The following is a 72,089-nucleotide window of genomic DNA, read 5'->3' as shown; positions in this document are numbered from 1 at the left end:
GCTGGATTGAAGATTGTCATCTCTAAACTAGTTATTTAGTGTTCAAGTGTGTCACTTCTATCCAACATTCACTACAGTTTGTCACCTAAAGATGGCAAGACAAATCATCAGGCGACAAGAAAAGTGGGGAAACAGCAGGTCCAATATTAACATTGCAACCCAAATTTTGATGACGCACCAGTGAGGTGGCACCATACAAGTATCCGTAAGGCAGTTCCGATTTTGACTTTGAGCCTAGGTAAACTGGGGTTTGCACAGGAATTCTCAGTGTTCCGAATGAGTCGAGCCCTTGGGCTCTCTACATGTGGACCTAAACGTTAGAGAGGGATAGGTTACCAATTTTTTCTTGATCCAGAGCTACTTCAGGCCTCAGTCCAAGTATCCAACTGAATGAACAAATTAGGTGAGAAAAATATGTCTGAGTGCAAGAGGGATGATGGGACTGTCGACACATGGCGTGTTGGTTTGGAAAAAAAAAACACTAGCGTTCTTATTGGCGGGAGCCACTTCTAAAGGTGCAGGCGAGTTAAACATTGGGAAGAAAACTGGGAGTTTTTCTTCTCTTAGGCCATGTTCGGTTCTTATTGGCGGCAGCCACTTCTAAAGGTGCAGGCGAGTTAAACATTGGGAAGAAAACTGGGAGTTTTTCTTCTCTTAGGCCATGTTCGGTTTCCTTGGGATTGAGTGGGGTTGACATGGATTGGAAGGGATTAAATCCCATCTAAGTCAAAATCCCCCTAATCCCACCCAATCCACTCCAATCCACTTGTTAACCAAACAAGGCTTAGAGCATCCACAGTGTTGCTAAAGGCCAAATATGCCATGTAATGAAAAATAGCTTTGTTGGCAAATGGCTAAGTTTACCACAATGTGTAGATTGCCAAAAGAATCAATGTTCTCTCTCATGGCCCACAACAAAGAGAGAGAATAGAGAGAGGAAAAATGTGGCTATAGGGGCAACTACTTGCTCCCACGCTCTAATATTTGGCTATGGCAATGCCCTCTACAATGGTGGGAACTAATGCCAAAACCCAAATTCACAATTTAGAACCTTAATTTGGCATACACTGTGGCTCCCCTTAGGTGGCTGTCTTATGTCGTTTGAGGTCTTAAATGTTAAAACTTCCATAAACTTCCATAAGTCAAAGTCCTGCTAATATCTCATATATGGTGTTATTAGAATGCCTTTTCCAGAAAGATTATTCTGCCGTTGCATCAAAAAGTTTAAGCCTCGGTAACAGGGAAGTTTTAGGATTGGTCACTGGATGTGTGCTTTCTATCAGCCCATTACTCAACTGCTCTTTAATTTGATTCTCTTGTCGTTTGTCCAACTGCTCTTAAAATTGATTCTCTTGTCGTTTGTCCATGTTATTTTCTAGGAAAAGCGGAACGTGCTGCTTAGGCACAGGTCAGCGGGACTGGTATGAACAGACCAAAGCTTCTTTCGGTCTCAGCAAGGTGGGGAATCTTGTAAAACTTGTCTCAATGTCTCTCACAAGGGTTCATTTATTAGTTACAAGTGCTTCTTCCATTTTTGTTACTGCTTAGTTCACTCATTTGTTAACCATCTACTTTTGTTACTTTAGCTGACTCATTCTGCCCTGGAGACATCCATAGAGGATGACCGCATGATCTTGATTACACTGCTTAATCTACCTTCCACAGTTACGGAGTACTTGCTTGATATGGTTTTGCTTCCATTCGATGCTTCCACAGTTACTTTAGCTGACTCATTCTGCCCTGGAGACATCCATACTCTGGGATGACCGCATGATCTTGATTACACTGCTTATCTACCTTCCACAGTTACTTGCTTGATATGGTTTTGCTTCCATTCGAAGCATCTTCTTATGAGAAGTTATTATGAATTGCGAGGCTTGTTAAATTAGTTTTAGGGGCATTGTGAATTGTGGGAACCGTTGAGGTTCCAAGTCATTTCATCAGGTGCTGGTTATGCAACTATACTAGTTCACTTCCTACTTGCTGTGAGAAATGGGAGCTTTGGTCCTGAATCCTGATACACCTGAACCTGAAGTTGTGCCATGACTTGTGTGTATACCAACCTGCTTGTATTGACTTGTGTTTAATTTAACTCTGTTTGCAGTGTGTATATGCTCTGGAATAATGGAGCAAAGCGTCTCCAGTTAGGAGTTGGTGCATTGCACAAGAGTTATTGGGCCATCGAATAGGCTCTCCAGGGCGGAAGATCATGTGCTCCATGGATGGAGATGAGATGAGTTCTTGCCGCTTCAGATTTGGAAATTGATGGCGATGGCAAATTTCATCGTCAATTCATTTTTCCCATCCTCCTCTTAGTCTAGCATGTGATTGAACAGACTGGGGTTGCAATCTTTTTTGTCTTGTATAACATGATACTCTATTAACATTGTGATGATTCTTTGTTGAGAAGCTAGGCTGAGTGGTTTGTCTGTACACAGATACTTCCTAATCCTGGGTCACCTCCCAGTTGATCAACTCTAGGTTGGTAAAATTCCAAAGGGTTCTTCCTCAAAATAGCTACTGGAAACTACAGAAAGTAAGCAACGTAGCATTCACAAATACACAACGTAGATATAACTTCTTAGAGCAGCATAGATATATGCAAGGAAGGAGGCATTATTTGTTAACCAATATTGTGCATATATTTCTTATGTGATTTATCGATCATAATTATGGAGCATGTAAATATGTAATGTTGTAGGAACTGTCGCTTTAAGTTATGAAGAACATACACCGGAACTGGATTGAGATACATTTTGGACGATGTAAAATGTGATGAGCAAACGATAGGCTACATGGAAGGACAAAAATAGAACTCCAGTAGATCTAATCCAGGTATTAGCCAGGCTATTTTAGAACTTGATTGATAGTTTGATGAATCATGTTTGCGCAAATCAGGCTGTTCAGATTGGATGTTAATTTGATTGTCATGTACACTTGTTGGGTTTCGTGTGATTTCTGATACCACTAGGACATGATTAGAATTGGAATGTGGATTCAGCTGTTCACCTCATAATTTGATTTTATGGTGTGCAGCAATTACTGGTTTAAGAGTGGCTGGATCTACTGGTCGATCGGTTTTTTTTTACGAGCGGCTGGGTCTGCATTTGCTTGAGCTACCTTTCTGGCAGCAACTGAGCAGGCTGATGGGAATGAGTTCAAAGATTGATTTCCCGCCAGTTTGCAGTTGCCGAACCGTGTGTCTAAGCTTTCGTGAAAATGCCAGTCGTTTGTGGAACCGGAGAGAACTTCATTTGAATTTGGGGGCCAGGAGAAGAGTTCAATGTCTCTAGTCTGAACTCTCCCTCGTCCACACGACTAAGAATAGCTCTGCTCGAGCTAGACCAGACAAGAAGAGCATGCACGCACGAATGTCGTCCTCATCACCACCACCACCACCACCACCACTGCATTGCATTCGCATGCATTGCTAGCTCGGGCTCGGAGCTCCACCAAGCACGGAACGATGGACACGGACGCGGCCGTGAACCTGACGGCCGCCGCGGCGACGGCAGCGGCTGAGGCCACGGAGACAGTGAAGCCGGTGGCGGCGGCGTGCTACGACAACAACCTGGTGAACTCGCAGGGCATGTTCCTGGGGGACCAGCCGCTGCGCTTCTCCCTCCCGCTCCTCCTCATCCAGGTCTCCCTCATCCTGCTCCTCTCCGCCGCCGCCCACCACGTGCTCCGCCGCCTCGGACAGTCCCGCTTCGTCACCCACATGCTCGTCGGCGTCTTCCTCGGCCCCTCCGTGCTCGGACGCAACCACGAGCTCCGCGGCGTACTCTTTTCCGAGCGCGGCACCTACATCCTCGAGAGCGTCTCGCTCGTCGCGCTCATTCTCTTCTTGTTCTCCATGGGCGTCAAGACGGACATGAGCCTGCTCCGCCGCCCCAGCGGCCGCGCCGTCGCCGTCGGCCTCGCCGGCGCCTTCGTCCCGCTCGCCATCACGCTGCCGGTGTTCCACGTGCTCCAGCCCACGCTCCCCCATGACCTCCGCGGCTCGTCGCTCATCACCGAGCTCGCCGTTCGCCTCTCCCTCTCCTCCTTCCCAGTTATCGCCGACGCGCTCGCCGAGCTCGACCTCCTCAACTCCGAGCTTGGTCGCATTGCGCTCACCGCCTCTCTCATCACCGACGTCACCTCCTGGTTCCTCCGCGCCTGCTTCGCGGCCACGTTCCTCATCACGGAGGCCAAGTCCCCCTTGTTCACGGCCAAGATCCTCGCCTCCTTCGTCGCTTTCGTCCTCTTTGTGGCCTTCGTGGCGCGCCCCGCCGGACGGTACATCGCCTACAAGCGCACCCCGGCGGGTGACCTCCTCTCCGAGGGCTCCTTCGTCGTGTTGGTGATCGCGGCGCTGCTGTCGGCGCTGGTGACGGACGTCATCGGGTTCAAGTACATGATCGGGCCCATGATGTTGGGGCTTGCTCTCCCCGGCGGCATGCCCATTGGCGCCACCATGACGGAGCGGCTCGACTCCTTCTTCATCGCGCTCTTCCTCCCCGTCTACATGGCGCTCGCCGGCTACCGCACCGACTTATCGGAGCTGGGCGCCCACGATGAGAAATGGTGCGCGCTGGAGCTCTTCGTGGCGCTCTGCATCGCCGGAAAAATGGTGGGCTGCATCGCTGCGGGGCTCTTCTTTGCCATGCCGATCGGCGAGGCCACGGCGCTGGCGCTCATGCTCAATATCCGGGGCATCGTGGAGGTGGCCGCCATCAACAACTGGGGCGACACCATGAAGGCCTCGGCGGAGCACTATTCGACGCTGACGGTGTCCATGGTGCTCATTACGGCGGCGGCCACGCCGCTCATCAAGCTCCTCTACGACCCGACAGGGAGGTTCGCGCGCGCCAAGCGGCGGACAATGGAGGGCGCGCGGCCCAACGCGGAACTCCGCGTGATGGCCTGTCTCTACACGGAGGACCACGCCGCGCCGCTCATCGACCTCCTGGAGGCCTCTGGTGCCAACCACGACTTCCCCGTCACCCTCATCGTGCTCCACCTCACCGAGCTCGTCGGCCGCGCCGCCTCTGTGCTCAAGCCCCACAAGAAGTCGTCCTCCTCCACCTCGAACTCGCCATCGGACCGCATCGTGAACGCCTTCCGCCACTTCGAGCAGCAGGCGTCGCCGGGGGCGGTGACGGTGAGCCCCTACGTGGCCCAGTCCCCCTACAGCTCGATGCATCACGACGTGTGCTCGCTGGCGCACAGCAGGAAGGCCAACCTCATCCTCCTCCCGTTCCACAAGTCCTCCGACGGCGCCCGGAGCACGGCCAACAACGCCGTCCGCGCTGCTAACCGCGCTGTGCTCCAATACGCGCCTTGCTCCGTGGCCATCCTCGTGGACCACGGCCTGGCGGCGGGGTCGGCTTGCGCGACGGCGTCCAACAGGAACCTGCTGCAGAGGGTGGCGCTCTATTTCTTGGGTGGACCCGACGACCGGGAGGCCCTGGCGTACGCTGCGAGGATGCCGGAGAGCGGCGGGACGGCGGTGACGGTGGTGCGGTTCAAGCTGCGGAACTGGGTGGGCATGGGCGGGCGCGACGAGGTGAGGGATGAGGAGGTGCTCCAGGAATTCTGGCAGAGGTACCGGGACGACGTGAGGGTGGTGTACGTGGAGAAGACGGTGGAGGACGGCGAGGGAACGGCGTCAGTGGTCAGGTCCATGAGCGACAAGTTCGACCTGCTGATCGTCGGACGGCGAGGGGAGGACAAGGACCTCGAGGGGTCCGCGCTCACCAGCGGCCTCTCGGAGTGGAGCGAGTGCCCGGAGCTCGGGGTGCTCGGCGACATGCTCGCATCTGCTGAGTTCGCGTCCAAGGTGTCCATTCTGGTTATCCAGCAGCAGGCCGTGCTGATCACCGCCGCCGGCGCGGGAGAAGCCGATCATCAACAGTAGGGACTGATTCGACAGTGGCTCGTCGTTACATTGTTTCTTTTCTTGTTGAATATGTACTTTAGTGTAGCACGACATAGAGCAAACCTCTTGTTGGGTTTAGAATTTGTTGTACTGACGAAATTGTGAGACGAAGATGATACATGCATTATTCTTCCCCAGGTCCCCAAAATTCGCTCTCAGTCCTAGTTCAGCAATATAGAACGGCTGTGACTATCTTCGTTCTGAGTTAGTTCTCGTCACGATACAAAATCAAATGGTGCAAGACTTAATGTCACGCCTGGTGTGCCACAAGACATGACGCCGTCAGGCAAGACGAGGAAATACGCTATCGCTGGATAAAGACAAGGAATGAAGAAAGCGTGACCTGTGTGTCACCTAGGTAGTAAATGCCAGCTGTGTCTGGCGAAGTACAAAAAGGACCCGTGATTCCAGGAGAGGGTAGCGAGAAATTAGAACTCTGTTTCCCTGTATCCCCTTCCTCTCTCTCTCCCTTCCCCAAGACAAATTCTGAATCTCGGATTGCATCCTGTATCGTTATAAACAGGGTTTGGTGAATTAGTTCATACACCTTGGGCATAACAAGTGGTATCAGACGCTTCGTTCGATCCGTTTTGCGCGAACAAAATCTTGAGATCGTACCGGTAGATCGCCTGCTTACGGTTGCTGGTTGCTCACGGGCGATCTGGCGTAAATCCAACGCAGCGTACGGTCGATTCAGAGTAGTTCGTCGCGATGACACCGTTCAAGCTGAGCGCTCAAGTCCGATTCACGGTCGGTGCTATGGAGGCGATGGAGGCGAGGCTGTTGGAGAAATTGGGGAAACTCGATCTATTGGAGGAGAGGTTCACCTCCATGGACTCGAAGATGGACCAGCAAGCGCAACGCCTCGATCAAGTGCAGATCAAGGTGGATCTGTCGATGGAGAAGCTGGGGAAATTGGAGGACGAGCAGGCGTCGCTTGCCCTCACAGTGAAGAACAAGGAGCAGCTCTCCGGTCGTCCACCGCCACTGCAGGTGCGGCAACAACCGGCAGGTAGCATCATCGGGCCTAGGCCAACGAGCGCGCCGAATCTCCAGGTAGCGGCCTTCTCTCCCCATGCCCCTGATACTCCTGGTGGATCGGGTATAGTTGATTCTCTACTAGTCACCCATGAGGCTGAGGAGAATCATCAGCGTAGGCCGTGGATGCCACGGATGGATTTCCCTAGATTTGATGGATCTGATGCAAGCATTTGGGTGGACTCTTGCGAAACATTTTTCACCCTGTATCAAATAGCCCCAGGTTTTCAGGTGTCGGCCGCAACCATGTATCTGCAGGATTCAGCAGCGCACTGGTACCATGCATTCAAGCAGAATCGTGAGCGCTTAGGGTGGGATCAGTTCAAGAAAGCAGTGCTGCTAGAATTTGACACAGACACACACAGGGTCAACCTGAAGGAATTGTTGTTACTCAAACAAACTGGTACAATGGCTGAATATCATCGTCAGTTCGATAAGCTGGTGTATCACATCAAGCTATATGATCCGTCCTTTGGTGGTGTCATCTTGGTCACTCAATTTATCATGGGACCGAAAGAGGATATCAGGATTGCAGTGGAAGCTCAATTGCCTGACACAGTTCAGAGGGCAACACTCATGGCACAGGTGTATGAGCAGATGCCTGAAGCAAACAAAGGTGCATGGAAACCATACAAAGCGTGCCAGAACACCCTGGGAAAAGAGAAGGGAAAGTTTACCACATGTGAGGTGTGGAAGGCGCAGCAGCTGAAAGCTTATAGGCGTGCGAATAATCTGTGTTTCACATGCGGGGAGAAATATGTACATGGGCATCAATGTGCAACACGTGCAGTAGCTCAGCTCAAAGCAATGCACACGAGTGATAGCAATGAAATCCTCTCTGATGAGATGCTGGAGGTGGTAACACAGATGGAATCCATGTCCTTGGACGAGACGGAGAGACTTTCCTTGCGGGCTATTAGTGGCACAGACAATGATAGCACAATTCAGTTGCCAGACCGTGTAAACAATCTGACGATGTTGATGTTGGTCGACTCGGGCAGCACTGGGAGCTTCATTGATCTCGCCATGGTCAGTAAACTTGGCCTGGTGCCCTCACCAAGGCCACCAATTACAGTGAAGGTGGCGAATGGGGAGTAGATGGTGTGTGACAGTTATATTCCACAATTCACCTGGTTCACTCACGGCGTCAAGTTTCAGCATGATCTGCAAGTTCTGGACATGGCAAGTTATGATGCAGTTCTGGGGATAGATTGGTTGAAACAATTCCGGCCAATGCAGAGTGATTGAGTGGAGAAATGGTTATTAGTACCATATGTGGGCACCACAGTGAAGCTACAAGGGGTGCTACCCAAAAAGCAAGACCATCTGACAGAGATTTCAGTCGAGCAAGTGATTCAGTTACACAAGGACAATGAATTGTGGGCCACAGCAATTCTGGAGAATGAGACACACATCACAACTATACCTATACCTCCAGCAGTGCAGCAACTTCTGCAGCAATTTGAGCAGATTTTCCAAGAGCCGACGGAGCTGCCTCCAGCAAGAGGATTTGAGCATGCTATATCCTTGTTGCCTGACACAACACCAACCAATGCACGACCATATCGGTACTCTCCATTGCAGAAGGACGAAATCGAAAAACAAGTGGCACACATGTTAAAAATGGGGATTATTTCGGCGAGTGTTAGCCCGTATGCTTCACCAGTCCTGTTGGTTAAGAAGAAGGATGGCCAATGGCGATTTTGTATTGATTATCGTCGGATAAATTCAGCAACTATAAAGAAAAAGTTCCCTATGCCAGTGATAGATGAATTACTGGATGAATTGGTAGGCACCAAGTTCTTCTCGAAGCTGGATCTTCGTAGCGGTTACCACCAGATCAGAATGCTAGAGAAAGACGAAGAAAAGACAGCATTCAAAACTCATCATGTGCACTTTCAGTTCAAGGTTATGCCGTTTGATTGACCAACGCACCGGCAACATTCCAATGTGTGATGAACTCTATCTTTGCTGGATATATTCGCAAGTGTGTTTTGTTCTTCATGGACGATATATTGGTGTATAGCAAGTCGATGGAGGAACACTTGCAACATCTGAAGATTGTATTTCAGATACTGCTGGAGAACAAGTTCTTTGTGAAGCTATCCAAGTGTCAATTCGCAGCGACTCAGCTGGAATACCTGGGCCATATTATTTCAGACCAAGGGGTGGCAACAGACAAGACCAAGACAGAGGCAATGATACACTGGCCTCAACCAACCAACATAACTGAGCTAAGGGGATTTCTGGGGCTAACCGGCTATTATAGAAAATTTGTGAAACATTATGGGCTGCTAGCCAAAGCACTGACGGATTTGCTCCAGAAGAATCAAGCGTTTGTTTGGACAGCAGCTGCTCAACAGGTGTTTGATCACCTCAAACAAGCTATGTCCCAGACTCCGGTTCTCATCTTGCCAGATTTCAACAAGCCATTCATTATCGAGACAGACGCGTGTGATGATGGCATTGGTGTGGTGCTTCTGCAACAAGGACACCCAGTGGCATACCTCAGCAAGGCCCTGGGGGTTAATAATAAGAAATTGCCCATCTACGAGAAGGAGTTCATGGCTATTATGATGGCAGTGGATAAATGGCGCGCTTATCTACAACGAGGACCATTTACTATCTGCACTGATCACAAGAGCCTCTGCTGCCTGGAGGATCAAGTGCTACATATAAAATTGCAACGCAAGGCAATGAAAAAGTTGATAGGGTTACAATACATATTCCAATACCACAAAGGAGCCAACAACACACCTACGGATTCTCTGTCTCGCATTGGACATGCCTTTCAAGCCATTTCGGTCGTTCAGCCTGATTGGATTCAAGAAGTACTGAATTCATATGCAGTGGACCCGGCAGCACAACAGCTTCTGCAAGAGCTAGCGGTGGTGGGACACAATGCACAAGGATACACACTGGTAGATGGTTTAATTCACAAGGAATACAAAGTTTGGATTGGAGCTAACATCGGGCTCCAGAAAAGGTTGATTACTGTGTTCCATTCATCAGCATTGGGGGGACACTCGGGCACACAGGCCACTTATCACCGCTTGAAGAATCTGTTTGCTTGGTCGGGGATGAAGACGACGGTAGAGGAATTCGTCAAGCAATGCTCTGTGTGCCAACAGGCCAAGCACGAGACTTGCAAAACGCTAGGCCTGTTGCAACCGCTACCTACCGCCACAGCACCATGGCAATCCATATCCATGGATTTCATCAAAGGCTTGCCCAAGTCCAACGGATTTGAGGTAATTCTGGTCATTGTTGATAGGTACACTAAATATGCTCATTTCTTGCCACTGAAACACCCATACAATGCCGCCCAAGTAGCTGAACTGTTCCTGGATAATGTAGTTAAGCTGCACAGTCTACCATCCTCCATTGTGTCTGATAGGGATAAGATCTTTACAAGTAACTTCTGGAATCTGTTCAAAAACCTACACACACAGCTGAACATGAGTACAGGCTATCATCCGCAGTCGGATGGCCAGATGGAGAGGGTGAATCAATGCTTGGAATTGTACCTTCGATGTGTTGTCGCTGCCTCTCCTACCAAATGGGCGAAATGGATCCCCTTAGCAGAATATTGGTACAATACCTGTTATCATACATCCCTGGGATGTTCTCCTTTCAAGGCTATGTACGGGAGGGAGCCAACACATGGCTTGCTGCCAATGAGTTCAGACGCAGTACCCATGGAGGTGGATGACATGCTCCAGGAACGGCACAACCTATCAGATTTCCTGAAGCAACAACTGGAGCGCGCGACTCGACGAATGAAGCGCACAACAGATGAGAAGCGTTCTTTCCGTGAGTTTCAAGTGGGGGAACAGGTTCTGCTCAAGCTACATCCATATCTGCAGAAATCGCTGATTCGTCGACCATATCCCAAGCTCTCCTTCAAGTACTTCGGTCCATACATAGTGTTGGATAGATATGGGTCAGTTGCTTACAAACTGGAGTTGCCACCGAGCAGTGACATTCACCCGGTGTTTCATGTCTCACAGCTCAAGACATATATACCTGATCACACGCCAGTCTTCACCGACCTACCGACTCAGCTTCAACTGGATGTAACGTCGCTGGAGCCAGAACAGATTCTGGATAGACGCTTGGTCAAACGTGCCAATGCTTCATATCTGCATGTACTAATCAAGTGGTCAAACATGCCAGAGACCATGGCCACCTGGGAAGATGATGTGGTGCTTCACCAACGTTTTCCTGATGCTGCAGCTTGGGGTCAAGCTGCGTCTCAAGGGGGCGCCACAAGACATGACGTCGTCAGGGAAGACGCCTGGAGGAAATACGCCTTCGCTGGATAAAGACAAGGAATGAAGAAAGCGTGACCTGCGTGTCACCTAGGTAGTAAATGCCAGCTGTGTTTGGCGAAGTACAAAAAGGACCCGTGATCCCAGGAGAGGGTAGCGAGAAATTAGAACTCTGTTTCCTTGTATCCCCTTCCTCTCTCTCTCCCTTCCCCAAGACAAATTCTGAATCTCGGATTGCATCCTGTATCATTATAAACAGGGTTTGTTGAATTAATTCATACACCTTGGGCATAACACTTAACTAATCATGAAGTTAGTTCTTAGCTATCTGAGAACTAGCAAATCCCATATAGAATGACCAACGTTTGACCGAAACAATGAAACTTTCAGACGTGGTTGTTGGTCGCTCGCGAACCCATTTTCTGCATGTATTGGGTAAAAAAAGGCCGTTTATTAGCCTAGGTCACACTGAAACACTACACCGAACGAAATTTAAAGCAACACAAATCATGGCCTAAGAGGCACGCTTAGTTCGGCAGTTTATTTCGGGACAAGCCCTGCGCCGCGTGCCTGGAGGTTTGCACGCGTTGGGAAGCACGGGAGATGGGAGGTGTCGCTTAATTCCCCAGTCCACTCTGCTCACTGCCCAAACGCCACTCCTGTCACCACTCTCTGACCATTGTTTCTCCATGGTCAGAGCTCCTCCCCTCCCCGGTGGCCACATCCCTATGAGGCCGATGACGGCCCACGAAGTCTGGGCGGCGCGCCAACTGCAGAAGCTCGCCGACGATGATGGTGACCTCGCGACAGCTCTCAAGAGGGTGTTGTAGCGCCCTACCTTTTAATAAAGGCAATAAACCTGTGTAACGTGGTATTCCCGGGATCACTGGTAGCACACACATTACAAAATATAGTAATCATTGCAATAGTTTCATATCACTACATCGTTGATCCAAACGATAAATAATAAAACCTTACAACTTGCATAGTCACATGGACTAGCTTAAATAAATAGTTCAAAGCAAACACAGCGGAAAGTAAATCATGAATGCGCCTTAATCATCTTCACGTGCCACAGGCAGATATGTTGGAATGTAGACTCGAGATCCTACCAATTAATCTTCCTCAGAATAACCTGCGCGATTAGCCAGACTCCACAAGCCAAATATCATGTAGTTAGTCTATTCACAATAGCCATAAAATAAGTGTCATTTGCATATTTAAATAACCAGACTCCACAAGCCAAATATCATGTAGTTAGTCTGTTCACAATAGCCATAAAATAAGTGTCATTCAAATGCTAGTTTGCATAAAGCCAATTTCATCCTATGTTTTTTTTTCAAAAAAAAAACATTTTGTAATTCTTGAAAAGGTTTTACAAAAAAGGGGCACCTAGTTAAACCACCATGAGCACCAAATCGAGATGACTCCCAGTTCACCACCATATACCATGGTTAAACTGTCACGTATGTAGCTCTGAGGCCACTCAACTAGGATAACCCTCAGGTCACCACCACATATCATGGTCAAATCGCCAGGTATGTAACCCTGAGTAATCCATGTCCTGAGATGGTTTCTAAACAAATTTTAATCATCCAGAAAAGATGATGAGATTATTCCGTACATCCTTGTCTAGAGACTCAAATTTTCCATAACCGGAGACACGGCTAAGAATTCTTAGTTTTTAATTCTGCAGAGGTTGTGCACTTTCACCTTAAGACTCATTCTACTCAGAGAGAAGAATGAGACGAGACCTTTCAGAAGGAGAGATCAACCATACCATCAAATCTCGTTCCCACATATAATTCTGCTACCAGCCAATGTCTTGCATCAAGTTGAACCCTCACAGTACACTAAACATGGAAGACATAGCAATCTCTTTGTTCCTGGGCGGCAAACCATAAGTGCATTAACCTCCAGGTCACCACCACATACCATGGTTAAACCGCCAGGTATGTAGCCCCGAGTAGCCACTCAACATAAACCAAGCCACACCAATTCCACCCAGGTGTTTCATTAAGGTTATTAATTTTCAATTTTTGAAACACCCACAATCAAGTAATGAAACAACATTGGCATTTGATGTTGCAAAACAAACTAAATATCCCAGATGGGGTTTAAGGGTAGATACACACTACTAGGATTGCTAAGCATAACATATGCATTTTATTTTTGAAAACAAAACCCTATCATCATACTACTCAAAACTCTAATGCATAGTATAAACTAAAGTGGGATTTAAATATCACTTGCCTTGGTCACAGCAACTAGCACACTCACAACAATCACAATGGTAGCTCTGGTCTTCTTCACAATCTAACAAGGATACGAACACCAAATAAACATACCATTCAAGATAAAGCAATCATAGACATCTATACATGCATGGAATGCACCATTTAATTTCACACATGACAATGATGTTAAAATGTTGTAATTGGTGTTCTCTGATGTTTACAAAGTTGGTGAACATTTCTGATTTTTTTATTAGGGTTTTAATTATAGCCATACTAGTGATTTAAATAATACATAAACCCTAATTAAATAGCTACTGTAAAGTTTTATGTTCTAAAAAAATTAGGTTTTGACATCTCTGAATAGAGTACAGGAAAACAAAGCTAATGCAATTGGAATCATTCAAAAATAGTTTATAGATTTTAAACCATAGACAAAATACTGATTTGAACATAATTTGAATTAGCAAGTGTGTGCACGTATCAAATATGAAAACCTCAGGTTCCATAATGTTCTACATGTTCTAAGGATTTCAGAGACTATCATCCGCATAATTTTCGGACCATTAGATTAATAGATACAAATTTTATGGTGCACAAGTGTAAATTAAATCATTTGAATTATGGTTCAAAATTTAATATAGTAAATATGAACTATTCTTTGATATTTGGATTCTCCAAGTGACAAGATTTTTAGAGATATAAATTTCATAAATTTTGGATGTCTAGATAATTTTCTATGAATTTTCTAAGTTGGGTACAAAATCTGACATTTAATTTGATTTAAATTTGCGTTTGACTGGGATTTGAGTAGGGATGGCACCTGCAGGTATGAGTACGGGTAGAACCATCACATACCCGTACCCATCACCTTCAATCTTACCGTCACTCGTACCCATACCCGTCAACGGGTAAATTTTTTCCCATACCCGTCACCCCGACAGGTTAAATGGGTACATGCGGGTAAAAATACCCGTACTTACAACACATCAAATTGATAAAAAAATATGACAGGAGGTGAAGCGATCCTAATTAGGGGTCTAATCCTCACTAACCGACCAACGATTGTGAGACCGGAAAGCGTGAGGTTCAGCCTAGCAACATGAAGGCATGATTAGAGAAAAATTAAATAGTTTAGAATATTACAATGGCCCACTTGTTAAATTTAGATGGGTAGATGGGTACGTGGGTATGGGTTCTATGATCCCATACCCGTACCTACTCTACCCGTTGGGTATGATATTTTCCCATTTACAAACCCATGGGTAATATTTTTTTTCCATACCCGTACTCTTATTGGGTTTTTACCCAGCGGGCACACGGGTCATGGGTACCCATTGCCATCCTTAATGATTTGACTGAGGATGACTAGGCGCTAAGTGGCTGCGTTCTATTGGGCAGGGGTCCTGACTTGGATGCCACATGCGTGCTGACTGGACGCTGACGAGATCCGATCTGAACCGACAAATCTTCATCCATCGGCCGAGAACAAAAGGGAGAGATGCTCACCGGGGATTTCAACAGCGAGGGTGTCGCGGTGGCCGCGGCTCGGTGAGTGTCAACACCCGGATTTTTAAGTCCAGATGCCTGTTATGCCATACATCGCAATCCCAGGAATATTGTTGTTGCGAGACATAACAGTTGAATATCATAAGTCATCATTCATTACATACCATAGTCGTCTTACAAATCGAGATCACATGATCCAATATTACACAAATAGTTGATCTATTGATCAACGGACACAAAGTTCATAGTTTCATAGCGGAAGCGTAAATAGAAGGGACTCTCTAGTCCACAGGCCAACGTCTGACGTCAGAAGATTCCCTAGTTGTCGTAGGCGTCCTGCTGGTCATCCTCTTGATAGTTCTGCTCCTCTTCATAGTCTGGCCATTTGAATAGCCAGGGACACAGCCGTGAGTACTTTAAAGTACTCGCAAACTAATACTAATGTAAGTGCTAACAATTCTAGTAAGGGTACTAAGCTCTAGTTTATTTTGCATAAAGCCAATTTTAGTTCACAAACATTTTAGTAAACAACTCTTCATGTGCTAACTAACTCAAGTGGGAACATTAGTGTCATTCCCACAACTCTGTTGTGATTCAAAGTCAATGTCACCTTTCAAGTTCAATTCACAGGTCACCATTCATATTTTTAGAAAAGTTCTGATGACGGAACAGTATGGCCTTCCCAACTGTCCATGACCGCGGAGGCGGATGCGGCTATTCGAATAGGTTAAACTCTGCAGAGGTTGTACACTTGTGCCACAACAATTGCAATAGCTCGTCAGGGGTAATTGGCCCTGATTTATCGTACGCAGTACGCGAACTACCAATCCTAACCTTTCATTTACATACCCTAGTATAGTCACCTCTCCCCATGAGTTTGGCCTCCCGGTGAAAGCAAACCGCCAACCCGGGAACTACACAGGGCTTGGCCGTATAATTCACCTCAATTCACGTCATTTCACTTTCAACGGAGGCAGCCGCGGCATAACCCCTATGACGCTTGTTCAGAGGGAACCTATACTAAGACGCATAAATTTCCAGCTAAGCCTTACCCAGATTCAGGTATTGTGGGGGTACTTGTAAAATTGGAATGGTATCGCATCCGAACCCAACCACCAGTTTTTGTAAAGTTCACCAAGTCATTCACAGATCATAATCACCTTCAAAATCTTTCAAATAGAATGACTCATCATCCCAAGGTTTTCAAATTCATTTCATTTCACAAGTTCCCAACTAAGGTAGTCACTTTTGATTTAGCACTAGCATCTAAGTATGAGGGGTGCTAAGTACTTTGCTTTGCTTCTAGGCTAACCTTGATACTCTTGTACTAATCCAATACTAATCAAGTGAATCATAAATCAGAAGTACTTTGATAAAACAAAAGTAAATAAAGCTTGTAAAGTAAAACTGGGAAATAGGATCATAAGCATAAAGTAAATGGGGTAATGCCTTGCTCATGGTGAGCTTTGCACTTTGCAAGAGTATTATCTTGCTTTGCTTGAGGGAGACTAACTTTACTACTCTAGTAAATTTCTCTACTTTGACCCAAGTTAACTATAAAAGTAACTTCTTGAGAAAACAAGTAAAAACTTGTAAGATATAAACTTGGGATAGGCTTATGTAAGAAAAGATAAGATTCATGGTGCCTTGCCCCAAGGGGCTTTGCACTTTGCAAGAATATTAGCTTGCCTTGGTTGAGGTGGTGGTCAAAGTTCTCTTCTCCTTCCTCTTTGTAGAAGATCTCCTCCTCCTGATAGTCTCCGGTACTAGCGTCTAAAATACGAATACGGGATACACAATCATCATACCAAACTTACATACTAAACTAAGCACACACAAGATTTACACAACTTAAACTAGCATCACACACTACTATTAAGTGGGGGATGTGTTCCTTTCTTATTTTAAGACAAATAATTTCCTCTCATACTAACTTAGGTGTTACTTTCAATTACTTAGAGAAATAATTTCCTCTCATTATCTTATTAAGATTTAATTTCTCTCATGAACAATATATGACCTAGGTTGACCAAAGTCAACCTCTTCATACTCATCATTTGAGAAAATGATTTAAATGAGGTTCCATACCTCATGCAATTTAATCCTAACATGGTAGTGATTTAATGTCACCAAATAACTCAATATGAGATTTTATAGACCATGGTCACTACCTCATGTTGAATTACTTGAGAACAAGATTTAAATGAGAGGAATACCTCTCATATGATTTAACACCTAGTTGTAACTATGTTAACAACTACTATTGAGGTGATTTAATATCATCAACAACTCATTTGAGACATATATGACCAGAGTCTCTACCTCATTTTGAATTGTTCATGATAGGATTTAAGTGAGAGAAAAACTCCCCTATGATTTATTAATAGTTTTGGACAATATCTTTGACCAAAAATAGCCATATAGTTATTTAATTAATCTAGGCCATGATCATTCAAAGTAAGCATGGTATCTTTTTGCATAAACAATTAGTACAAGTGTAATGTGATTTATAGGAGTTGGAATTAACTTAAAATCATTTGTGGTTGATTTTTAATAATTATTCTAAGGCAGAAAAGTCCCTGTCTTGTTTATTTTGCTACATTAATTCTACAACATATATGGGTTTGAATCCAATGGCATTGTGTAGAGAAAACTCTAAGCTTTCCAACAATATATAATTCATCAAATTTGGTTGGGTAGATTTGATTCTATTTAAATTTGAAAAAGCATCTGTGAGCTATTTGAATTAAAACTTAATTTGAGATTTGAATCAAAACGGGCCGGCGGGAAACGTTACTGGGCCCAAAGCTTTTAAACAGCGCAAAGGCCAGCCCACCACGCGTCCAGCACGCGTGGGCTGCCTGACAGGTGGGGCACGCCTGTCAGTCTCCCTTAAAAACCGAAGCGGTACGTTGTATCGTGGATCGTTGGATTAGAGTGGGATCGAATGGACGCGAGGCGTCGTCGTCTCCGGCGAGAGGGGACCTTACTGGCGGCGAGGGTTGGGGTGCGGCGAGCTCTTCGGCGGTCGGCAAGGCAGGGCGTCAAAGGTGCTCGAGGTTGTCGACAACGGCGGGTTCAATGGTGGTCGTGGGAGCGCCTGGGGTGGTCGCAATCGACGGCGGCTTGCAGGTGTTCTGGCGGGGCTCCGGCGACGAATTGGCGGGCTCCGGCGGCCAATGTGGATGGGGGAGGAGTGGAGGATGCTCAGGAGAAAGAGGGAAAGCGAGGAGTGTGTGGAATTCGTGCTGGGGCATGCTCTATTTATAGGGGCGAGGAGGTCTGCGGGGGTGCGGCAAGGTCGAGCACGGTGACGGCGATTTGGAGCGGCGAAGGGGCAAGGGGAGGGCAGAGCTAGGTAGGCGGCATCCAGGCGACGCTAGCTCGCTTGCTATCTAGGTGGGGGACGACCAGGTTGGTGCGCGCGACGTCGAGGTCTGGCGGCACGGGTGCGGAGGAGGGGGCGATGATGTCGACGGCGGCGGTCCTCGCGCGAGCAACGGAGCGTGTCTGGCGGACTCAGGGTGCGGCGGCGAAGCTCAGGAAAGAGAGAGGGGGGCCAGGGGTTGCGCAGCTCGTCGAGGCGGCGCGTGGCCGTGGCGCGCGCCGGCAGACACGGGATGGCATGGCCATGCCGCTCCTGTCGCGCCAGGGCGTCGCGGGCACGTGTTGGCCTGGGCGTTGTGGGCCACCATTCGACAAACGGCGCATATGTGCGTGCTCAGGGGACCATGAGGAGGCGGTGAGACATGCTGGCTAGGGCTAGGGTTGAGAGAGAGGGAGAGAAGCATGTGTGCATGTCCATGGCCGGCATGGTATTGCCATGGCCAAGCTTAGCTAGTTCCTAGGGTTGCTGTGCCAAGGTTGGATGTAGAGGGACCAGGGGACAGGTAGGGGCCAAGTGGTGGCAAGGGTTGGGCCAAAACACTATTTCAAATAGGGTTTGCCATTATGCCTACTTGCAATTTGCAAGTTTGGTAAAAATTTAGTTTGTGCACTTTGGTTCAGAAATTTGAGAATGGAGTAAATGGATGAGTTGCAATTGACCAGAGACAAAGGCAAGTGGTGGTGGAATTTTAAAAATCAAAGAATAGCTAAATTTGACAAAGTGGGATTGTTGTTCATATTAAAAAGTCTCAACTTTGCATGAGCATAGTTTTTGATCCAATATGAATTTGGCATGGTGGTCTTTACCAAAGTTGTTCACCTTGATGTGCTCTTGGATTACATGCAAAGAATTAGGAAAGTTTAGTTTGAAAAACTTGAAATAGAGAGGCTCAAAGTAGTGACCAGAATATAATTGGCAGTTTTGACCATTATCACATGTGAGCACAATTTGAGTTTGAAAATCATTTGATTTGTGTTTCTTTGATTCCAAAAGGTGTAACAAGTGTTTAGTAACATTATTCAACTAATGGTGAAGACCAAAATGGTCTAGGGTCAAAATTTATAAAAATGGCATAAGCCATATGTGAGGGTTTTGTGAATTTCTAACTTTTATTCTTTTATTTTTATTTGCTTCATTTTGACAAGAGTGAGGTTTATTTGGTGTTAGATTGATTTAGGTGAAAGGTTCAAACCATTTTGAGGCAATGGAAGTGGCTAGGTCAGGATTTGATAATTTGGCTAAGTGCCACATATGCCTCTATGCATATGCTGGATTTTATTTTGTTTCTCACTTGAATTGGTTGATAGGCTCTTTGTTGAGTGTGTTGAGGTATTTCAATTCATCTACTCAAGGTAGACAAAGCAAAGCTCATTATTTTCCAAAAAAGTAGTCATAGGCTTGCATATGCCTTTTTCTTAAGATCTTTTCTTTTTATTTTATTTTTCCAAGATTGATGACCAGAGGGGTGAGGTTTAGGGTTTAGTAAGTTTTGCAATGGTTCACCACCATTTAGCAAAGTAAGAAAGGTAGAGTTCAAAATCTCCATATTAGGGCTATATGCTCACATATGTCTTTTCCTTTATTTTAGGTTTCTCAAAATAGATCAATTTGATTTTTAAGAAGGTTAGGGTTTAGGGTTTTTCTTATTTGATTTCTTTCTCTTTGATTTTATTTGGTTTGTGATCTTCACTTGATCACTTTAGGGTTTTAGGGTTTATCACATAAGCATAATAACACTCATCATGGCAACACACAAATATTAGGTATGAGCACTAAGCATAGCACTCTATTTTAGAAAAGTTTTTGTTGGTTCTCATTTTTGGAAAAAGGAAATTCAATTTCTCTTTGTTTTGAAATTTGGGGTGTTACAGTGAGGCGATGGCGGCGGCGCTCCGGTGGTTTCTTAGCTCGGAGAAGGGGTCTACGAGATGCGGCTCAAGGAGGCGGAGGCGATGGTGTCAGCCGCGCGAGCAGCGGCTGCCTCGGGTGGCCGCGGGCGGCGACTGCATGTGGCGACGCAAGCTGCTACTCCGGCGAGGAGTTTTGGCGGCCTAGCGGCGCTATTCGGGAGGGCATGCGGGGCGAACGGAAGAGGGGAGCCGAGGCTATTTAAAGGGAGGCGGACGCCGAGATTAGGGCTTAGACGCCAAGGTGGGGCCGGGCCGGTTAGGGTTTCGTGGCGCGCTGGGAAACCTGGCAAAGATTGAAGGAGACCTCCTGGCAGGTGGGCCCTGTTGAATTGTGGGCCCCACCTGACAGTGGGAGAAGAGAGAGAGATGCGGGGCTGCGTGCAGGCGGAATCCGTTGGGCTGGGCTGGCTCGAACTGGGCTGGCCCAGTTCGGCTGGTCCGTTCTTTTTTTTCTTTTCTCTTTTTGTTTTAATGCATAACTTTTGATTAAAACCTCCAAATGAGTTCAAATTTGTTTCTAAAAATTTGTAAAATTGAGAATAGAGTTTTAGGACTAAAAGAGGCAAGTTTAACACACATTTTTAAAATAGTAAAACAAATTTTATATAAATTTAGCACATAGGCTATTTGGCAACAATTATGCAATTAGGGTTTTTAGGGTTTTGACTTTTTAAGGTTTGTTTATTTTATTTCACTTTGACTTTTCAAATGCATGAATGATATGAATGCATGATGCTTTTAAATTTTGAAAACTTGGGATGTTAGAGGTGTCTCCGGTGTGTTCGAGGCCACGCGCCACAAGGGTGGCGATCTTGGAGGCAGCCCTCAGGATCCTCATCAGCGACGGTCGCCGATTCGTCGAGTGTGGCCACGGGCAAGGAGCCTGCTTTTCGCCCCGCCCGTCAGCCGACCCCCCTCCCCCATATGTATTTGCATAAGAATCTAGTATGCTCATTCATCAAATCCAAGTTCATAGATTTTACTATAAACCGCCTAGAATCAGTAAGCTTCCATCTAAAAGTATCAGTGTATCAGTCAGTTGGAGCAACATTAGCCTACAACATAAATGCGGCCATTCGTTTCACTTTTAGCGCCCTTCTAAAAGTATTATTCTAATGTGTATTTTTCCTATAAACTATATTATATAAGGATGGATATTGTTGCGCAAGAGGAATAACACCTAGTCACGGCCCAAAAGCTAACGGTTGATTGGAGATAAAATCCATCTCCGATGACAAAATTTCCTCTACTAAAGAAGCCATTCTTTACCCGCATAAGATATTTCCAAAAGAAAGACTCGGTTGGTTTTACTTGAGAAAGAGTTCTGTTATTAAGGTATTTGTTATGCAATAATTGTTGCCACCCTCATCTTCTGTGAGCAACTTGAACAACCATTTACTTAAGGCTGGCCATAGTGCTAGTATCTTAGGTAGTATCATACAACTTAGGCCCACAAAAATGGTGATGTGGCATCTAATTAATGAGGAAAGATAAGATTAGAGTAACATAGGTGGATACTGTATCATAGCGCATATTACGAGAAAAGCTAATGCTAAATAGATCTTGTACACACATTTTGTATTGGGATACTACAAAACAATAAATTTAGAAGGTTATGATACTACTCTATGATACCACCCACTATAGTGATAGTATCATAGACAAGTATTATATGCATGATACTACAATATGATACTATGCACTATGACTAGCCTAACAAACACTTGTTTTTTAACTCAAGACCTCAATACCGAGGCCTCCCTGGTCTTTTGGTCTACATAACTTACTCCACTTAGTTAATCTATACTTCTTCTTCTTATTGTCATCTGATTGCAAAAAAATCACGACATAAAATAATCTAATTGGTTGCCCACACCAATTGGAATTTAAGATAGCATGAACATGGGCAGACTAGTTAGGGCAGAGTTAATAAAAACTAAGAGATCTCCATATGGAAGTAATTTTTTTTGCCAACATCCAATTTTTGCAACAACCGACTCTCTACCTGATACTTTCATCTCTATGAGATCAAGAAGATTTAATGTGATTATACCTGCATTTTGATCAACTTTTGGTATGATGATTTCTTCTTGTTCTTCATGTGGAATGAAATTTGGGTCTGGTAGTACCATGCTGGCGAGGTGTTGTTGCTGCGAGCAGGTCAGGTGCCCTACTGTTGGGAGCCAGCGAGGTCCGCTGCAGATCGCCGGCTAGGTGCGCTGCTAGAACCAGCGTTAATTTCATGTTGCTGGGAGCTGTCCAGGTTCTCTGTTAGATCCGGGCAGCTGAAGCCGGCGAGGTGTCCTGCTACTGCGACGAGGAGGAGAAGGAGGAGGAGGAGAAGCCGATGAGGTGTTGTTGATTCAGATCGCCAACGATGAGGAGTTCGCGGCAGTGAGGAGAAGCCAGAGGTCGGCTCCTTAGACTAGGAAGAGAACCTCGGGAGGTGATCCAGCTACAGATCATCGGTGGTGAGTTCTTGTTGGGTTCCACCTCGAGCTCCTCCCAAAGCTGATGCCGTTGTGGCTCCTCCCAAGCTACTGACGCGCGCGGGAATCTTTCCGGCCATGCACGCGAGCAAATTGATTTGGCCCCACGCGTGTGAGTGGATCGATTTAGCTGCTGGGCGACAGACACACGTGTGGATGCTAGCTGGGGCTGGAGGTAGGGTGTTGGGTGCGGATGTGCTTGCTGGGATCGGGATCGAGCTCGACGACACTAGGATCAAGGAAGATAGCGATTCAGATTTAGAAGGGTACTGATGTAATTTTTCCTCGTTTATCACCTGGTCGAAAGAAAGCTTAAACGTCTTATATTTCCAAATAGAAGGAATAAGAAGAGGAGGACCCCGAGTTTTTTTTTTTTTTTTTTTGAAGTAGGAACACTTTATATATAAGAACAGCAGGCCGCCTCATTAAAAACCTTCCAGTCCCCTTCGGTACCCTGGTAAGGAAAAGAGTGCGTAAGAAACCTGCTGTTCTGGGATTACACAATGTTCATACAATCAAGATCGACCAAGTCCGAGACGCAGCTCGGTGGTGATCCCCAAGAGATGCCACTAGAGCCTGCTTTTCCTAGTTGGCCTAAAGCATGAGCAGGTCTATTGTTCCTACGATCGACCTTACAAATCGAAATATGATTATAAACCCTCAGAAGCTCTTTGAATTCACTATATAAAGCCCAGTGCGTAGATCTGTCAACGGATTCCTCCTGGCACGTAATGACAAGCCGATGGCAATCGGACTCCAAAGTGGCTGGCCCTTTGCTCGTAGAAATGAGGAGACGGAGGCCAAGTAAACCAGCATGAATCTCAGCTTCTTCCGGGCTGAGACACCCCTCCACCGAGTTCCATGCCGCCACAACCACCTGTCCGCCATGGTCCCGGATTATAGCCGCAGTACCGGTCTTCTTAGTCAACGGGTCCCATCCAGCGTCCACATTAGCCTTCAGCTCACCTTCCCTCGGCGCGACCCAGGCGGTCTCCTTCCGCCGCTCCGGGTTAGCTTGAATAGGATGCATCGGTGCCTTCCCCTTAGGATCAAAAGAAGTAGTCGAAGCTGCATGAAATGAGTTCAGATAATTAACCAGGTAAGGCGCCGACGCCGCGACAGATGCCTTCCCGTCTCCATGAATAATATCATTCCTGTGGTGCCACACTCTCCATAGTAAGAAAATAACTTGCGCCCGCCTTGTAGTAGAGGTGTTGGCCAGAAGATGAAACAGCCACTCACGACCAGTATGATAGAAGTTCAGGAGGACCCCGAGTTGAACCCGCAAAATAAATCAGAATGTCCCACTTGCAGGGTTCAAACCTAGGTCTGCTAAGAGTCGTCATAGTGCTCTAGCCACCAGGCCAAGGGCCCGTCCACCATTAATACTCATCTCTAGTAGCCACACGGAACAGCATGTTTATTTTTATTTATATTTTCATTTTGAAGAGAGCAGACACAGGAGATCGCAGTGCTTTCGCATATTGGACTACAAATGGGTCTTCTGCGCCTCGATGGATTAACCAACACGGCATCATGAATCACCCGAGTAGAGGAGTTAGTGAGCCGGCTAGGATATTCCTATGGAGCTAGAGATTATGACCATATGCATGACCTACGAAATGTTGTCCATACTCGTGAACCTGGAACTTAAGCGTGCACTTTCGCTATTGACTCACACGTTGTTGGAATTGTCCAAGCCACTCGTAGCACAGGCACGCTCACATATCCATATTATGACCATATGCATGACCTACGAAATGTTGTCCATACTCGTGAACCTGGAACTTAAGCGTGCACTTTCGCTATTGACTCACACGTTGTTGGAATTGTCCAAGCCACTCGTAGCACAGGCACGCTCACATATCCATTCCCAGTGTCCTTCATGCCTAAAATTATCATAGACTGAAACTCTAGAGCAAATGGAGCTTGCCATTTCCTACACTTCTTACAGGGACCAGGGGTAGAGGAACACATGCTACATGGAGCTTGCCATTTCCTACACTTCTTCCAGGGACCAGGGGTAGAGGAACACATGCTACATGGAGTATATATGTAGCAATAAGCATTAGTGTCTTTTTTACAACTGCATGTGCATAACTTGGCGCAATATATTTGAGATGAAGTTATGGTACTATACTGTACAATTGTTAGATCAGGGCACCTACTAAAGAACTACCCAGTAATACCATGCATCTATTGTCGTGCGAATCTACATATATGTGTGTGCACACAAGCATTGCCAGCGGAAATAAGGGTGATTTTTCTGTAAGTGTTGGATCAAGGTGAATCTAGTATATAGAATCTATCACTCCTTCATTTAGTCTTTTGCCACTGCTTGCTAGTGGAAACTAGATCAATCTTTTTTTTAGAAACACAGTACAAACTAGATCAATCTTTTTTTTAGAAACATGCAAGCAACAGAATATTATATTAAGTAAAGTGAATAATGTAAACAAAACAATTATCCTTGCAAAAAGCATTGTTGTTTTACCCCTAGTGGCAACAACACATCCACAACCTTAGAGGTTGTTGTCACTCCCCCAGATTAAATGGAGACTCAACCCACGATCTAGCATAAATACTCCCCCTTGGAGATACAAGCAACTACTTGATTAGGCTAACCACAAGTACCAGAGAGCATGCAAGATCTTAAATAGACAATAGTATGATAACATGATGAACAATCTGATCACAATTCAACAATTTATCGGATCCCAATAAACACAACACCAACTACATCATATGGATCTCAATCATGTAAGGCAGCTCATGAGATCATTATATTGAAGTACATGGGAGAGAGAGTACCAACTAGCTACAACCAAGAACCCGTAGTTCATGGGGGAACTACTCACAAACCATCATGGAGTCGAAGTGGAGGCGGTGGAGTCGATGGAGATGGCTCCGGGGCTCAATCCCCATCCCGGCAGGGTGCCAAAACAGGAACTTCTAACCCCCGAAATTTGTCTTCGATGTCGGCGGAGCTGCGGAACTTTTCGGGGAATATGACTCAAGTCTTTAGGGTTTTCCCGAGGATGTAAATTTATAGGCGAAAGGGCGAGGTCTGTGGGCGCCCGAGGGGTCCACACCATAGCCAGGCGTGGCTAGAGGTGGGCTCGCGCCATGGCATGGTGTGGCCACCTTAGTGCCCTCCTCCGTCTCTGCTTTGGACTCCGTCTCCGTGTCGGGAAAAATAGGAGGTCTGGCTTTGTTTCGTCCAATTCCGAGAATATTTCCTGTACAACTTTCTTGAAATACAAAAATAGCAGAAAATAGGAACTGGCATTGTGGCATCTTATTAATAGGTTGGTTCAAAAAATGCATAAAATGCCACGAAGAGTAAACAAAACATATAGCAATTGGTGTAAAACAAGCATGGAGCATCAAAAAATTATAGATATGTTTGCAACGTATCAGCATCCTCAATCTTAACTCCTGCTCATCCTCGAGTAGGTCAGGGCCGGTCCTGAGCTTTCGAAGGCCTGGGCCGAAACTAAATTTTAGGTCCCTCAATATTTTTTTGAAATATGTATATATAAAATAGTACCAATAAAGACTTGGTACCAGTCTCTAAACCCGTCACGCCCCAAAATACTCTTGCGGTTGATAGGATTGAAGAACTTACATGAAAAACATAATACTTTGTCAACACTTCTTAAATAAACTAACCATTTTCGATCACGTACCTTCCCATTCCTCATATTTCTTGAGTAATGTGCATGCGAAAATTTCTTGAATTCTCATCTCCAAGAAAAGTAATATTTTTCTCTTGAAGTGCTCGTGTTACTCTTCAAAATATTGTGAATAGATCATCTCTGTAATTCCATCAACGTTTTTTCCACTCTCAGCTTGCTTTTGGCACATCATGACAAAGGCTTTCTAGGCGACATAAACCAGCTCACAATATGAAAAAACAAGTTATAACTGAATTTAGGGCATAGAGACATAGACTAATTACGGGAGAACATCAGGAATTCAAAGATAGATCACTAATTCACTATACATCTATACCTATGATATATATTTTTTGGTTTCAGATGTGCTGTCCTGCTCCTGCCGCCGACGGCCGTGGGCGATTTGATAGGGTGAACAGAACAAATCTGGGGCGAATTAGAGTTGTCGACGGAGGGTCAGAGGCTGGCCGAGGCGAACCGTTCGTATGATCGTATCCTGATTCCTGACGATCTGATCGGGACGTAATATGGAGCCGTGGAGGGCTTGGACGCCCGGATGCGCAAAATGCTCGATTTCCTTTCAACCTCCTTGCGCAAAAAAAAGGCCAGATTGAGTTCCTGCCGTCCTACGCTCTAGCCGCTAGGGGCCTGGTTCCAGAATCAACGCAAATACGCAGTGGGCCGAGTAGTACTAGTACTAGTATAAACCAAATACATGCGGGGGGGGGGGGGGGCCAAATTTGTTGGGCCCAGGGCGGCCGCCCCTCCCCCCTTGGGCCGGGCCTGGAGTAGGTAAGTGATTACAAAAATAATTTTTGAGGTGATATCCAGCTGACAAGGTATTGACTTGTCAATGCCTACGGGTTGTAGACTATGGTTTAGTTGGAAGTAGAGGGTAAGTAGATCTCGAGGGTTCAGCCGGAAAAGTACTCGACTGCTAGAAAACTAGGGTTGTGTTGACAATGAAATCGATCCCTTCTTTCTCCCTCGACTCCCCCTTATATAGGAGGTGGAGCCGAGGGTTTCGTGATGTACAAGTTTACAAAGTCCGGGAGACTCTTTGAGTTCGTCCCGTAATAGTTACAAGTCAAATATTCCTAATACAACTCTATATTTCCAAGCTATCTCTTAATTGGGCTTCCGAGCTTCATAAACTTCGGGTTGTGGGCCTTCTATAAACCTGAGTACTATCTTCGGCAGGCCCATTTGGGATGCCTATGTCAGTAGCCCCCGAGATTTTGCTTGAACCGAAGATTCAGGGAAAATCTCCATCTTTACAATTATCATATGATTTCTTTGAATCAACAAATAATTTCCATAAAACAACCGTATATTGTACAGGGATAACAATAATTAGGGCTGGTTCATCTGACGGATCAGGTACCAGTTAACTGCTCTTGTGGCAATCCCGCAAAAAACCTACTTCGAGATCACGTCCCTGGACATGATCTCGGAATACTGGCGTAATTCTACATGTGCCGCTTAAGGTCTTACCAGATGCCGAATTCCAGTCATGTTTTATCGAGTACCTAATGCGTCTGTTAGGATTTTTCTCCGTATCTGTTGACACGGAAAAAGTAGCAAAGCGCCGTCAGAGGCGGTGCCACGCCGCGCAGGACGGATCCTGGGGACTTACCTTCGCAACGTTTCGCGGCATTCAGAGATTAATTCGTGACTAAGGCTCTCTGAGAATATATTGTCGAGTGCCATTTTCGGCTGCTGGAATAGCACATTTATTCGAGTCAACGGATGACTTATATTTTTTTATCTTGTCTTCCCAATGGGAGTATATGAAGAGTTATTTTATAACTCGGAATATGCTCACTATGACTTCTTGAATTTCATCGGGCACGCGAAGAGCGTTCCCGATGGGAGTAGCCCCCGAGGCTACAACCAAGTGCTTGTACTTGGTTGCAGGCTCACCTTTTTAGCACCTTTGTCGCTATATTGTCCTCTCTTCTAATTCTCCCATCTTTCTCGGGTGCGAGACCAGCGCTCCCGGTGGGAGTAGCCCCCGAGCATATGAACAAATGCATGTATTTGATCATAGGCTCTCGCCTTTTCTTTCTTGCAATACTCGAGATTTCCTTCTTTAAAAAGTAGCCCCCGAGCATTTGATCAAAAACTTGTATTTTATCAAAGGCTCCCGAAGTTATCAGTAATCCTGCTCTGTCGCCAATACTCAGAACACCGCAGTCAAAGTTTTTCTTTTGGAATGACATCAGTGCTGACGATGGACACGATCACTGTATCGGGAAAACGCGAGTCCTGTCATGTCACTGACCTGTGGGGCCGAAAGTCTGCGGTTTGTGACACGTTACGCAAGTGGGGGACATTGAATCCTGTCTTCTTATCCTTTATCCTGTATGCTCCTCCCGCGATTACTTCTGTGACGATGTACGGTCCAACCCATGGTGACTCGAACTTTTCATGGCTGTCCTGGGAGAGACGAAGAACTAAATCTCCCACTTGAAAAGACCTTGGTCACAAACGTCGACTGTGGTAATTTTTCAAATCTTGCTGGTACTTGGTAACTCTTGATAGCACCTCGTCTCTAGCTTCATCAAGTGCATCGACATCATCTTCTAGCACCTTTCTTGAGGTTTCTTCATCATACTCCGCCACTCTCGGGGAATTGTGTTCTATTTCTATCGGGAGCACTGCCTCAGCTCCATGGACCAGAAAAAACGAGGTTTCTTGTGTTGCTGTATTGGGTGTTGTTCGTATGCTCCATAAGACACTTGGCAACTCTTCTTGCCAGGTATGTCGAGCTTTCTCCAGAGGTGTTATCAATCGTTTCTTGATACCATTGCATATGATACCGTTTGCTTTCTCGACTTGACCATTAGTTTGCGGATGCGCTACCGACGCAAAGTGTAGTTTGATGCCTACCTCTGCATAGTATGCTTTGAACTCCTTGGAAGTAAAATTGCTGCCGTTGTCTGTGACAATGCTATTGGGAACGCCGAATCGAAAGACAATGCCTTTGACGAAACTGACCACTGATGCTGCGTCTGGCGAGTTTATTGGTTTTGCCTCAATCCACTTGGTAAACTTGTCGACAGCCACCAGCATATACTCGTAACCTCCTGGCTATGCCTTATGTAGTTTCCCTACCATATCAAGGACCCATTAAGCAAAAGGCCATGACAAGGGTATTGGCATCAGTTCTGCTGCCGGAGAGTGAGGTTTTGCCGCAAATCGTTGACACGCGTCGCAAGTGCGTACTACGTCCTTTGCATCTTCTATTGCTATCAACCAGTAAAATCCTGCTCTGAAAACCTTGGCTGCTATAGCTTGACTGCTTGCGTGATGTCCGCACACCCCTTCGTGTACATCTTTAAGAATAAGCATTCCTTCTTCGGGTGTGACACATCTCTGTAGCACCCCCGAAATACTTTGTTTGTAGAGCTCTCCTTTGACCACAGTAAAGGCTTTGGATCGTCTGATAACTCGCCTTGCTTCGACTGGGTCTTCTGGCAGTTCCTTCCTTAGGATATATGCTACGTAAGCCTGCATCCAAGGAATTTGTACCATCATTATCACGTGCGGTTCCTCCTCATCTTCCAATGTGTTTGCTTCTGTTGCTGCGGGAGCCCCCGAGGCTTTCTCAACCTTCTCCTTCTTTTTCTGTTGTTTCTTCGCCATGGTTGATCTTTCAGTTATCTCTTCCCAGAATACGCCAGGTGGTTTTGCTAAACCCTGCGACCCAATGTTTGCAAGAACGTCGGCTTCATCATTGCTAAGCCTGCTGATATGATTTACTTCGCATCCGTCGAATAGCTTCTCGAGTTCATTATGTACTTCCTTGTATGCTATCATACTGTCATTGACTGCGTCACATTGGTTCATCACCTGTTGGGCCACCAGCTGTGAATCACCAAAGATTTTTAATCGGGTTGCTCCGCAGGCTTTCGCCATCTTCATCCCGTGTATAAGTGCTTCGTACTCCGCCTCGTTATTAGATGTGTTTAGGAACGTCATCCGTAGCACGTATTTCAACTTGTCGCCTTGAGGTGACACTAGTATCACGCCTGCTCCAGCTCCTTCTAGTCTCTTGGACCCGTCGAAGTTCATAGTCCAAGTTCTCGACAAATCTGGAGGTCCCGTATTTTGTAGCTCCATCCATTCTGCAACGAAATCTGGTAAAATCTGCGACTTTATTGCTTTTCTCTTCTCATATGTGATGTCCCGAGGGGAAAGCTCTATTCCCCAAAGGGAGACACGACCTGTAGCTTCTGGGTTATTTAATATATTGGATAAAGGCGCCTCATTAACCACTATTATCGGATGCGCCGAGAAATAGTGTCGCAGTTTTCTTGCAGTTGTGAACACTTCATATGCCAACTTCTGGTACAGCGGGTACCGCTATTTTGAAGGTAATAAAACTTCACTGATGAAGTATACCGGCCGCTGTACTCCATGGAGTTTTCCTTCTTCTTCTTCCCTTTCGACCACAAGTACTGTGCTAACCACTTGAGGCGTTGTTGCAATGTATAGTAGGAGAGGTTTTCCTTAGGCACCACCAAGATTGGCGGTATCGAGATTGTGCGCTTGAGGTCCTCAAAAGCTCTGTCTGCTTCTTCGTTCCACTCAAACTTTTCTCCTTGTTTGATCAGAGCGTAGAACGGCAGCGCCTTTTCTCCCAGCCTGGCGACGAATCTGCTTAAAGCTGCGACTCGCCGAGTTAGCTGTTGTATTTCTTTTAGCTTTGTTGGCTTCCGCATCGTCACGATAGCTTGAATTTTCTCCGGGTTAGCCTCGATTCCTCTTGCTGACACCAGAAAACCGAGAAGTTCCCCTGCAGAAACGCCAAAAGAGCACTTCGTCGGGTTCAGCTTAAGGCAGAACTTGTCGAGGTTGTCGAAAGTTTCCTTCAGATCCTCGATCAAGGTTGCCCCCTTCTTTGTTGTTATAACGACATCATCAATGTACACTTGGACGTTTTTGCCAATCTGTGTGGCAAGACACTTCTGCATCATCCTCTGATATGTTGCTCCCGCGTTTTTTAACCCGAAGGACATTGTTCTATAGCAGAACACGCCATAAGGTGTTATGAAAGCTGTTTTGACCTCACCTTCCTCTTTTAATCAGATCTGGTTGTAACCAGAATAAGCGTCCAGAAAGGAAAGACGTTCACAACCTGTCGTGGAGTCGATAATTTGATCGATCCTTGGGAGGGGAAAGTGATCCTTTGGACAATGTTTATTGAGAAATGTGAAGTCGACGCACATGCGAAGGACTTCTGTGTTTTTCTTCGGGACCAGTACTGGGTTAGCTACCCACGTGGCCTCTGTATGTACCTCCTTGATAAAACCGGCTTCTCTAAGTCGGTTGATTTCTGTCAGCATAGCTTTGCGGTTTGGTTCCGAAAAACACCGCAAAGGTTGTTTGATGGGTTTTGCCATTGGATCCAAGTTAAGGGGGTGCTCGGCAAGTTCCCTGGGTACTCCTGGCATGTCAGCTGGACACCATGCGAAGATTTCCCAGTGCTCACGGAGGAACTCGACGAGCGTGCTTTCCTATGCGAGATCCATGTTTGTTGCAATAGACCTTGTTTTCTTTGGATCCGTTGGGTGAATCTGTACTTCCTTGAAATCTTTAGTAGTGTCAAAGGTAGGCTCCTTGAGCGGCCTTCCTATGTCTGGCAACACATCGTAATCCGTTGTTAGCCTTGACGCCATGTAGTCTGCTTGCATCCCGAAAGTTTCTGACAGTCGATGAAAGTCCTTGTCGCACTTATCAGCTAGCGCGAAACTGCCTTTCACTGTGATTGGGCCCTTGGGTCCAGGGAGTCTCCACAACAAGTATGTGTAATGTGGTACCACCATAAACCTAGCATAGGCAGGTCGTCCCAACAAAGCATGATACTGTGAAGGGACATCCACAACCTCAAACTACAACCTCTCTATTCTGTAATTCTCTCGGGTTCCAAACTGAACATCGAGATTGATCTTTCCCAGCGGATAGCTCGGCTTCTCCGGTGTAATACCATGGAAACGCGTATCGGTTGGTAATAAGTTTGCCAAGGATATGTTCATCTTCCTGAATGTATCTGCGTACATGAGGTTTAGGCTGCTCCTGCCATCAATGAATACTCGCGAAACGTCGAATCCCGCAATCACTGCTGGTAATATCAGAGCAGACTGTCCTGGCCGTGGAACTTGTTGCGGATGATCAGCTATGGTGAAGCCGATGTCTTGCCCTGACCAGTTCAGGTACTCGATTGTCGGTGGAGGCATCTTCTCTGCCATAAAAACTTGCCGCGAAATTACTTTCCGAGCTCTGTTAGATGGTCTGCCTTTCTGAATCATCGAGACTGCACCGCTCGTGTCGATATAAGGACCTGGTTGTGGAGCTGCCTTCAACTGCAACTGGTGTCGATTTGCGTCCGTGATTGCGGGTGGAAGTGGAAGGTGGATCTCACTCCTTGGCCCCTTGGGTTTTCTGTTTACTGCCTGCGTGCTGGTATGCCCTGCATATCTATGTAGTGCTAGAAAAGTTCGGCAGTCGTTCTGCAGATGCCTTGACTGCCTCTTTCCATTGTTGTCGAGGAAAAAATGCATTTGGCATGGTCCGTTTAAGAGATCCTCGGGTGATACATATGGCCTCTGAAACCTTGGTCCATTATTTTGCCTATTGGGACGGGAACCATCCTTGGAGTCGCTTCGCTGCTCACCACTTTTTTGATAATCATCTCGATTGTTTCCCCCGCTGTTTCCTCCAAAGCCAGCCGATATTTGGCCGGGCGCATCATAGTCTGAGAACTGTCGAGAGAATCGTCGCCTATTTTGAAAATTTCGGTTACGCTCATCCTCAGGCGACCTATGCCGTTTATTATGAACAACATCTTCTCCATCCGCCCAGTGATTCTCGCTATTTCCATGAGTGCTTCTATTGTTTTCGGGTTGGTTCTTTCCAATTCCTCGACAAAGTCCCTCCTTCGGATTCCAGCAACAAATGCATCTATTGCTCTTTCGTCAGATATGTTTTCTGCTGAGTTTTTGATGATGTTCCACCTTTGGATATACATCCTCATTGGCTCGTCATACTTTTGTCTGCAAGCCCTCAGTTGTTCCAATGATGCGGGTTTCTTGCACGTTGATCGGAAGTTCTTCATAAATATATCCTCAAAACTTTCCCAGCTGTCGATAGAACCAGGAGACAGCTTCTTTATCCACGATCGTGCGGCTCCACTCAAGTGTATTTGGATTCTTTGCATGGCTGTTGCTCTAGTTCCACCCATTAATTTCACCGTCTCCAGGTAGTCGATTAACCAGTCCTCGGGATCTTGCAGGCCATCGATTTTTTTGTAATTATCGGGTAGCTTAAACCCTGATGGAACTAGGGTTTTACGGACTCGTCTCGTAAAGCACGGTAGCCCACACATATCCTCTTTGTCAACCTCTGGTGAGTGCCGACGTTCCCTTCTTTCATGCCACACTCTGTCAACCCTTGCTTGTGTCGCTGTATCTCTTGCCCCACTCGTTCTCGCATGGTCTTGCACCACTACGGTAGGTCGTGGACTATTTTGCCTTGCAGATCCTTCGGGAGTCGTACTTGCGAACGTTGTTCCCATGGCTCCAACTCCTGCCATGGCCATGTTATACAGTGCTTCTCTTGGATCTCCGGGAGGTGGCCTGGATGCCAGGATGAAAGCTTCTGTCGTCCTATATCCAGCTTCTAGTGTCTTTGGAATAATATTCCCCCTCGTATCTATCGACATAAAGGACAAGTCGAGGTTTTGAACTAGGTTCTCGCTCTCAGCCTCGGGTATATGCTGCAACCGAGACCTTGCCCTGTTTCGAGCTGCTCTGTGACTATCTCCTCCCGAAGTACCTGATTGTCGACTCAACTCAACTCTTCACCTGCTTGACTCGGAAGCCGTGGCTTGCCTCCTATTCAGCCCAGCTTTCTGTTTTTCAAGCTCTCGTCTAGCATGGGCGAGTCTATATTGATACGCTTGCAACTCTTCAGCTGTGGCGGTTACAGTCATTGGTTCTGTGCCATAAATAGCTCTTGCAACTCTATCCCAAACTGCCTGCGGAAATTGCACCATCTGTCGTATTCCAGGTCCGGCATATTTGGTTCCCAAGTCTCGCGTAAGATCGGCGGGATCGACGTACGGATTTTCGTGTTATCGAAATCCTCTGACATTTGCTCTTGTGGGTGACTTGCTTCCCCGATCGCATAGATTTGATGATATTTTGAAGTTTGAGTTTCGTCGGGATTGGTGACACCGTCATATAGATCGGCGAAGACCTCCCTGACAGAAGTGGGTCTGTTGATGAAGCTGAAGCTATCGACGCTTTCTGAGTCGCTGCTTATATTGGAGTCTGCAGACGACTCGAAGGACATGGTGCCGAAGATCTTGGCGAGTTTTTCGCTTGCTGCAGTCTTGATGAAGCGTGGCAGCGAAATCTCCTCGCCGCTCATCTCAAACGATGATTCCGAAAGATCGGAACCGACCGCCGATGATCCCGATGAAATCGGAATCTCGAGACGATGTGATCCCTCTTTTCTGACGCGGAAGTGGAACTTTGCGAACGTCATCTCCATGGGCTCCTCCAGATACGCATATGCATCCAAACGGGAGGGCGGATGAGGAACAAAATCGACTAGATCAGTTTCGATCCGTTTACCTCTGTCCAACGTGTTGCTTGCCACCGAAGACGTCGACGATCTTGAACGTGCCATCGAGATCAGCTCCTTGCCGCCTCTAATTCCCACAGACGGCGCCAATTGACAAGTTATTGACTTGTCAATGCCTACGGGTTGTAGACTAGGGTTTAGTTGGAAGTAGAGGGCAAGTAGATCTCGAGGGTTCAGCCGGAAAAGTACTCGACTGCTAGAAAACTAGGGTTGTGTTGACAATGAAATCGATCCCTTCTTTCTCCCTCGACTCCCCCTTATATAGGAGGTGGAGCCGAGGGTTTCGTGATGTACAAGTTTACATAGTCCGGGAGACTCTTTGAGTTCGTCCCGTAATAGTTACAAGTCGAATATTCCTAATACAACTCTATATTTCCAAGCTATCTCTTAATTGGGCTTCCGGGCTTCATAAACTTCGGGTTGTGGGCCTTCTATAAACCCTGGGTACTATCTTCGGCAGACCCATTAGGGATGCCTATGTCACCAGCCAACACAATCTTGATCAAATTATTGTAAAAGTATTGTAAGCTAAGATCAAAGTACTCTAAACATAGCCATGATAAATATAATTCTAACAATAGAACATAGCAATTATGTTACAACATAGAAAGTAACTCAAACAAAAGATCATGAATAATAGCGCATTGAAAGCAACTATTTGTTTTTGAGCATAGAGAAAACATAGCAAAGTGTATTCAGTTTGTCCTTCATGAAATAGAAAAACATAAATGCATAGACACCTTTAAAGTTCAAAAGGGTGACTAGATACAAATAGTTTGAGAATAAGCAATAACATAATTATGAACCAATCAATAATAAATTTTGGGGCTATGCACATTAGAAGATGAAGACTCAACTTAAAAGTAAAAGAAAGGCCCTTCACAGAGGGAAGCAAGATTACTCATGTGCTAGAGCTTTTTATTTTGAATAAAACAGAGGTGTTAAAAATGTATTTTGAGAGGTATGTATATCTATGTCAACGAATGGCATCAAATGGTCTATCATCCTTTCATGTTTAATGGCTTCAGAGTGGCTCCCATAGAGAGAAAAATAAAGTTCCTCTTCTCCTTTGTTTGAACAAGCTAAGTTCATGATTTCTCAAGCCCACAGTGTTAGGAGATTTATTTGATTATTTATTTATTTTATATTCAGTGGGTTGGGCACCCGTTTGCCTACTCTTTTTGCAATATTAGGGACTAACACATTATGCATGCTATTCAGGTATGAAGCCAAATAAACATGAAAGAGACAATAAAGCACCCAACACTTCCTCATGAGCTGAAACAAGAACACAAAACACGTAATAGCTTTTAAAGGTAGCACACAAGCAATTTACTTTGGAGTGGCGGTGAAATACCACATATAGGTAGTTATGGTGGACACATTTGGCAAACTTTGGTTTCTGGAAGTTGGATGCACGAGTAGATCTCATACTCAGTATAGGTGAAGGCTAGCAAAATACTGGGAGCGACCAACTAAGAGAGCAATACTGGCCATAATCATGCATATCGACAAAACATTATTAATAAAAGCATAAAGTGATACTACAAGTCAAAAACTAAATGATCATAGAGGCTTGAGGTGACTGGTTTGTAGTCATAACATGGTGTAAACATGTGTCAAGTCAACCCAAATAAAGCATCAAAGGAGAATACCACAATATTATGCTTTTGTATGATGGAAACAACATATGATTCTTTCAATGGCACATTAAGCACTCTCAACTATTTGAGACAAGTCATGCTACAACAATAACTACTAAACATATAATTAAAATATCATCTAATAGGACATGCTAAAGTCTAAACCACAATCTAAACAAACTTTCTTTTGTACCACTATAAGCATGAAATATTCTACTCTTCTCCAACACCAATCAATTTATTTGAAACAACTCTCATAGATAATAATCAATAAAGACCAGAGAGCTAAGCATACCTAACTAAAGAAAACTAACAAGCTCTGGACAAAATACGAGTGGAAAACAAGAGCTACATGCAGTACTAGCAAAATAGAACACTCGCAGAACAATAAGAGTGAAAACTAGAGTGTTCTATGCAATGAAAATGGAGTGTGTCATTCTCCAAAATAAGTAAGCTGGGATCCAACCATATCTGCAACAAACAAAACAAAAGAAAACTAAAAACAAAAATAAAGACGCTCCAAGAACAACACATAGTATATGAAGCAATAAAAATATAGTGTCTTGAAAGATGACCTGATATTTTTTGTTAATGAAGAAGGGAATGCCTTGGGCATCCCCAAGCTTTGACGCTCGTACCACTTGGATATTTCTTGGGGTGAAATGGGAATCCCCAAGCTTTAGATTTTGTCCACCCTTCATCTGATCACATCATTCTTCTCTCCCTACACTTGAAAACGTCCTTCATACGAAACTTCACATAATTTTCATTAGCAACATTAGATCAATCAAAATAACAAATCCACTTTGTTCTGTTCTAACATAATTCAAGAATTTGTTAAAACATTAGCTACTATAGCAATTTATTTTAAAAGCTCTTTCTCTCAAAAGAATTAAAAAAGAGGCAAATGCAAATAGTGGTAGAAATCTGTCAAAACAGAATAGCAGGTAAAGATCGGTTTTTTTAGAAAATCTCCTGTTGCACAAATCAAAAAGTGCAAAACTAATGAAAGTTAGATAATAACCCGGGGCATGTTCTCAAAACTTTTCAGATCAATCCGACGTTTTGGATGAGAATACTATTTTTTTGGTGGCAGTACAAAATCTGTTTCAGGACAGCAACTTTTCCAAATCTTACCTTCTTCCTAGAGGTTATCCTTGACACAAAAACGAAATAAAAAGTAAAAGAGAGGTTATTACAGAGGTAACAACTTCCAAGACTCAATAGAAGAAAAAATACAGAAATAAAAAATGGGTTATCTCCCAAGAGTGCTTTTCTTTAATGCATTTTAGCTAGGCTTGATAATTTTAATGATGCTCTCATGAAAATAGAAAATGAAGTAAAAAGAGCATCAATAAGAAAATTCAAAACACATTTAAATCTTACTGATACGTCCATTTTGCATCACTATTCTGTATCATAATTTACTGTTATTCATTGATATATTTCGTATTTAGAGATGATACTTATGTTATTTCACCTATTTTGCATGTTTCATGATTATTGGAGAATCGCTCACCGGAGTCAGGATTCTGCTGGAAAAAGCACCGTCAGATTGCAATATTTCGGAAGATCAACAATTGACGGAAATTACACTGAAGATCTTATTTTTCCAGAAGACGGAGCTAGCCAAAAGGAGGAGCCGAGCAGGGCCGCCATGGCCCCCCATAGGCCGGCGCGGGCCCTGGCCTGGCCGCGCCGCCTTGTGGGGAGGGGGCCCACAGCCCCCTTCTGTCGCCTCTCCTTCGCATACTTCTTCGTCCCGAAAACCTAAGCTCCGGGGGATAGTCGCGAAGAGTCACAGCCGCCTCTGCGGGGCGGAAAACACCAGAGAGAAAAGAGCTCTCCGGCAGGCTGAAATCTGTCGGGGAAATTCCCTCCCGGAGGCGGAAATCGACGCCATCGTCACCGTCATCGAGCTGGACATCATTGGGATCATCATCACCATCATCTTCATCATCATCACCGCCATCTCCACCGCTGCACCTCATCACCGCTGTAACATCTAGGGTTGAATCTTGATTGTTTGATAGGGGAAACTCTCCCGGTATTGATTACTACTTGTTATTGATGCTATTGAGTGAAACCATTGAACCAAGGTTTATGTTCAGATTGTTATTCTTCATCATATCACCTCTGATTATGTTCCATATGATGTCTCATGAGTAGTTCGTTCAGTTCTTGAGGACATGGGTGAAGTCTAAATGTTAGTAGTGAATTATGTTGGGTAATATTCAATGGTTTGATATTTAAGTTGTGGTGTTATTCTCCTAGTGGTGTCATGTGAACGTCGACTACATGATACTTCACCTTTATGGGCCTAGGAGAATACATCTTGTATTCGTTTGCTAATTGTGGGGTTGCCAGAGTGACAGCAACCTGAACCCCCGTTGGTATATCGATGCAGGAGGGGTAGCAGGATCTCAGAGTTTAAGGTTGTGGTTAGATTTATCTTAATTACTTTCTTGTAGTTGCGGATGCTTGCAAGGGGTATAATCACAAGTATGTATTAGTCCTAGGAAGGGCGGTGCATTAGCATAGGTTCACCCACACAACACTTATCAAAACAATGAAGATTAATCAGCTATATGAAGCGAAAGCACTAGACTAAATTCCCGTGTGTCCTCAAGAACGTTTGGTCATTATAAGTAAACAAACCGGCTTGTCCTTTGTGCTAAAAAGGATTGGGCCACTCGCTGCAATTATTTCTCTCGCATTTTACTTACTCGTATTTTATTTATCTGCTATATCAAAACCCCCTGAATACTTGTCTGTGAGCATTTACAGTGAATCCTTCATCGAAACTACTTGTCAACACCTTCTGCTCCTCGTTGGGTTCGACACTCTTATTTATCGAAAGTACTACGATACATCCCCTATACTTGTGGGTCATCAAGACTATTTTCTGGCGCCGTTGCCGGGAAGTGAAGCGCTATTGGTAAGTGGAATTGGTAAGGGAAACTTTTACTGTACGTGCTGATTTTATTTCTGTCTGCTGCTATAATTCATTATGGAGAGATCTTCTCTTGAATTTCTATTTGGGAAATCTACTACTACTGCAAAGGTAGTGGATGAGGTGCCAGGTGAGAAAGAGGTTCCATACAAAATACCTATGAAAATTATTGAACGTGTTTTGGATAACTGCTATGAAGGGGATGGAACTGTCCATCCTGGAGATCATTTACTGTTTTACATGAATTATGCGGTTTATTCAAGTGTGCAGGTATTGCTATGGATGAAGTTAGGAAGAAACTATTCTCTATATCGTTGTCTGGTAAAGTGGCGCATTGGTATAAATTACTGAAGAATGGGGACTCTCTTGATTGGAAGGATATTGTGCCTCTATTTTATTCTAAATTCTATCCTCCAAGTGAAATTCACAAAGACCGGAACCGCGTATATAATTTCTGGCCTCGTGATGGAGAGAGTATTGCCCAAGCATGGGGGAGATTGAAGTCTTTAATGCTCAAATGCCCCATTCATGAGCTTCCTGGTAATATCATCATTGATAATTTCGATGCAAGACTTTCTTTTCAAGATAAAACCTTGCTGGATACTTCTTGTTCTGGATCATTTACACGCAACAAAGAAGAGTTTAAAAGGGACCTTCTTGATCGGATTCAGGAAAATACTGAAGGATGGGAGAACGACAAAGATAGAGAGTTAGGTATAAATTATGATTATGAATGCATTTAACTTTTATGGATACTGATAAATTTCGTAATATGAATGCTACTTATGGTCTTGACTCTCAAGTTGTTGCAAATTTTTATAAAGCTTTTGCCTCTCATTTTGAATTGCCTAGGAAGAATTTTGATAAGTATCATGAACCTTATAAAGATAAAACTGATTCATCTATAAATAAATGTGTTGTAATTGAAACTGTTGATCATATTCTTCCTGAAGCTTATATTGGAAAAACTCCTTTCCCTGCTAAAATGAAGGAGTATTCTGTTATAACTAGTGCGGTTAATAAAAGTGCAAAGAAACCTATAGAACCTGAAGAGCAAATAAAGGTTGAACCTGCTATTGCAATAGTTAAATATATTGTGACTGAAAATGTAGAAGATGGTCATATTATTTTCTGTGAAGATGCTTCTAATATTGTTTCACATCCTAATAAGTCTAGGAAAACTAGTGTTCCTATGCTCTCTGTTAGAATTGGTGATCATTGCTATTATGGTTTTTGCGATATTGGTACAAGTATTAGTGCTATTCCTTATGAGCTTTACACGGAGATTATGCATGAAATTGGTTCTTGTGAACTTGAAGATATTGATGTGGTTATTCGGCTAGCTAATAGAGAAACTATCTCTCCTATTGGTATTGTTCGAGATGTGGAAGTTCTATGTGGTAAGATTAAATATCCTGCTGACTTTTTGGTGCTTGGTTCTGCTGCTAGTAAGTCTTGTCCTATTATTTTTGGTATACCTTTTCTAAATACTTGTGGAGCTGTTATAGATTGCAAGAAAGAGAAAATTGTGACTAAATTTGCTGGTGAATCTTATGAGTTTAATTTCTCTAAAATTTCCAAAACTCCTTATAAAGCTGATTTGCCTAATAATGATTTTAGAGTTGAACTGTGTGCATCTATTGCTCTTGCTCCTAATAATCCTTTTCAGCAACATTTGGAGGATAGTGAGAGTGAAGTCTTTAGGGAAGAAAGGAATGAGCTTGATGAAATTTTCCTTCATCAACCTATTCTTAAACATGATTTACCGGTTGAAGATCTAGGTACAACACCACCACCAAAGGAGGATCTTGTTTTTGATTTAAAACCTTTGCATGATAATCTTAAGTATGCTCATATTGATGATAAGAAAATATATCATGTTATTATTAGTTCTAAGCTTTCAGAGTTTGAGGAAGAAAGGTTATTGGAAATATTGAAGAAACACCGAGGAGCTATTGGCTACACTCTTGATGACTTGAAGGGGATTTCTCCCTCTATTTGCCAACATGCCATCAACATGGAAGATGATGCAAAGCCTGTTGTTGAACATCAGCGTTGTCTAATTCCTAAGATTAAGGATGTGGTAAGGAATGAGGTATTAAAACTTCTTGAAGCTGGTATTATATATCCTATTGCTGATAGTAGATGGGTTAGTCCTGTGCATTGTGTTCCTAAGAAAGGAGGAATAACTGTTGTACCTAATGATAATGATGAGCTCATCCCTCAAAGAGTAGTTGTAGGGTATAGAATGTGCATTGATTATCGAAAAGTTAATAAAGTTACTAAGAAAGATCATTACCCCTTACCCTTTATTGATCAAATGTTAGAAAGGTTGTCTAAAAATACTCATTTTTGCTTTCTTGATGGTTATTCTGGGTTCTCACAAATTGCTGTTAAAACTAAAGATCAAGAGAAAACCACTTTCACTTGTCCCTATGGAACTTATGCTTATAGACGTATGCCTTTTGGTTTATGTGATGCTCCTGCTACTTTTCAAAGATGCACTGCTATTTTTCATGGCTTTTGTGAGAAGATTGTAGAGGTATTCATGGATGATTTTTCTGTCTATGGGAATTCTTTTGATAATTGCTTGCAAAACCTTGATAAAGTTTTGCAGAGATGTGAAGAAACTAACCTTGTTCTTAATTGGGAGAAATGCCACTTTATGGTTAATGAAGGAATTGTATTGGGACATAAAATTTCTGAGAGAGGTATTGAAGTTGATAGAGCTAAAGTTGAAGCAATTGAGAAGATGCCCTATTCTAGGGATGTTAAAGGTATTCGTAGTGTTCTTGGTCATGCTGGGTTTTATAGGAGATTTATTAAAGACTTTTATAAGATTTCAAAGCCTCTTACTAATCTTCTTCAAAAAGATGTACCTTTTGTTTTTGATGATGATTGTAAGGAAGCTTTTGAAACTCTAAAGAAAGCCTTAACAACTGCTCCTGTAGTTGAACCTCCTGATTGGAATTTACCTTTTGAAATTATGTCACTACAAGAAATCTGCCATAAGTTGACAAAATAGAGGTGTCACTGAAACGTCAATAATGGCTACTTGTGACGTTACTGTGACGCTTTTCAAAACGTCGAAAGCTGGGAGTCAGCAGTGACTGCTTAAGACATTCCACTTGAAAACGTCGTAGAGCTTTGTGACGTTTTAAAATGTCATTGACGGCATGACGTTCCCAAAACGTCATGGGCACCTGCCCCCGAGTCCAGCGTGGCAATCCGACGTGGCAAAATTATGACGAAACCAAAACGTCTTAATTCAAAATCAGCCCGGTCCAATTCTGTATTCTACATGGGCCGAGCCCAATAATTCCAGCCTTTTACCATAAGCATTAGCCTTTGTTTTGGTCCATTTCTGTTTTGGGCCTTAGCCGTTTTGCACCCTTTTTCTATTTTGGGCCTCACCATTTTTACAGCCTTTCTCTATTTGGGCCTTAGCCTTTTACGATCCATTTATTCTTGGGTTGGTCAGGTTTATATTACCAAGATTAGACAATATATAAACATCAACACATGATGAAATCATCCATATAAGAGCAGTAACTGAATATATTACAATATTTTCACAAATCAGATATATATACAAGAAAGACACTGACAACAGATTCATATACAAGAGAGTTCAGCAGCCCCCTCCTGTTCTCGTGGATGATCGGAGGGTCTTGCCTCGCCATGGGCTTCAGAATTTTGGATTTCTTCTTTGCCTGTGCAGCTGCCTTTGACACTTCCTCGGCATTGTAACCTGAATGAGCAGAAAAGGGTGATAAATTCATTCTGTGTTGAAACTTGAAACCAAACGATAAACTAGGATGCAACTGGCATGGGTCAAGGCGTCATGTTGATCCATCGTCCCATTCTAGTTCATATGCTTCGACATGAATACAGAGGGAACATCCAATTAAGTTAGAATAAATTGTTAGATGGTACTGATCGACTTGCATTCATTCCTGAAACTTACTGTACTATCATCCAGTTGGGCAACCGCACCAATAGTTTAGAACAAATTAGTAGGTGTTAAATGAGTACATGTTCTTTTCTACATACATATTATACTGTGCAAAGACAAGTTCCTTTCTTGTTCATCTTATTTGATGTAAATTCAGTTTTCTTATTTGACAAACTACTGGATGTTTGGATTATCACAACTACCAAAGTATATCAGGAAACAATTGCTGTTAGCTGGCTCTTTATAGCTCAGCTCAAGTTTTGAACAAATGCTACCAAAAACAACAGCATGACAATAGATCTACTAAAATAGTACATGATAACAGATTAATCAATAAAGATGGTCACTCACAGTAAGGACTGGGCCAATTGTCAAATCTTCCAGCTTCCTTCTTTCAGAAAGTCCCTTCATTTTCTCAAGTAGCCCACTAGCTGACCAATTCTGCAATTAGAAGAAATCTTTCAAATAAACTACAAGAAAAGATGAACACGGTTATTGCAACCTATTGACAGGGAAGCACAAGCTTCTAATGAACTCCAAAAGTTCATACAGAACAATTCGTATTTCTTTCTTTCTCTTGAGCTTCTTGCATAATGTATCCAAACAACAGAAATCAATATGATAAGAGATAGCTGGACTTAAACCTAGTATTCATCAACTTACATGTACTAAAGATATCAGCACATGGGCCAATAAGTTATGAATAAACCCATCAAAATGTTTGGCAATTGTGGTTTCATTATTTAATCTTTACCTTGTGCATGAATAAATAACAATTCATAATTTTGCACACAGTTATTATTGCAATCAATTGACTGGAAAGCACAAGCTTCTAATGAGCTCCAAAAGTTCATAAAGAATAATTCATATATATTTTTCATTGACACACCTACAGAGCTAATTCTATTGGGTCAGTTTTGTTCATATATATTAAAACAGCAGCTAACTAACTCAATACCACAGGTGCAAGCAAGTTCAAAACAAGCAAGATAAACGATAACTCTAATTATGTCAGATAATTTGTACCAGGACAAACAGGAATGACATGGAATTAACATAACCAGCAATTAAAATCAATCAAGAGCTAGCCTGAGTTGGTCAGAGATAATTTGTACCAGGACAATCAAGAACGACATGGAATTAACATGCATACAAGATCTTCATTTAGCATCCCACCAGCAAGGGGCCATGGTAGTAAGAGTTGATTCTTCCATGTCGACAACCTCTTTGATTTGCAGTATGCTCATCAACATGTCGAAATAGAAAAACATAGGATTTAAATGAGTCTAACTCTAGAGTCTGCGAAGGAAAAATCACCGCCGATACCCCCATGTCGCCCACCTCTGGCTTGCACTCAGGTAATTGCATGAGTTACTTTGCCGAGGAAATAAATAGACGTCGCTAATTTAGAAAGGCATCAGCAAAACTGATGCCAAAGAAAAATGCAGGGATGTCACTAGCATCAGCAAAAGTAATGCCAGGAAGCAAATAAATCGAAGCCATCATGAATTCTAAGTTCCTGGAAGAGTAGAAACACAAGCTCGAATAATAGCATAAATAATCGCCATGGAGGAGGTTCCAGATCCAGAACTCATTAATAAATCTGGTATGTCCTCATAGCCAATCAATATATCATCCAATTATCTTTTCATTGGATAGAAAATTACGTATGATGAAACCAGAACACAACATCTTAATGTCACGGCAAACTACTAGTAAGGAAAAAACAAAACAAATTCCTATGCAGACATACACGGTGCAGTCCACAGAAAACAGGGAGTCACCGAGAGAGAAAGTGAGACCTTCCGATTTAGCACGACGCTGCTGTAGGAGAGGGCAACTGAGAACGAATTTTATGTTCTTGACTAGCCCATAAACAAGAACCAACACATTTTACTAACTTGTAGTGCTGTAATCTTAAGCATCAGACTGTATAACTAAACAACACATTCAGAAGGTAACAAGCTGTTAATTTTCTAATTACTAACAAGCTGCTCCAATTTTTCTGAATGAATAGGTAATATGAGCAGGTTCACATTCTGAAGCATGAAATTCTACAGATAATAATGTAACAACACAAGTATGCTTTCAGAACACAGCAAATCAATTCAAGCAAAGAACACAGAAAAGGAGCTAATAATCGACCTTGGGGATGAGTGTGTACTACTTGCGCGTCATTGTGTTGGTCGGTGCGGACTATGCAGATCTTGTCGCCCTGGCTCCGAGGCTGAAGTTGCCCTCGCTGCCAGAGCCGGAAGCAGCAGGTCGGGTGGATGCCGGCGTCGTGGGCATCGTGGTGATTCTCCTCTTGCACCCTCTGACAAAAAATGAAATGGTCAAAGTAAGCACAAGATCAAGATTTTATATAGCAGGGTAGTATCCTTCAAGATTGGTTCGTCATGCAAGATCGATTACAAATGCATGATTGAGAGATGACCTTCAGGTTTGTGCACGTCGTGGTGGTCTGGATCGACCTGGGCGATCTCCTCCTCCTGGTCTGCCATGTCCAGGACGTCACCTTGCGCGTCCTCGTCGTGTGCAGACGCCCAGCTGCAGCAGCTCATGCGCCGCCTGTCCTTGGCTGTGCCGACGACAACACACGGGCAGGGGGAGGCCGGCCTTGAGCTCCTCTTCATTTGCTGCACGGGAGCGGACTTGAGCAAGACTAAATCGATGTACAGGTGCCGGAGAGGAGAGGGGATCGGTAGATTACCGTGGCCGGCGAGCTCGACACGGACGCCGTTAAGAAGATCCAGCGCCGTCTTCATCCTGTGCCGCTGATGTTGCTTTCTCGCCCTGCCGTCGCCATGGGCGGCCGTGGCTGGTAAAGCTCAAGACGGAGGAGGGCCTATCATGGGCCCGGACGGCGTCCGCCGGCGAGGGCCAGCAGAGGGCGGTGGTCTTCGACGCCGGACAAGCAGCCGCTCCTCTAGGGTTTCGCGGAGGCGCGGGGATGCAGGGGCGGCGTGGGTCTGGGGGGGAGGGGACGGTGGTATGGTAGATGAGGAGGGGCGGGTAGTCTTGGGGCGGCGCGGTCTGGGTCAGTTTTGTTGAAGTGGTTTGGACTGGTCGTGGCGCGCGTGCCCAAAATTTTTAGGCGCCAATGGGAAAATTCAGCGCAGCAATTTCGGTTCATGTTTGGTGCGTTGGATTCATTGGACGGTTGAGATCCAAATCTGGGGCTGATCCTTGGTAGGTTGTTTCCTGGCTTCTGATTGGCTAGATTTTTTTTGGCCTGCTAATGACGTTTTGACCTAAATTGTCAATGACGTTTTTGCCCAATATGATGCGGGGTGGCTTTCGGACACCTCCGCCTCAAGACCGTCAAGTGCAACCCCGTCTATCGTCGATGCTACACCATGGCCAAAGAGTCCCCCAAGTGGACCTTCAACCATAAACCACGCTACACGCGACAAGGTGAACTCCTTCCTCTCGATACTCGACCTCGTCAATACCTTGAATGGAATGCTACCTCATATCGGTGTGCTACATATCATTAGGTACAAGAATCATCGAGGAACCGGAGAGGAGGAACACCCATGGTGCAAGGAAGCGAGGGAAGGGAAGAGGAGCCATTCATCATGGTGCAAGGAAGAAGGAAGAAGGAAGAAGAAGAAGAGAAGAAGGAAGAGGGAGGAGGAGGCCCAGCCGGCCCAGAGTCCGGTCCGACCGGGCCCCAGACCGACCTGCCCGGTTGGCGACCGGTCGACCGGCTCCACAACCGGACCGCCCGGTGCCAGGCCCGGTCTGACCGGCCCTGCATCGGATCCGACGGGAACTACCCACCAAACTGCCTAAGTTACCCACTTATGTACCTTTTTGCCATGTGTTGTCTTGTAGGCCTATATATAGACCCAAGACACCCCCCTTACCTCTTTAGACTTGTTTTGAACTCAAACCTAAATTTGAGCTTAGTCTCCCTTGGGTATCATCCCTCTGTAATCAAGGCACCTTGGTTGTTGATTTGGAACTTGTTGAGTGAGATTCTAGTACAAGATACTCTCTCTCCCTCATCAAGCTCTTCTTCTCCAATCCCAATCTCTCCCCGGGGAATTCTACCGCGTGTCTCTTCCTCGGAGATTCTATTGGCGTGGTCCATCGAGCCACGGAGGTAAGCATCGGGTGTATCGGGGTGTGTGTGTGCGTGAGTCTCGGAGTTCCTCGTGTTCATCGCCGTGTTCTTCGTGTTCCTCGCGTTTTCCCATCTTCCCCCTTGGTTTCGAAGTCAATCCGCGAGATCGGGCCACACACGGGGTCTTAGACCTCATCATATGGCATCAGAGCCACAAACCAGGCTGTAGATCTCATCATATGGTATCAGCAGCTCTTGGTTACCGCGGATTTGACCTCCCACCCACCCGATTTCGTCCCTAGAAAATTTTCCAAAAAATCCCCAAAAATAGCCCTAAATTGCCTCTTGACCGATCTGTGATTTGGTTGCGTTTTGAGTGGTTTTGGTCCGTGGATCTGGTGTTGTTGTGCTTGATCTACTATCTCCCCAACTTTTAGCCCCCAATTCCATCATTTCCCTTCGTTTTGGTCGATTTGGCTTGGTTTTCGTGAAGAACAGGAGAGAGAAAGCTTCATCCCGCGAAACCCGGTTTCGGCCCCGGTCAACCGGGCCACAGACCGGACGGGCCAGCACAGAACCCGGTCGACCGGGCGGCAACCGGACGAGCCAGCACAGAACCCGGTCGACCGGGCCACAGACCGGACGAGCCAGCACAGAACCCGGTCAACCGGGCCACAGACCGGACGAGCCAGCACAGAACCCGGTCGACCGGGCGGAAACCGGACAGGCCGGTCCAGGCGCCGGTCCAACCGGGCCCCAGACCGGGCGCATCCTCGCGCCCTCCTTCGACCTCGACGTCCGGCGATCTCCACCACCACCACCACCACCATCGCAGGTATAACTTGCAGCTTTCACCTTGTAACCCCTCTTCCTTTTGCGATCTATCCTACGAGCATTGCTTATCGAGTGTTGCGAGACATTGCACGTGGCCCCGATTGTGAGGTGTGTGTGTCGTGTGGAGTAAAGCTTCTAAGCAAAACTCGTGTGGCAAGATAGCAAAAGCGAGCTAACGCTAACATAGTGCGAGAAAAAGCCGCCAAACTACAAAAAGAGCACAAGTGTGCATAGTGCCATCATACATACCAAAGTGTACAAAGCGCCACCATAGATACAAAAGAGTGCAAGTGCCACCAAATACAAAAGAGGGAAAAGCTTTTAAGCAAAAGAGAGAAAAAGAGAAGAGAGGCCGCGTGTAAATCTTGTTGTCTCTTCGTTGCAACCAAAGCTTTGATCTCTTCTTGTGTTAGTGTGACACCGAGCACCCTTGATTAAGGGCTTCATACACTTTTCCGCTCATTCCTTGGTCGCACTAACCCCGTTCATCTCGTGTGTGTGTTCCATATCTTTTCCGTGTTTCTAGTGATCATCGCTTTGACATTTGATTTCGTTGGACTTCACCCACTCTTAACAACAAACTTGATTTCGGATTTCGTCTTTTGGCTTTCCACAACACTCGCCTAACACCATATTTGCTAGCTTTTGCGTGTGGTTTTGCGTGTGTTCCCGATACACTTGATCTTGCTTTCGGTTTGGTGGATTGCCTCAATACTATCTTACCTTGGTAAGAGTGCGAGGTAGTCTCCTTCCACTAACATACACCATATAGATCTTGTCATGCTAACATGTATAGCGACGAAGAAGATACGGAGGAGTACACGGAGCACTTCGAGGAGGATACCTCTTCAAGCACCGCGGATGTGGAGGAACATGTGGAGCTCGACACCGACTATGGCTCCGCGAGCATCGCCAACATGACCGACATCGAGGAGCTCTACACCGACTTTGGCTCCGCGAGCATCAACGACATGACCGACATCGAGGAGCTCTACATCGACAATGGCTCCTCAAGCATGGAGGACATGGTGGAGCAACGCCACGACTACGGCATCGACGACTTGGTGGAGCAACGCCACGTCTACAACATCGACACCATGGCGGAACCTCACCTAGTCTCCACAAGGAGCAACGACGATGCTCCCAAGTACCACCACTTGGCCATTGGAGCTACATATGAAGATGGAGGACCGCCACGATGGCACCATCATATGGATCATCAAGAGCGTCCCCACCATGATCGCCATCGACACACTTCTTCGAGCTCCACGAGGCGCCACCATGAGAGTGCTTATGCACAAGATCGTCGACCTCACGTACATCATATGGAGCAACAAGAGCGCCCCCAACATGATCGTCATCGACACTCTTCTCCAAGCTCCACAAGGCGCCGCAAGCAACATGCCAAGTCGCACGAGCCATCATCTAGGCATGGCAAGGACCGTCATCGACATACGTCACCACATGAGCTTCGCCGCCACAAGCCACTTCATGATCGCCATCGACCAACATCTTCCACGAGTCTTCGACGACACCACTCAAGCCATGGTGATGATGCCCGAAGACGAGAGCCTCGACATGAAGGCGACAAACACCATGATAGGGTGTCCACCACTACAAGGACGGCAAGTGCACATCGCGCATACCTTCCTCATGAGGCGACTTCTACCTCTTGCGCCACCACCACAATGGCCCCTACCTCGTCACATGCCTATGGACTCCGATGCTACAAGTGCAAGCAACAAGACCACCCTCCACGGGAATGTCCCAATCTCCTATGTGAGGTGTGCAAGGCCAAGGGTCACGTGGCATGGCAATGCACAACGCCAAGCGCCAAGAAGCTCTACTTCGACGAGCTCAATGCACAAGTCTCCAAGATGCCTATCGCGCCCACACTTCAAGATGAAGATCGCCAAGGTCAACTCAAGGTTGATGTGGATCCGAGCCTAGCTCTCTACTACACCACGACGCCACCGCTTGCGGATGACTTGGGAGGCGATGGAGTTGAGCATGGTGAGCATGGGATTCTCCCTTCACCTACGGAGGCGCATGGAGTTGAGATGGTTGAGCATGGGAATTTCCCTTCAACCAAGGAGGCGCATGGAGATGAGAAAGTCGAGCCTACTCCCCTATGCTTCATTGATGAGTTGGTAGCAATCCCATGTGAGAATGAGAGCCACTTAGCCCACTTGAGTGAGAGTGATAGTGAGTTGAGCGACTTCCACCCCATATGTGAGTTTGAGTGCTTCCGTTTGGAGGACATGAGTGACACACAAAGTGAGTTGAGAGAGGTAGATGATAGGTCCATGGAGGACATCGCATTTGCTAACACATTAACCTCTCCCTCGTTGGTGTCTTCTTATGTTGCCCTACGTTCCACGGAGGACGAGTTCCCGCTCATGGAGACGATGTACATGGTGCATGACGATGATGATATCTCACCATGCTTGCTCCAAGATGGATATATCGACCACATGGATCCTCCTACTTCCACAACACCTACTTCAAATGAGTCGGCCTACAAAGGTAACAACATAGGTGTTGATGATGCCATGATCCCACTAGTGGACATGATGAGTTATGAGTGCATGCATGATATCGATGATCCATTTGCTACTTCACATGCTACTTTCACTTTCCCATGTGATACTTTGCTTGATAACATTGTTGATCATGTGAAATTGAGTGCTTGTGATACCATGACCATGCCATGCTATGAGAGCTTCAATTTTCCTACCATTGCTTGCAATATGTTACCTACTTGCTCTTTCACATGTATTGCTTGCAATGACAATGATGATATTAGCTTCCGCATGCTTTGCCCAAAATGTTTGCACTACTCCATGATCGTTGCATCCAAGATTGTGAACAATTCCCCTTTCTTATGCTTGGTATGCAAACATGCTTATTTCATTGTCCACGAGATGGCCCCCATAGCCTTCTCCATTTTTGATGATCATGAGTACCCACATACCACACATGCACTTTCATGCCATTTGCACTATCGCCATGCATTTCATACTATCTTGCTTGACACTAATGGTGATGTGCACAAGTCTTGGAACACCATGATGGATGATGTGTTCCTCTACCATGCACATACGCTCTTTGTTTTGCTCATTCCATGTGTAGGTACACGACCATCGACTTCCACCGCTACGGAGCATGAGCTCACGAAACGCGCAATTGAGAGTTACCCCAACAAGGAACTAACCCGCGGGAATCACACCAAAGGGTATGTTCCCACAAGCCTTCGCCCTCAGGAGTTTCCGGCTTGCCTTGTCGAGTTTCCGGTTTGGTCCAACTCCTCGTCGCCCCTTTTGCCTCTTATGCAACTTATCTTGAAATATCTTGTTGGCGCAATGATTGTTGTATGCCTTGATGTTATCATCATACACTCCGAGAATATCAAGGACCATGTCATACATGTGAGAGACACCTTATGCATCTTGTGCCACATGTCACACAAAAAGTTGCTCTTCTTTGGATTTCTCATTTCATCTTTGGCATTTACAATGGATTCTTTCACACTTGAGGACACCCATACTCGGCTCAAGCCAACCATACTCTCCCAAGTTCGAAGTCTCCATCGCTTTGCCATTGCACATAACAATTTTGCCCCAAATTTTGCCGCCGACACTTGCCTTTTGTTTGTTCCACTTGTTTGGGACAATGCTACACCACACATTTTTGACACCATACAACTCTTACATGCACAAATTTTTGCCTTTCCACATGTTGGATACACCCACACTCTTTTGGTTCCCATTTTTGCCAAATGCCTCTTGGAGCTTTCCCTTCGCAAATGGTTTTTCTCCAAGTTCTTCTTCGACCGCGACTACCCGACTCTACATGGGACAACCGTCATGGACTACCTCTTCGATGAGGAGAAACAAGAGTCGAGGACGACTCTTCCCCAAGGGGGGGGAGATGATGCGGGGTGGCTTTCGGACACCTCCGCCTCAAGACCGTCAAGTGCAACCCCGTCTATCGTCGATGCTACACCATGGCCAAAGAGTCCCCCAAGTGGACCTTCAACCATAAACCACGCTACACGCGACAAGGTGAACTCCTTCCTCTCGATACTCGACCTCGTCAATACCTTGAATGGAATGCTACCTCATATCGGTGTGCTACATATCATTAGGTACAAGAATCATCGAGGAACCGGAGAGGAGGAACACCCATGGTGCAAGGAAGCGAGGGAAGGGAAGAGGAGCCATTCATCATGGTGCAAGGAAGAAGGAAGAAGGAAGAAGAAGAAGAGAAGAAGGAAGAGGGAGGAGGAGGCCCAGCCGGCCCAGAGTCCGGTCCGACCGGGCCCTGCACCGACCTGCCGGTTGGCGACCGGTCGACCGGCTCCACAACCGGACCGCCCGGCAGCCAGGCCCGGCCCGACCGGCCCTGCATCGGATCCGACGGAACTACCCACCAAACTGCCTAAGTTACCCACTTATGTACCTTTTTGCCATGTGTTGTCTTGTAGGCCTATATATAGACCCAAGACACCCCCCTTACCTCTTTAGACTTGTTTTGAACTCAAACCTAAATTTGAGCTTAGTCTCCCTTGGGTATCATCCCTCTGTAATCAAGGCACCTTGGTTGTTGATTTGGAACTTGTTGAGTGAGATTCTAGTACAAGATACTCTCTCTCCCTCATCAAGCTCTTCTTCTCCAATCCCAATCTCTCCCCGGGGAATTCTACCGCGTGTCTCTTCCTCGGAGATTCTATTGGCGTGGTCCATCGAGCCACGGAGGTAAGCATCGGGTGTATCGGGGTGTGTGTGTGCGTGAGTCTCGGAGTTCCTCGTGTTCATCGCCGTGTTCTTCGTGTTCCTCGCGTTTTCCCATCTTCCCCCTTGGTTTCGAAGTCAATCCGCGAGATCGGGCCACACACGGGGTCTTAGACCTCATCACAATAACGTCACGATTTTCTAGGGTTTTGCCCCCCCCCCCGAGTGGCCAAGGACGGTCAAAGCTAGAAACGTCATAAAGTTATGACATTTTGATTTCCAGTCATAAAAAAATATCATATTATGGCAGATTTCTTGTAGTGTGTGTGATGCTAGTGATTTTGCTGTAGGTGCTGTCCTTGGACAGCGAATAGATAAAAAATGGAATGTTATTCATTATGCTAGTAAAACTCTTGATGCTGCTCAAAGAAATTATGCTACAACTGAAAAAGAATTATTAGCTGTAGTCTTTGCTTGTGACAAGTTTAGACCTTATATTGTTGATTCAAAAGTTACAATTCATACTGATCATGCTGCAATTAGATATCTTATGGAAAAGAAAGATGCTAAGCCAAGGCTTATTAGATGGGTGCTTCTTTTGCAAGAATTTGATTTACATATTATAGATAGGAAAGGTGTTGATAATCCTATTGCTGATAATTTATCTAGATTAGAAAATATTGCTTATGATCCTGTTCCTGTTAATGATAGTTTTCCAAATGAACAATTGGCTGTAATAAAGGTGAGCTCGCGAGATAGTCCTTGGTATGTTGATTATGCTAACTTTATTGTTTCCAAGTACTTGCCTCCAACCTTTTCAGCCCAGCAAAGGAGGAAATTCTTTTATGACTTGAGGCATTATTTTTGGGATGACCCACACTTATATAAAGAAGGAGTGGATGGTATTATGCGAAGATGTGTTCCCGAATATGAACAACAAGAGATATTGAGTAAGTGTCATGGTAGTGTTTATGGAGGACATCACGCCGGAGATAGAACCGCGCAAAAGGTTCTACAATCGGGTTTTTATTGGCCAACTCTCTTTAAAGATGCAAGAAAGTTTATTTTATCTTGTGATGAATGTCAAAGGGTTGGTAATATCTCTAGACGTAATGAAATGCCTATGAATTATACTCTTTTTATTGAACCATTCGATTGTTGGGGATTTGACTTCATGGGTTCTTTCCCTTCTTCAGAAGGTAACACTCATATACTTGTTGCTGTTGATTATGTTACTAAATGGGTGGAAGCCATACCCACAAAAAGTGTTGATGGTGAGACCTCTTTAAGAATGCTTTTAGATATTATTTTTCCTAGATTTGGAGTTCCTAGATATCTTATGACTGATGGAGGTTCTCATTTTATTCATGGTGGTTTTATAAAAACTCTTGCTAAATATGGTATTAATCATAGGATTGCTTCCGCTTATCATCCTCAAACTAGTGGGCAAGTAGAATTAGCAAATAGAGAGATTAAATCTATCTTGCAAAAGATTGTTAATAAATCTAGAAAGAATTGGGCTAGTAAACTGAAGGAAGCACTATGGGCTTATAGAACTGCTTATAAAAATCCCATGGGTATGTCACCTTATAAAATGGTTTATGGGAAAGCTTGTCATTTACCTTTAGAACTAGAGCACAAAGCTTATTGGGCTTTAAGAGAACTAAATAAAGATCCTAAACTTGCCGGTAAGAAGAGATTGCTACAATTGAGTTCTCTAGATGAATGGAGAAGTGAAGCTTATGAAAATGCTAAACTCTTTAAAGAGAAAGTTAAGAAATGGCATGATAGAAGAATTATCAAAAAAGAATTTAATGTTGGGGATAAAGTCTTATTGTATCGGTCTCGTCTCGGATTTTTTGCAGGGAAATTACTCTCAAAATGGGAAGGACCATATGTCATTGTGGAGGTGTATCGTTCAGGGGCAATTAAAATTAGTTCTCTGCTAGGCGATGCCACACAAGTGGTGAATGGACAAAGACTCAAGCATTATATTTCTGGAGATTCTTATAATGAAGATGTTGATGTTATTCGAGTGGTAACTCCGGAAGTTTTCATCAAAGGTCAAATTGACAGTTCTGCAGAGTTCGACTTTGAATAGGTAACAGTACTGGTAATAAAAAGTCCCCGTTTAACTTTCCGAATAATGTTTTTGCTGTTTTTGGAATATATGAAAAATTACGAGATCGAAACGGAGTGGAGGAGACGCACGAGGGCCTGGTACTTTCTTTCCGTCGTGAAATTTTTTGCTATATAATCTCCCAGACCCCTTGAGGTCCGTATATCGTTTTCTCGTCGTGTTTTGTTTTGAGCTGTTTTCTGCCAGGATCTGTTTGATCTAGAGCCACCATGTCTTCGTCGGGAACTCCGAAGGACAACTTCTTTGAGGACGTCGTCAACCCGTACATGAACGAGCTGAAGATGCACCCCAAGGAATTGCTGCTCGTAGATGGGGAGTTGTAGATTGAAGATGTCCGAGGTCCTAAAGGAGAAGGAAGCTTGGAAGACAGGATGGAGAAACTAGAACAAGAGGTCTTCAACTACAAGAAGATGGCTGAGCGTGAAGTGGACATCTTCCACAAGATTGTGTCTGAACTTATTGATGGACACAAGAAGGAGACTGCAAGGCTGTGGGACGACATCCTCTCGCTTCACGACACCACCAACAAACTCCAAGCTCAACTCTATGCTGTTCAGAATCAAAACTGTGAGTATGAAAACAGGTTTAAACACATAAGCTATGTTGCTAGTTTCAGGATTCCTGAGACCAAGATGTCGTTTGTTGATGGAGAGCCTCTTCCTTGGAAGTCTGATGATGGGAAGAATTCATCACCACCACCGCCGAAGGAGTAATTCATCATTGGTATTGGTACCCCCTTGGTTTGTTCCAAGCTTGGGGGGAGTGCCGCGGTATCACATCATCACTATCTTTTATCTTTTTACTATCAAGTAGTGTCATATCATGAGTAGGGAAGTTATCATATAAGATGGGTTGCAGTGTGGAAGTATCTCTCTTTAGTTGGTTATCTATGTATCCCTTGGTGTGAGTTATCGTTATGGAATATTAATGAGAAGTCTTATCATTTACATATTGCACATCTTATTTTAGTTTGCAATCTCTATTATATGATTGATCTTGTTGTTAGTATTGGTATCACTTTGGGAGCATTGAGTAAATCTATTTGGTTTTGGCAAACTTAGCATTGGTCAATAGCAACAACACTTTGAGGTTTAAGTAGAAAAGAGAAATACATGTAGATATGTTGTTTCATTATCTTTCTTTCTTGTTAGCTCTTAGCTTATTATTCTGAAGTTAAAATTGTTTGTGCTTACAAGGAAGATGCATGATTGTTTCCATCACATGTGTATTTGTTTGTTTCCCTCAACTCTTATGCTTGCTAATTAACCTTGCTAGCCGAAGACCTGTACTGAGAGGGAATGCTTCTCGTGCATCCAAACCTTAACCCAAAACCTATGCCATCAGTGTCCACCATAACTACATATTATGTGGTATTTTCTGCCATTCTAAGTAAACACTTCATGTGCTACCTTTAAACAATTCAAAATTTATCATCCCTTATTTGTGTCAATGTTTTATAGCTCATGAGGAAGTATGTGGTGTTTTATCTTTCAATCTTCACTAGTAGGAAAACCCTTATAGGCGGAGCTTAGTTCTGTGGCGCACCGTTAAAAATGAGCCACAGAAAGTTATTTTGTGGCGCACCAGGCAAGGTGCGCCACAGAAATAGCTTAATGTGGCGCACCAGGGGACCGTGCACCACAAAAACTTAGTGGGGCCCACACCCTGTCACCCCCAATCATTGGTTTTACTATTTCTATGGCGCACTGACCACAGTGCGCCACAGAAATTGGTTATTCTGTGGCGCAGGTCCGCGGTGTGCCACAAAAATAAGCTATTATGTGGCGCAGCTTGCCTGGTGCGTGATGCGTGTGGTTGACACGTCCGTTGGGAACCCCAAGAGGAAGGTGTGATGCGCACAGCGGCAAGTTTCCCTCAGTAAGAAACCAAGGTTTAATCGAACCAGTAGGAGTCAAGAAGCACGTTGAAGGTTGATGGCGGCGGGATGTAGTGCGGCGCAACACCAGAGATTCCGGCGCCAACGTGGAACCTGCACAACACAACCAAAGTACTTTGCCCCAACGAAACAGTGAGGTTGTCAATCTCACCGGCTTGCTGTAACAAAGGATTAACCGTATTGTGTGGAAGATGATTGTTTGCAGAAAACAGTAGAACAAGTATTGCAGTAGATTGTATTTCAGTATAGAGAATTGGACCGGGGTCCACAGTTCACTAGAGGTGTCTCTCCCATAAGATAAACAGCATGTTGGGTGAACAAATTACAGTTGGGCAATTGACAAATAAAGAGGGCATGACCATGCACATACATATTATGATGAGTATAGTGAGATTTAATTGGGCATTACGACAAAGTACATAGACCGCCATCCAGCATGCATCTATGCCTAAAAAGTCCACCTTCAGGTTATCATCCGAACCCCCTCCAGTATTAAGTTGCTAACAACAGACAATTGCATTAAGTATTGCGCGTAATGTAACTAGTAACTACATCCTTGAACATAGCACTAATGTTTTATCCCTAGTGGCAAAAGCACATCCACAACCTTAGAACTTTCTGTCACTGTCCCAGATATCAATGGAGGCATGAACCCACTATCGAGCATAAATACTCCCTCTTGGAGTTACAAGCATCTACTTGGCCAGAGCATCTACTAGTAACGGAGAGCATGCAAGATCATAAACAACACATAGACATAACTTTGATAATCAACATAACAAGTATTCTCTATTCATCGGATCCCAACAAACGCAACATATAGAATTACAGATAGATGATCTTGATCATGTTAGGCAGCTCACAAGATCCGACAATGAAGCACAATGGGGAGAAGACAACCATCTAGCTACTGCTATGGACCCATAGTCCAGGGGTAGACTACTCACACATCACTCCGGAGGCGACCATGGCGGCGTAGAGTCCTCCGGGAGATGATTCCCCTCTCCGGCAGGGTGCCGGAGGCGATCTCCTGGATCCCCCGAGATGGGATCGGCGGCGGCGGCGTCTCTGGAAGGTTTTCCGTATCGTGGCTCTCGGTACTGGGGGTTTCGCAACGGAGGCTTTAAGTAGGCGGAAGGGCAGGTCAGGAGGCGGCACGAGGGCCCCACACCACAGGGCCACGCGGCCAAGGGGGGCCGCGCCGCCCTAGGGTGTGGCCCCCTCGTGGCCCCACTTCGTCTCCTCTTCGGACTTCTGGAAGCTTCGTGGAAAAATAGGACCCTGGGCGTTGATTTCGTCCAATTCCGAGAATATTTCGTTACTAGGATTTCTGAAACCAAAAACAGCAGAAAACAGCAACTGGCACTTCGGCATCTTGTTAATAGGTTAGTTCCAGAAAATGCACGAATATGACATAAAGTGTGCATAAAACATGTAGATAACATCAATAATGTGGCATGGAACATAAGAAATTATCGATACGTCGGAGACGTATCAGCATCCCCAAGCTTAGTTCTGCTCGTTCCGAGCAGGTAAAACGATAACACAGATAATTTCTGGAGTGACATGCCATCATAACCTTGATCATACTATTTGTAAAGCATATGTAGTGAATGCAGTGATCAAAACAATGTATATGACATGAGTAAACAAGTGAATCATATAGCAAAGACTTTTCATGAATAGCACTTCAAGACAAGCATCATTAAGTCTTGCATAAGAGTTAACTCATAAAGCAATAATTCAAAGTAAAGGCATTGAAGCAACACAAAGGAAGATTAAGTTTCAGCGGTTGCTTTCAACTTGTAACATATATATCTCATGGATATTGTCAACATAGAGTAATATAATAAGTGCAATAAGCAAATATGTAGGAATCAATGCACAGTTCACACAAGTGTTTGCTTCTTGAGGTGGAGAGAAATAGGTGAACTGACTCAACAATGAAAGTAAAAGAATGGTCCTCCATAGAGGAAAAGCATCGATTGCTATATTTGTGCTAGAGCTTTGATTTTGAAAACATGAAACAATTTTGTCAACGGTAGTAATAAAGCATATGTATCATGTAAATTATATCTTACAAGTTGCAAGCCTCATGCATAGTGTACTAATAGTGCCCGCACCTTGTCTTAATTAGCTTGGACTACCGGATCATCGCAATGCACATGTTTTAACCAAGTGTCACAAAGGGGTACCTCTTTTATGCATAAGCATGTAACAACAATTAATAATTTTATGCATAAGCATGTAACAACAATTAATAATTTTCTCATATGAGATTGAGGATATATGTCCAAAACTGAAACTTCCACCATGGATCATGGTTTTAGTTAGCGGCCCAATGTTCTTCTCTAACAATATGCATGCTTAACCATAAGGTGGTAGATCTCTCTTACTTCAGACAAGACGAACATGCATAGCAACTCACATGAAATTCAACAAAGAGTAGTTGATGGCGTCCCCAGAAACATGGTTATCGCACAACAAGCAACTTAATAAGAGATAAAGTGCATAAGTACATATTCAATACCACAATAGTTTTTAAGCTATTTGTCCCATGAGCTATATATTGCAAAGGTGAATGATGGAATTTTAAAGGTAGCACTCAAGCAATTTACTTTGGAATGGCGGAAAATACCATGTAGTAGGTAGGTATGGTGGACACAAATGGCATAGTGGTTGGCTCAAGTATTTGGATGCATGAGAAGTATTCCCTCTCGATACAAGGTTTAGGCTAGCAAGGCTTATTTGAAACAAACACAAGGATGAACCGGTGCAGCAAAACTCACATAAAAGACATATTGAAAACATTATAAGACTCTACACCGTCTTCCTTGTTGTTCAAACTCAATACTAGATATTATCTAGACCTTAGAGAAACCAAATATGCAAACCAAATTTTAGCATGCTCTATGTATTTCTTCATTAATGGGTGCAAAGCATATGATGCAAGAGCTTAAACATGAGCACAACAATTGCCAAGTATCACATTACCCAAGACATTAATAGCAATTACTACATGTATCATTTTCCAATTCCAACCATATAACAATTTAACGAAGAAGAAACTTCGCCATGAATACTATGAGTAGAAACTAAGGACATACTTGTCCATATGCTACAGCGGAGCGTGTCTCTCTCCCATAAAGTGAATGCTAGGATCCATTTTATTCAAACAAAACAAAAAACAAAAACAAACCGACGCTCCAAGAAAAGCACATAAGATGTGATGGAATAAAAATATAGTTTCAGGGGAGGAACCTGATAATGTTGTCGATGAAGAAGGGGATGCCTTGGGCATCCCCAAGCTTAGACGCTTGAGTCTTCTTAATATATGCAGGGGTGAACCACCGGGGCATCCCCAAGCTTAGAGCTTTCACTCTCCTTGATCATGTTGCATCATACTCCTCTCTTGATCCTTGAAAACTTCCTCCACACCAAACTTAGATCAACTCATTAGAGGGTTAGCGACAATAAAAATTAACATGTTCAGAGGTGACACAATCATTCTCAACACTTCTGGACATTGCATAAAGCTACTGGACATTAATGGATCAAAGAAATTCATCCAACATAGCAAAAGAGGCAATGCGAAATAAAAGGCAGAATCTGTCAAAAACAGAACAGTTCGTATTGACGAATTTTATCGAGGCACCAGACTTGCTCAAATGAAAATGCTCAAATTGAATGAAAGTTGAGTACATATCTGAGGATCACTCACGTAAATTGGCATAATTTTCCGAGTTACCTACAGGGAAAACAGCCCAGATTCGTGACAGCAAAGAAATCTGTTTCTGCGCAGTAATCCAAATCTAGTATGAACTTTTCTATCACGGCTTTACTTGGCACAACAAAACACTAAACTAAGATAAGGAGAGGTTGCTACAGTAGTAAACAACTTCCAAGACACAAAATAAAAACAAAGTACTGTAGGTAAAAACCATGGGTTGTCTCCCATAAGCGCTTTTCTTTAACGCCTTTCAGCTAGGCGCAGAAAGTGTGTATCAAGTATTATCAAGAGACGAAGTGTCAACATCATAATTTGTTCTCATAATAGAATCAAAAGGTAACTTCATTCTCTTTCTAGGGAAGTGTTCCATACCTTTCTTGAGAGGAAATTGATATTTTATATTACCTTCCTTCATATCAATGATAGCACCAACAGTTCGAAGAAAAGGTCTTCCCAATATAATGGGGCAAGATGCATTGCATTCAATATCCAAGACAACAAAATCAACGGGGACAAGGTTATTGTTAACGGTAATGCGAACATTATCAACTTTCCCCAAAGGTTTCTTTGTAGAATGATCAGCAAGATTAACATCCAAATAACAATTTTTCAGCGGTGGCAAGTCAAGCATATTATAAATTTTCTTAGGCATAACAGAAATACTTGCACCAAGATCACATAAGGCATTACAATCAAAATATTTAACCTTCATCTTAATGATGGGCTCCCAACCATCCTCTAGCTTTCTAGGAATAGAGGCTTCGCGCTCTAGTTTCTCTTCTCTAGCTTTTATGAGAGCATTTGTAATATGTTGCGTGAAAGCCAAATTTATAGCACTAGCATTAGGACTTTTAGCAAGTTTTTGCAAGAACTTTATAACTTTAGAGTTGTGGCAATCATCAAAATTCAAACCATTATAATCTAAAGCAATGGGATCATCATCCCCAATGTTGGAAAAAATTTCAGCAGTTTTATCACAGGCAGTTTCAGCAGTTTCAGGTAGTTTCTCGCGCTTTGCATTAGAAGTGGAAACATTGCTAACACCAATTCTTTTATTATTAATAGTAGGAGGTGCAGCAACATGTGTAGCATTAGCATTACTAGTGGTGGTAATAGTCCAAACTTTAGCTACATTCTTCTCTTTAGCTAGTTTTTCATTTTCTTCTCTATCCCACCTAGCACGCAATTCAGCCATTAATCTTATATTCTCATTAATTCTAACTTGGATGGCATTTGCTGTAGTAACAATTTTATTTTCAATATCCCTATTAGGCATAACTTTCGATTTCAAGAGATCAACATCAGAGGCAAGACTATCGACTTTAGAAGCAAGTATATCAATTTTCCCAAGCTTTTCTTCAACAGATTTGTTAAAAGCAGTTTGTGTACTAATAAATTCTTTAAGCATGGCTTCAAGTCCAGGGGGTGAACTCCTATTATTGTTGTAAGCATTCCCATAAGAATTAGCATAACCGTTACCATTATTATAAGGATATGGCCTATAGTTATTACTAGAATTGTTCCGATAAGCATTGTTGTTAAAATTATTATTTTTAATGAAGTTGACATCAACAGGTTCTTCTTGTGCAACCAATGAAGCTAACGGAACATTATTAAAATTAACATTAGGCCTACCATTCACAAGCATAGACATAATAGCATCAATCTTATCACTCAAGGAAGAGGTTTCTTCGACAGAATTTACCTTCTTACCTTGTGGAGCTCTTTCCGTGTGCCATTCAGAGTAGTTGATCATCATATTATCAAGAAGCTTTGTTGCTTCACCAAGAGTAATGGACATAAAGGTACCTCCAGCAGCTGAATCCAATAAATTCCGCGAAGAAAAATTTAGTCCTGCATAGAAGGTTTGGATGATCATCCAAGTAGTCAGTCCATGGGTTGGGCAATTTTTAACCAGAGATTTCATTCTTTCCCAAGCTTGAGCAACATGTTCAGTATCTAATTGTTTAAAATTCATTATGCTACTCCTCAAAGATATAATTTTAGCAGGGGGATAATATCTACCAATAAAAGCATCCTTGCATTTAGTCCATGAATCAATACTATTCTTAGGCAGAGATAGCAACCAATCTTTAGCTCTTCCTCTTAATGAGAAAGGGAACAATTTTAATTTTATAATGTCACCATCTACATCTTTATATTTTTGCATTTCACATAGTTCAACAAAATTATTAAGATGGGCAGCAGCATCATCAGTAACTAACACTGTAAAATTGCTCTCGCATAACAAGATTCAAGAAAGCAGGTTTAATTTCAAAGAATTCTGCTGTAGTAGCAGGTGGAGCAATAGGTGTGCATAAGAAATCATTATTATTTGTGGTTGTGAAGTCACACAACTTAGTATTTTCAGGGTTGGCCATTTTAGCAACAAGAAATAAAGCAAACTAGATAAAGTAAATGAAAGTAACTAATTTTTTTGTGTTTTTGATATAGCAAACAAGATAGCAAATAAAGTAAAACTAGCAACTAATTTTTTTGTATTTTGATTTAGTGCAGCAAACAAAGTAGTAAATAAAACTAAGCAAGACAAAAACAAAGTAAAGAGATTGAGAAGTGGAGATTCCCCTTGCAGCGTGTCTTGATCTCCCCGGCAACGGCGCCAGAAATTTGCTTGATGCGTGTGGTTGACACGTCCGTTGGGAACCCCAAGAGGAAGGTGTGATGCGTACAGCGGCAAGTTTTCCCTCAGTAAGAAACCAAGGTTTAATCGAACCAGTAGGAGTCAAGAAGCACGTTGAAGGTTGATGGCGGCGGGATGTAGTGCGGCGCAACACCAGAGATTCCGGCGCCAACGTGGAACCTGCACAACACAACCAAAGTACTTTGCCCCAACGAAAGCTGAGGTTGTCAATCTCACCGGCTTGCTGTAACAAAGGATTAACCGTATTGTGTGGAAGATGATTGTTTGCAGAAAACAAGAGAACAAGTATTGCAGTAGATTGTATTTCAAGATAGAGAATTGGACCGGGGTCCACAGCTCACTAGAGGTGTCTCTCCCATAAGATAAACAAGCATGTTGGGTGAACAAATTACGCTTGGGCAATTGACAAATAAAGAGGGCATGACCATGCACATACATATTATGATGAGTATAGTGAGATTTAATTGGGCATTACGACAAAGTACATAGACCGCCATCCAAAGCATGCATCTATGCCTAAAAAGTCCACCTTCAGTTATCATCCGAACCCCTCCGATTAAGTTGCTAACAACAGACAATTGCATTAAGTATTGCGCGTAATGTAACTAGTAACTACATCCTTGAACATAGCACTAATGTTTTATCCCTAGTGGCAACATCACATCCACAACCTTAGAACTTTCTGTCACTGTCCCAGATATCAATGGAGGCATGAACCCACTATCGAGCATAAATACTCCCTCTTGGAGTTACAAGCATCTACTTGGCCAGAGCATCTACTAGTAACGGAGAGCATGCAAGATCATAAACAACACATAGACATAACTTTGATAATCAACATAACAAGTATTCTCTATTCATCGGATCCCAACAAACGCAACATATAGAATTACAGATAGATGATCTTGATCATGTTAGGCAGCTCACAAGATCCGACAATGAAGCACAATGGGGAGAAGACAACCATCTAGCTACTGCTATGGACCCATAGTCCAGGGGTAGACTACTCACACATCACTCCGGAGGCGACCATGGCGGCGTAGAGTCCTCCGGGAGATGATTCCCCTCTCCGGCAGGGTGCCGGAGGTGATCTCCTGGATCCCCCGAGATGGGATCGGCGGCGGCGGCGTCTCTGGAAGGTTTTCCATATCGTGGCTCTCGGTACTGGGGGTTTCGCAACGGAGGCTTTAAGTAGGCGGAAGGGCAGGTCAGGAGGCGGCACGAGGGCCCCACACCACAGGGCCGCGCGGCCAAGGGGGGGGCCGCGCCGCCCTAGGGTGTGGCCCCACTTCGTCTCCTCTTCGGACTTCTGGAAGCTTCGTGGCAAAATAGGACCCTGGGCGTTGATTTCGTCCAATTCCGAGTATATTTCGTTACTAGGATTTCTGAAACCAAAAACAGCAGAAACAAAGAATCGGCACTTCGGCATCTTGTTAATAGGTTAGTTCCAGAAAATGCACGAATATGACATAAAGTGTGCATAAAACATGTAGATAACATCAATAATGTGGCATGGAACATAAGAAATTATCGATACGTCGGAGACGTATCAGTGCGCCACAGAAGTAAGGTATTCTGTGGCGCACTGTGCTCGGTGCGCCACAGAATTAGCGAACCAGATATACAAAAGTGAGCCAAGCTCCCACCTACCACACTACACAAGCCATTCTTCTTCCTCCATCTAGCTCGTCCCCCCTTCTCTCTCATACCATTTTGGCTCTACTTTTCACTTGCTTGGGTATTTATTGCACTTACTTTGGTTGATACATAATTGGAGTTGAGGAGAAGGCTCTCCATACTCTCTCCTCCTCTCGAACTAATCGATCGCGGTCTCGTCTCGGTATCGAATCTACAAGGTGAGTAGTTGGAGGAGACATACATATGCTTGGAGGAGACATGCATATGCTTGTAGATCTTGTGTGGCCGTCGTGTGTATGGATGCTTGTTGCGTGTATGGATGCTTGTTGCAGGTGAAGCGCTTGTGTGTGTGTGTGCCGGTGTGGTGCACGGATGTTTGCCAAAATGTTGATTCATTTCCGTTTCGGCAAATTTTTGCACTACCCATATGTCCTACCTTGAGGAGAGGTCATGCCGAATTTTTCCGCTACATGTAATACCTTGAGGAGAGGTACGGCCCATGCATGTGTGTGCATGTGTTGCGGTTCTAATTTCCTGTTATATGTATACCATTTACAGGCCAGCATGGTATTCTCGATGAGTTCCGCTCGAATCTCTAGATACAAGATAGACGCGAAGGAGGACATGATTCGGAACAATAGGCGCCAGATAAGATGTCCATGTCGATCATGCAAACTCGAGCGCTGGATCAACCCTGATTCCGGACAACTAGAGGAGCACCTGCTAAGGCGCGGTTTCATGCAAGACAACCAGGCGTGGTCGGCCCCATCAAATGGTGCGCATGAAGACCATGTCGAGCGACATGACTATCATCATGAAGAAGACTATCATCATGTCGATGGGGACTATCATCATGAAGAAGAAGTCGGCGGAGAAGATCATCATGAAGAAGAAGATGCCGGCGGAGAAGATCATCATGATGAAGAAGAAGATTCCGGCGCGTCCCCGCTAATTTCGGCCTTGCTGGACTCTCATGTTCAAGATCTGCTCCTCCAGGAGATGAGCAACGATAGAGTTGCAGCTAGAGAGAGAGCCAAGCTGTCGTAAATGGAGAAAGACGGGATGACTCCGATCTTTCCTGGGTGCCGTCCGCAGGATACGCGCTTGCAGATGAAGACGCAGAACAAGTGGACCGATTCCAGCTTCAGCAAGAACTTGAAATTCTGGCACGATCGTCTCCCGGAGGGGAACACATTGCCAAGTAGTATCGAGGATGCCAAGAAAATCGTGTGCCCCCTTGACCTACCGCACTAAAAATACCACGCATGCATTACTGATTGTGTGATTTATAGGTGCGAGTACAAGGACAGAACCACATGTCCGGTGTGCGGCCACGGACGGTACAAGGTTGGGAACAAGAAGGTACCTCGAAAACTGGTATGGTACTTTCCTATCACTTTCCGTCTGCAGCGGTATTTCGTGGACCCTAAGGAAGCAAAGCTCATGCAATGGCACGCGGAAATGCAGAAGCCCGAAGAAGATCCGGAGATGGGGTATGTGCTGACACACCCTTCAGACGCTGGACAGTGGGAAGCATTGGACATCGCCTTCCCTGCTAGGTTCGGGGGCGACGCAAGGAACATCTGGCTGGGTATGAGCACTGACGGACTCAATCCGTTCGGCAACCAGAGTAGCACGCATAGCACCTGGCCTGTGTTTGTACGGCCTTACAACCTACCCCCCTGGCTGTGCACCAAGCAAAGGTACATACACCTGAGTATTCTCATTCAGGGACCGAAACAACCAGGTGTCGACATGCATTTGTATCTCGGGCTGCTGAAAGAGGAGTTAGACACGTTGTGGAAGACGCCACCCCGTACGTGGGACGCCTACACTAGAACTTATTTCGATATGAGAGCCGCGTTGATCACGACGGTCACGGACTATCCTGGTTACGCATATGTATCTGGCCAGGTCGGCCACGGGTTCAACGGCTGTGTGAAGTGCATGGACGAGACCCCGCATCTACAGCTACCAAGGGATCCAGGGTCCTCGAAAACCGTGTACCCAGGTGCTCGAAGGTTGCTTCGCTTGGATCACCCGTGGAGAAAACGCGGTGACCTGTTCAATGGTAAAGATGAGTCCGATGGACCCCCACGCCCGAGGAGCGGTGCAGAAATCGATGATCTTCTAAAAAATTGGAAGGAGTGCCCAGCGCCGGGAAAGAAGCGACCAAAGCCAGAGCCGTTGCTCGGTGTATGGAAAGCGAGGTCTGTTTTCCACGACTTGGAGTACTGGAAGGTCCTCCACACGCCCCACAGCCTCGATGTCATTACGAAGAACGTTACCGAGAGTCTGCTTGGCACTCTTTGCAACTTAGAAAAGTCCAAGGATGGACTGAAAGCAAGATACGATCTGAAACATTTTGGCATCAGGAAAGATCTTCAAGCCCCCGATACTGACGACGACGATGATGAGAATGATGATCAGACGGAAGGGACTCAACGTCTCCGCAAAAGGGCTAAGAAGAACGCGGTGCTGCTTCCTGCTGCCTGCTTCACAACGAGTCCGGAGGAGCTTGAGCAGTTTTTCAGGTGCCTCCTAGGAGTGAAAGTTCCTCACGGTTACTCGGGGAATATAAGCAGATATCTGGACGTAGCGAAGAAGAGGTTCACCGAGATGAAGTCTCACGATTGCCACGTGCTCATGACGCAGATACTTCCCGTTGCAATCCGAGGCATAATGGACGAGCACGTCCGTGATACGCTGTTTGGCCTTTGCAACTTTTTTGACGTTATCACCAGGAAGTCGATCGGCGTGAGGCAGCTCAAGATGCTACAGGATGAAATCGTGGTGATACTATGTGAGCTCGAGATTTACTTCCCGCCCACATTCTGTGATATATGCGTCCATCTCCTTCTCCATGTCGTTGAAGACATCAAGCAGCTCGGCCTGACGTTCCTCCACAACATGATGCCTTTCGAAAGGCAGAACGGTGTCATGAAAGGATACGTTCGCAATAGGGCCCGTCCAGACGCAAGCATGGCCAAGGGGTTTCTAACCTACGAGTGCATCTCCTTCTACCAGAATTATCTAAGCACCGAGGACGACGAGGATCATGTTGGTCTACCCCCCAGGACGCACCTTGGCAGGCTGGCTGGAGTCGGTCACCGCGAGGGCTACCGCTCAGTCCATGTCGGCATTGCCAATCGATGCGACGACTTTGACAGGGCTCACCGGGTTGCGCTAAAACACTTAAAACTGACCGAACCTTTCGTGCAAGAGCACAAAAGCATGATCGAGCAGAATTACATCGATATGGGCCGGCCGGGGAAGATGGGTGACGTAACCAAAGAGCACAACTCCAGCTTCACGCGTTGGTTCAAGCAAACTCAACTGGTTGAAGCACAGAGAAAAAGGCCTTCTACCGAAGATGAAAAACTCATATACACCTTATCACAGGGCCCCGGGCATAACGTAAGGACCTATCAGGGGTACGACATCAACGGTTACAGATTCTACACCGAGGAAAAGGATAGAAATAGTGAAACTCAAAACTCAGGAGTAACTATGCTGTCATACGCCGATGACGAGACTAATGTCAAGGAAAGATTTTTTTGGAAGGATCGAGGAGATATGGGAGCTCAATTACTGTGGAGAGACGGTGCCCATGTTTCGTGTGAGATGGGCCAAGAAGGTCGAAAAAGAAGGCCGATATTTCATCACCATGGTTATACCCGATGCAAAATCGAAGAACGCATCCGCGAAAAATGAGCCATGGGTACTCGGTAGCCAAGTTGACCAATGCTTCTTCATCACCGATCCGTCGAGGCCTAGCCTGTTGTCGTGAGGAGGGGCAAGAGGAGCATCATAGGAATGCAAGGAGACGCCAACGAGGAAGACTTGGACAAGAACGATGACCCGAAGATCGAGGAGGAATTCGACAGGCACTTCGACATGCCTACTACTAGTAAAGTAAGAAGGAAGACCTCCCTACCCTCTAAAGGTTGTCCGTTCACGCGAAAAAATCTCAAGGTGGCCGGCATAAAGTATTCAACCGCCAACAACCGAAAGGGCAAGAAGAATGCGAAGAGACGCTAGAGCTCGAAGCCGGGACGAAGAAGATCTTTTTTTGGTCTATCACATGTGTGTGAGTGTGTGTGTTAGACAAGTACATGCATGTGTGTGAGAGAAACAAGAACATGTTTGTATAATTCCCTACTAATTACTAAATAATGTTGTGTTATTTATTGAAATGTAACTAAAATATGAAAAAAGCAATAAAAATTGTGTGGCAGCCAGGGTTCGAACCTGGCTACTAATTGCCTAACATTGGCCTTAACCACTAGACTAGTGCTATGTATCTGTCAGGACACATCAGTAAACCGTTTTGTTTTGCTAAGTGTCTAAATTCTGTGGCGCACGCCCCTTTAGGTGCGCCACAGAACTAAGGAATTCTGTGGCGCATGTCAGAGCTGATGCGCCACAGAAAGCTTAATTTTGTGGCGCACTTAGAGGGGTGCGCCACAGAATTTGGACACTTGGTGAAATAACTCGATCGACCCTTTCTTCCCCGCTCAACAGCAGTTTCTTCGCCACTCACAACCCTAGCGCCACACTGCTCTCGCGCAACCACCACCACCGCCAAGCGCCGCCACCTAGCGCCGCTGCCGCCGAGGAGGAGGAGGAGGACCGCCACGCCACCGCCGAGCAAGACGCCCAAGCCCGAGCCGCCGCCGCAGATCGAGGAGGAGGATGCGCGAGCGCGAGCCGCCGCCGCAGAGGAGGAGGAGGACCACGCCATCACCACCGTAGCCCTGCCACCGCCGCCGTTCGGTGAGAGCCCCTCTCCCCCTCCCCACTCCCTTGTCCCCCTCCCCACACTGTCCTGTGCCCGGCCCGTCCCCAATCCGTTGTGCTCCCCACTTCCCAAACCTATGAATGCCTATGATCCTATAGCAGCCCAATTTTGCTTGCCTATGAATTCCTATAGCAGTACAATTTTGCCATTTCAGTGTTTGTTCAGTGTTTCTTCTTCTCTGGTTCTTCACCAAAATAAATGTTGTCAACAATAATGCAAAATAAATGATGTCAAGCTTGCCATTTGATCATCATCAGTGCCATGTCAAGCTTGCCATTTGCAAAATAACTTTGTTTGGATTGTATCTAGACCCATTTTAATGTGCAGATACATTTGTAAGTAGAGATAAAAGCTACTGCCTACTATTTTAATGAACAAACTATTGCCTACTCAGGTAATTAAAATGCAATACCCATGAAGTAGTTCATAAAAATTGGTTGCAAATGGTGCACATATAAAAATTGCTAGGAGATGGTTTGAATTGGCAGATGCTTTATTGCAGTATGCTTGTCCATTATATTGGTAGTTTGAAATGATCATGCTCAATTTGCTTTGTAACAGAGAGTCAAAAGAGGGTTAGTATGAATGCAGTAGCAAATAAAAATGAACAAGCTAATGTTGTAGCAAATGAATGCAGTAGAATTGCTTCCTGACTTGGAGTAATAAACCACTGCATCTAAATAAATGCTATCAAAAATAATGTTGTAGAAAAATAAATGTCGTCAAGAATAATGCAAAATAAATGATGTCAAGCTTGCTATTTTTTTAATTCATTGCTTGCTGTTTTTTTAATTCATTTCTTACAGTAGAGCTAATAAAGTTCTTGAAGTTCTCTCTGAAAAAGAATGAGGTTTGTTTAAATGAATATTAAGATGAAGCTGCTACTACTCTGTTGATGTACATGGTTCAATAAAATGAACAATGCAGTAGGTTTTTCAATACAATGCAGTAGGTTTTTTAATAAAATGAAATGCTACTGCCTAGTTGATTTTGAATTGATGCTAGGATTTGTTGGCAGTAGAAAATTTAGGTTTAGAAAATGAAAATGCTTGGGTTAATAAAATGAAATGCTACTGCTTAGGATTTGTTGATTTTGAATTACTGCTTGGGGTTTCAAGATAATAATGCTACTAGTACATGAAATGATGTTGTTTGAATTTTATGAAATGATCATGCATGCTCATGCTCCCTGGTTGCAAGATGAGAATGCATAGATGGTTTTAGTTCACCTCTGGCCACCTCTGCCCTAGCAAGAATATTCCTCTGAACCAAAAATGCCTCTGCCTAGCAAGAACCATTAGTACATTGTCTCTGATCCTGACCAAATATGACAGATTTTGAAGAATATTCCTGAACCAAAAATGGACAGGCTCTCCTGACCCATTTTGGGGAATATTCCCAATGGCTTGTCTCTGACCCATTTTGGAGAATATTCTCCCTCTTGTGGATTGACATCACAATTCAAAAAAAAAGAAACTGATGGCATTGTCCTATGTAACACAACTGTTCAGCTTGTGTTCTCATACCCTTTGTGCATGCCCTCCATCCTATATAAATGCCTAGTGTAGTGAACCTGAAAACCACACCAAACATGGACAACCTGTCCTGGAGTGCAAAGAGGAGGAGCACTGGCTCCTGTGGTCCTCTGGCTCTAGGGATGCCACTCTTTCCAAGACTTTTTCTATGGGTAGGGCAGACAAGGAGTTGCTAGTGTATCGTAGGAGAAGTGTGCAAGAGAGGGAAGCTTCTGCTGCCAGGTTCAGGGAAGAAGAAGCAGCAGATGGCTTGAACCAGCTAGGTGTGTTCACATACACTACACAAGTTCTCCCAGTTCCAAAATCCAGACCTAAGCCCATTCCCAAACTGAAAAAGTATAAGCATCAGTTGAGGGAAGGAGGACCAACAGAGGTGTTGCCCTACTATGTAGAACCAAATCTTGA

The 72,089-nt window shown here is 44.7% G+C and overlaps 2 protein-coding genes and 1 long non-coding RNA gene across 4 annotated transcripts in view; 2 read left to right on the top strand and 1 right to left on the bottom strand.

Moving 5' to 3' along the window:
• The window catches only part of LOC127294956 (uncharacterized), a 6,668-nt gene extending 4,235 nt beyond the window's left edge, over window positions 1-2,433 (top strand). Inside the window, exons 2-3 of one of the 2 annotated variants that reach the window (XM_051324872.2) lie at window positions 1,380-1,458; window positions 2,105-2,433. In XM_051324872.2, coding sequence (XP_051180832.1) covers window positions 1,380-1,427 — 48 coding nt within the window. In that variant the 3' untranslated portion in view covers window positions 1,428-1,458; window positions 2,105-2,433. Of the gene's footprint in view, window positions 1-1,379; window positions 1,459-1,586; window positions 2,062-2,104 lie in introns of those variants that run through there. The other variant, XM_051324873.2, reaches the window with a different exon arrangement.
• LOC127294954 (cation/H(+) antiporter 15-like) lies at window positions 2,397-6,052 on the top strand. The gene is made up of 2 exons (XM_051324871.2): window positions 2,397-2,536; window positions 2,702-6,052. Exon 2 carries the CDS (start codon window positions 3,467-3,469, stop codon window positions 5,900-5,902), a length of 2,436 nt encoding a protein of 811 aa, XP_051180831.1. The 5' UTR covers window positions 2,397-2,536; window positions 2,702-3,466; the 3' UTR covers window positions 5,903-6,052.
• Window positions 6,053-45,612: 39,560 nt separating this feature from the next.
• Window positions 45,613-46,868, bottom strand: LOC127348836 (uncharacterized). The gene is made up of 3 exons (XR_007879969.2): window positions 46,356-46,868; window positions 46,080-46,281; window positions 45,613-45,959 (listed from the first exon to the last, which is right to left on the bottom strand). It is a non-coding gene; the product is annotated as an uncharacterized lncRNA (long non-coding RNA).
• Window positions 46,869-72,089: the final 25,221 nt, after the last annotated feature.

Source organism: Lolium perenne, chromosome 4, assembly GCF_019359855.2.
Source record: "Lolium perenne isolate Kyuss_39 chromosome 4, Kyuss_2.0, whole genome shotgun sequence".
Lineage (NCBI taxonomy): Eukaryota > Viridiplantae > Streptophyta > Magnoliopsida > Poales > Poaceae > Lolium > Lolium perenne.
The sequence above is the reverse complement of the archived record's forward strand: the minus strand, read 5'-3'. Positions and strand labels throughout refer to the sequence as shown.

Coding starts and splice junctions, on each gene's coding strand:
- LOC127294954 (XM_051324871.2), top strand. CDS start 3,467: ATGGACACGGACGCGGCCGTGAACCTGACGGCCGCCGCGGCGACGGCA.